The following is a 72,089-nucleotide window of genomic DNA, read 5'->3' on the forward strand; positions in this document are numbered from 1 at the left end:
GAGCTTCAGTCCTTCAACAGTCCGGGGTCTCCGCTGTCCTATTTTACGCTTCATAATGCACCACACATTTTCCATGGGAGACAGGTCTGGACTGCAGGCGGGCCAGGAAAGTACCCGCACTCTTTTTTTACGAAGCCACGCTGTTGTAACATGTGCTGAAGGTGGTTTGGGATTGTCTTGCTGAAATAAGCAGGGGCGTCCATGAAAAAGACGGCGCTTATATGGCAGCATATGTTGTTCCAAAAGCTGTATGTACTTTTCAGCATTAATGGTGCCTTCACAGATGTGCAAGTTACCCATGCCTTGGGCACTATTGCACCCCCATACCATCACACATGCTGGCTTTTACACTTTGCACCTATAGCAGTCCGAATGGTATGTTCTGGAGGACACCACGTCCTCTGTTTCCAAATATAATTTGAAATGTGGACTCGTCAGACCACAGAACACTTTTCCACTTTGCATCAGTCCATCTTAGATGATCTCGGGCCCAGTTTCTGGATGTTGTTGATAAATGGCTTTCAATTTGCATAGTAGAGTTTTAACTTGCACTTACAGATGTAGCGACAAACTCTATTTAGTGACAGTGGTTTTCTGAAGTGTTCCTGAGCTCATGTGGTGATATCCTTTAGAGATTGATGTCGGTTTTTGATACAGTGCGTCTGAGGGATGGAAGGTCACGGTCATTCAATGTTGGTTTCCGGCCATGCTGCTTCAGATTCTCTGAACCTTTTGATGATATTATGGAGCGTAGATGTTGAAATCCCTAAATTTCTTGCAATGTCACTTTTGAGAAAGGTTGTTCTTAAACTGTTTGACTATTTGCTCACACAGTTGTGGACAAAGGGGTGTACCTCGCCCCATCCTTTCTTGTGAAAGACTGAGCATTTTTTGGGAAGCTGTTTTTATAGCCAATCATGGCACCCACCTGTTCCCAATTAGCCTGCACACCTGTGGGATGTTCCAAATAAGTGTTTGATGAGCATTCCTCAACTTTATCAGTATTTATTGCCACCTTTCCCAACTTCTTTGTCACGTGTTGCTGGCATCAAATTCTAAAGTTAATGATTATTTGCAAACAAAAATAAGGTTTATGAGTTTGAACATGAAATATGTTGTCTTTGTAGTACATTCAACTGAATATGGCTTGAAAAGGATTTGCAAATCATTGTATTCTGTTTATATTTACATCTAACACAATTTCCCAACTCATATGGAAGCAGGGTTTGTATGTGACTGGGCCGGCACGCAAAGGCGGTGCTTATAAGGTTTATTTACTTCTCCCTACGTCCGTGTACACAGCGGCGTTTTAAAAAGTCATACATTTTCATCTTTTGATGCCGATAATTTCCGATATTACATTTTAAAGCATTTATCGGCCGATGATATCGGCAGTCCGATTTTTTTGGGACATCCCAGGATGAAACGGTATTGGTGTTGTGTTTCTGTCCGTGCAGCCTACCTGGAGGTGGACAGCGCCTGCACCCGGGCCAGCGACACCAAGTGCCGGTGCCAAGCAGGTCACTTTTGCACCAGTCTCAGTGACCCAGGCTGTAAACTCTGCCACCCTTGCAGGGAGTAAGTTTTGCTCCCCATCATTAAATTGAATCCATATTTTTATGTTTATCCTTTTGGCTTTTGTTGTGGTGTAGGTGCGGTGCAGAGGGCATCAAAGTGGCCTGCGGGGCCGCCCACGACACCGTCTGTAACGACTTATTGGAAGGTAATGTTTTAATGCTTGGTGATCTGATCAAGTTCTAGGGGGAATTTGCCTTTCTGTCAGACACCACATTGCCAAAAGTATCCGGCCACCCATCCAAACGATGAGACCCAGGTGTCCTAATCACTTGGCCCGGACACAGGTGTATAAAACCAAGCACTTAGGCATGAAGACTGTTTCTACAAACATTTGTGAAAGAATGGGCCGCTCTTAGGAGCTCGGTGATTTCAAGCGTGGAACAAATCCAGCCGTGAAATTTCCTCGCTGCTAAATATTCCAAAGTCAACTGACGGCATTATTATTACAAAAGTGAAAAGTTTGGGAACAACAGCAACTCAGCCACCAAGTGGATGCTGAAGGGCATGGTGCAAAGAGGTCGCCCACTTTCTGCACAGTCACTTGCTACACAGCTCCAAACTTCATGTCACCTTCCAATTAGCCCACATACAGTACGCAGAGAGCTTCACGGAATGGGTTTCCATGGCCGAGCAGCTGCATCTAAGCCATACATCACCAAGTCCAATGCAAAGCGCAGGATGCTGTGTTGAAAAGCACGTCGCCACTGGACTCTGGAGCTGTGGAGACGCTGTCTCTGGACTGATGAGTCACGCTTTTCCATCTGGCAATCTGATGGACCAGTCTGGCTTTGGAGGTTGCTAGGAGAACACTACATTTCCGACTGCATTGTGGTTAGTGTGAAATTTGGTGGAGGAGGAATTATGGTGTGGGGTTGTTTTTTCAGGCGTTGGGCTTGGCCCCTTAGTTCCCGTGAAAGGAACTTTGAATGCTCCAGGATACCAAAACATTTTGGACAATTCCATGCTCCCAAACTTGTGGGAACAGTTTGGAGCGGGCCCCCTTCCTCTTCCAACATGACTGTGCACCAGTGCACAAAGCAAGGTCCATAAAGACGTGGATGAACTTGACTGGCCTGCACAGAGTCCTGGCCTGAACTCTAATTGGAGCCAGGCCTTCTCCACCAACATCAGTGTGTGACCTCACCAACGCGCTTTTGGAAGATCGGTGGAAAATTCCTATAAACACATTCCTCAACCTTGTGGACAGCCTTCCCCAGAAGACTTGACGCTGTAAGATCTGCAAAAAGTGGACTTACATCATATTGAACCCTATGGGTTTGGAATGGGAAATCACTTCAAGTTCATATGTGAGTCAAGGCAGGTGGCCAAATACTTTTGTCAAAATAGTGTGTCTTCTCTTTATGTTTTTAGCCAGTGTGAGAACTCATTATGGTGCAGGATTTGCAGCTGCCGTGTTCATCGTTGGGGGGCTTTTATTCTGGCTCGGTACCAGGAAAGGTGAGTATTGTACAAACTGCCATGACCCTTTTTTGTGTTTGATTTCATTCCTAAACAAATATATGGTTTGTTAAATGACCAGTACTGTCTAAGAAGAGGACCCTCACTGACCCAAACGGCAATGAAACTGAGGAAAATGATCCAGACAGCGATAAGACGGAGGAAAATGTAAGTAGTTAGTGTGAAATTGACTTCATATGAAAAACATTAGGACTTAAACCACAGCCCTGAGGATCTTTACGTCTTTCATAAGCACTTCTATTGGCCCATCTTTTCCAACCACTGTGAGATATTGTCTGGTGTGCCGGGGGAGATGATGTCATTTCACCTCATTGGCTTACAAATATTTTTTGCAAACCAGTAGGGGTGTAACTGTACGTGTATTTGTATTGAACCGTTTCGGTACGGGGTTTTGGTTCGGAGGTGCACCGAACGAGTTTCCACACGGACATTTTAAGTAGCGTACCACACGTTGTGTGAACAATGCACACCGAATTGATTGATTGATTAAAACTTTTATTAGTAGATTGCACAGTACAGTACATATTCCGTACAATTGACCACTAAATGGTAACACCCCAACAAGTTTTTCAACTTGTTTAAGTCGGGGCCCACGTAAATCAATTCATGGTAAGCACAACACACGGCATGCTAGCAACGACCGGGCTAGGATAGACTGACCATACCTCCTCTTTTCACCAGACATGTCCTCTTTTGCGGGGCTGTCCGGGTGGAGTTTCTTAAATGCCTCAAATGTTCGGCATTTTGTGTTAGGGTTGTGTGTATTTTCTTATGAATGGGGCGGTATAGCTCGGTTGGTAGAGCGGCCGTGCCAGCAACTTGAGGGTTGCAGGTTCGATTCCCGCTTCCGCCATTCCTAGTCACTGCTGTTGTGTCCTTGGGCAAGACACTATACCCACCTGCTCCCAGTGCCACCCACACTGGTTTAAATGTAACTTAGATATTGGGTTTCACTATGTATAGCGCTTTGAGTCACTAGAGAAAAGCGCTATATAAATATGTTTCACTTCACTTCAATGTACGTTCAGGGTTCAGAAGGGGTTAAAAACAAAACAAATTGTGCACACTGCAGCATTGGTGAGGGAAGGGCAGATTACTTCTATGTTCTTTATTTGTAATTGAATCACTTGTTTATTTTTCAACAAGTTTTTAGTTATTTTTTTATGTTTTTTTCCAAATAGTTGAAGAACGACCACTACAAATGAGCAACATTTTGCACTGTTATACAATTTAATAAATCAGAAACTGATGACATAGTGCTGTATTTTACTTCTTTATCTCCTTTTTTCAACCAAAAATGCTTTGCTCTGATTAGGGTGTACTTGAATTAAAACATTTTCACAGGGGGTACATCACTGATAAAAGGTTGAGAACCACTGCATTATGAGACTGTGGTGGTACATAAACCTAGCAAGCTAGAGATATTGGCCCCAAAATCATTTAACAAGTACAGGAACAGCGAGCTAGCTTGAGTGGACGTCTGCTGGAGTAGTCTACAGTCATACAGGAACTAGCACTTACACTTCAATACCATAGGGCAAATATATTAACCCTAGTACTATCAACACTTACCTGCCTGGATGAAGTCCTTGGCTTCATTAGCCCTGCTGTAGTGTGTAGCATGCTGGGAAGTATTTGTGCATGTGATGGAGGAATGCACAGTGCAGGGTTGAAATTCTACTGAATTTGCATTACATCAGGGTTTTTTTTAGCTATTAATCATGCTGCAAAGTCTAGCATGTTGCATTCAATGTTTATTCCCAATATTTCCCATTAATTCCCATGGAAAGTTTGCGTATATTCCCGGGAACATGGTTTGTCGTGATCACAATATGCAGACGACAGCGGGAGGCAGCGTGCAGGTAAAAAGGTATCTAATGCTCAAAGCAAAAAGTAAACAAAATGCATTGAAGCTTAGGGATGGCTACGAAAAATGAAACTAAAACTGAACTGGTCCGCAAAGTAAACAAAAATAGAATGCTGGACGACAGCAAAGACTTACAGCGTGTGGACCAGCAGACAGCGTCCACAAACTACATCCCTTTTTTGCTGCTGGTGGTGTGCCTCGGGATTTTTTCAATGAAAAAAAATGTGCCTCGGCTCAGAAAAGGTTGAAAAACACTGCTGTAGACTACGGATGTCAAGTCTTATGTCCACATCATCTGATCTATTTAGAGAACTTCTGGACAGTTTTATCCAACATGGTTTCTTCTTAATCCTGCAATGCTATGTGAGCAATGTTCAGTTGGTCTTCTGTTTCGCTTGTCCGCTACCCTCGCCAGGAAGTACGAGTTGGTCGCCACAAACTGCTTTTGTGCTTTTGTGTGACGTGATTGTTTGAGGTTTTATTGCTGCAATATTCAATACTGTGTTGACTCACATTCTACCTTTTTTTGTTTCCTGCAGGTGTTGCAGCATCTGAGTGGTAAGTCTAATTTGATTTACTTCTCGGGTAAACTTACTTTAGAGTAGTTGGGGCCTGATAGCGTGTACAAACTGTAACATTCTGGGCCTCATATACAAAACCCCAAACCAGTTATGTTGTCACGTTAAGTAAATGGTAAATAAAAACAAAATACTTTTCAACCTATATTCAATTGAATAGACTGCAAAGACAAGATACTTAACGTTCAAACTGGTAAACTTGATTTTTTGCAAATATTAGCTCATTTGGAATTCGATGCCTGCAACATGTTTCAAAAGAGCTGGCACAAGTGGCAAAAACAACTGAGAAAGTTGAGAAATGCTCATCAAACACTTATTTGGAACATCCCACAAGTGAACAAGCTAATTGGGAACAGGTGGGTGCCATGATTGGGTATAAAAGCAGCTTCCATGAAATGCTCACTCATTCACAAACAAGGACGGGGCAAGGGTCGCCACTTTGCGAACAAATGCGTGAGCAAATTGTCCAAACAGTTTAAGAACAACATTTCTCAACCAGTTATTGCAAGGAATTTAGGGATTTCACCATCTATGGTCTGTAATATCATCAAAAGGTTCAGAGAATGTGGAGAAATCATTGCACTTAATCGGCAATGCCCGTGACTTCGATCCTTCAGATCAAAAAGCGAATCAGGGTGTAAAGGATATCGCCACAGGGCTCAGAAACACTTCATAAAACCACTGTCTGTAACTACAGTTAGTCGCTACATCTGTAAGTGCAAGTTAAAACTCTACTATGCAAAGCCAAACCCATTTATCAACAACACCCAGAAACGCCACTGGCTTTGCTGGGCCCAAGCTTACCAAAGATGGACTGATGCAAAGTGGAAAAGTGTTCTCTGGTCTAGCGAGTCCGCATTTAAAATACTTTTTGGAAATTGGGCTGTGGAAGACTCGCACCTCCGGGTTCCTCGGACCACCAATGACTGACATGAAATGCGTGGCTGTTTTGAGATTACGTTTTTTTTTTGCAATAAACTCTTCTTTTCTTGCCCTTCTTCTGCATTTCAGCACTCGCGTCTGGCGGCAGTTGCTCTCTTTGGTGCGCTTTTCAGCCTTCAGCGTCTCCGTCTCGCTCTTGCTTTCGCACTTGCTCGGGTTCTCTCTCTCATCAACTCCGACTTCAGCAACCACTTCCTTCCCTGCCGCTGCCCTTTTGTAGAGTCAGGTGATCAGACAACTTCGCCCAGGTGGGCCATATACGCACCTGTCGCCGATCTCGGAGCCGGCCCTGACACACATGTCGTGACCAAAGAGGAAAAGAACCATCCGGACTGTTCTAGGCGCAAAGTGTTGTAGTCAGCATGTGTGATGGTATGGGGGTGTATTAGTGATTGTTGTAGGGTGAAAGTGTTGTAGTCAGCATGTGTGATGGTATGGGGGTGTATTAGTGATTGTTGTAGGGTGAAAGTGTTGTAGTCAGCATGTGTGATGGTATGGGGGTGTATTAGTGATTGTTGTAGGGTGAAAGTGTTGTAGTCAGCATGTGTGATGGTATGGGGGTGTATTAGTGATTGTTGTAGGGTGAAAGTGTTGTAGTCAGCATGTGTGATGGTATGGGGGTGTATTAGTGCTCAAGGCATGGGTAACTTACACATGTGTGATGATATGGGGGTGTATTAGTGGCCAAGGCATGGGTAACTTACACATGTGTGAAGGCACCATTAATGCTGAAAGGTACATACAGCTTTTGGAGCAACATATGTTGTCATCCAAGCAACGTTGTCATGGACGCCCCTGCTTATTTCAGTAAGACAATGCCTAGCCACGTGTTACAACAGCGCGGCTTTGTAGTAAAAGAGTGTGGGTACTAGACTGGCCTGCCTGTAGTCCAGACCTGTCCCCCTTTGAAAATGTGTGGCGCAATATGAAGCCTAAAATATGAGGCAGGAGACTGTTGAAGAAGTTAAGCTGTACATCAAGCAAGAATGGCAGAGAATTCCACTAAAAAGCTTCAACATTTGTTCTCCTCAGTTCCCAAACAAGTGTTGTTGAAAGAAAAGGCCATGTGACAAAGTGGTGAAAATGCCCCTGTGACAACTATTCTGCAATGTATTAAAGGCCTACTGAAATGAGATGTTCTTATTTAAACGGGGATAGCAGCTCCATTCTATGTGTCATACTTCATCATTTCCCCATATTGCCATATTTTTGCTGAAAGGACTTAGTAGAGAACATCGATGTTAAAGTTGGCAAGTGGAGAAAAGCCCTGCCTCTACCGGAAGTCGCAGACGATGCGTCACATGTTGATGGCTCCTCACATCTTCACTTTGTTTTTAATGGGAGCCTCCAACAAAAAGTGTTATTCAGACCGAGGAAACGACAATTTCCCCATTAATTTGAGCGAGGATGAAAGATTCGTGTTTGAGGATATTGATAGCGACGGACTAGAAAGAAAAAAAAAAACCTGATTGCATTGTGACTGATTCAGATGTTTTTAGACACATTTACTAGGATAAATCTGGGAAATCGCTTATCTTTCTATTGTGTTGCTAGTGTTTTAGTGAGTTTAACAGTACCTGATAGTCGGAGGGGTGTGTCCACGGCCGGGTGTTGACCCGCAGTGTCTCGGGGAAGTCGACGGCAGCTTTATGGACGGCACAAGCTCAGCTGATATCCAGTAAGAAGCGACTTTTTAACCACAATTTCCTCACCGAAACCTGCTGGTTGACATTTGGTTGGGATCCATGTTCGCTGTGATCCATAGTAAAGTTTCACCTCTGTGAATTTTAAACAAGGAATCACCGTGTGTTTGTGTGGCTAAAGGCTAAAGCTTCCCCACTCCGTCTTTCTACTTTGACTTCTCCAATATTAATTGAACAAATTGCAAAGGATTCAGCAACACAGATGTCCAAAATACTGTGTAATTATGCCGTTAAAGCAGACGACTTTTAGCTGTGTGTGTGTGCAGCGCTCATATTGCCTAACAGCCCGTGACGTCACGCGTACACGTCATCATTACGCGATGTTTTCAAGAAAAAAGGCCCGGGAAATTTAAAATTGCAATTTAGTAAACTAAAGCGGGCATATTGGCATGTGTTGCAATGTTAATATTTCATCATTGATATATAAACTATCAGACTGCGTGGTGGCTAGTAGTGGCTTTCAGTAGGCCTTTAAACTTCCCAGCATCAACATGAAATATCTTATCTTTGCAGTCTTTTCAATTGAATATAAGTTGAAAAGGATTTGCAAATATTCTGTTTTTATTTAACACATCGTGACAACTTCACTGCTTTTTGGGTTTTGTAAATGTATATACCGCATTTTTCAGAGTATAAGTCGCTCCGGAGTATAAGTCGCACCTGCCGAAAATGCATAATAAAGAAGGAAAAAACTTATATAAGTCGCACTGGAGTATAAGTCACATTTTTTGGAGAAATTTATTTAAAACCCAACACCAAGAATAGACATTTGAAAGACAATTTAAAATAAATAACAACAGGCTGAATAAGTGTAGGTTATATGAGGCATAAATAAGCAACTGCTATGTTAACCTAACATATTATGGTAAGAGTCATTCAAATAACTATAACATATAGAACATGCTATACCTTTACCAAACTATCTCTCACTCCTAATCCATAAATCCCATGAAATCTTATATGTCTAGTCTCTTACGTGAATGAGATACATAATATTATTTGATATTTTACGCTAATGTGTTAATAATTTCACACATAAGTCGCTCCTGAGTATAAGTCGCACCCCCGGCCAAACTATGAAAAAAACTGCGACTTATAGTCCAAAAAATACAGTATGTGTGTGTGTTAGCTATAGGCTCGGTCATGTTTTAGATGTAAAACATTGTTTTTTTTTAATGACTTTAATCCTTCACACTCACTTTTTTCCTTTTCATGGTCGCAAAACAAAGTTATCTCCATCCTTAGCTGTCAACTAAAGCTCATGTCAACTAATGTCAACCACATTTCTTTGTGCAGATCTTACGGCGTTCACTGTTGCCTTTGACACTCCCAACTTATGGCGGCGATGCTTGCTTCTCATACTTTAAGATACGACTCATATCTAAAAACACTCTTAAAACCTCTAATGCAGGGGTCCCCAAACTATGGCCCGTGGTCCAAAATCCAGCCCGCGGCTGGATCCGACCAAAAAAAAAAAAGTTTTATTTTTTTTAATTATTATTAATTTCATCTGTCCTTTCGAGCATCAATCCATTTTCTACCCCTTGTTACTCTCGGGGTCTCTTAGCCGCTCAGGCAAAATCTATTGTCTAAAAATGCAATTTCCCATTGATAACGTGATGTCATATACAATAGTCTCCGAGTGTAGAGTTTTTAAACATCAGTGGAAATATATGTATATATACATATATGTGTGTGTGTGTATATATATATATATATATATATATATATATATATATATATGTATATATATATATCAATCAATCAATCAATGTTTACTTATATAGCCCTAAATCACTAGTGTCTCAAAGGGCTGCACAAACCACTACCACATCCTCGGTAGGCCCACATAAGGGCAAGGAAAACTCACACTCAGTGGGACGTCGGTGACAATGATGACTATGAGAAACCTTGGAGAGGACCTCATATGTGGGCAACCCCCCCCCTCTAGGGGACCGAAAGCAATGGATGTCGAGTGGGTCTAACATGATACTGTGAAAGTTCAATCCATAGTGGATCCAACACAGCCGCGAGAGTCCAGTCCAAAGCGGATCCAACACAGCAGCGAGAGTCCCGTCCACAGCGGAGCCAGCAGGAAACCATCCCAAGTGGGGGCGGATCAGCAGCGCAAAGATGTCCCCAGCCGATACACAGGCGAGCAGTACATCCTGGGTCCCGACTCTGGACAGCCAGTATGTCATCCATGACCATCGGACTGGACCCCCTCCACAAGGGAGAGTGGGACATAGGAGAAAAAGAAAAGAAACGGCAGATCAACTGGTCTAAAAAGGGGAGTCTATTTAAAGGCTAGAGTATACAAATGAGTTTTAAGGTGTGACTTAAATGCTTCTACTGAGGTGGCATCTCGAACTGTTACCGGGAGGGCATTCTAGAGTACTGGAGTCCAAATGGAAAACGTTCTATAGCCCGCAGACTTTTTTGGGGGTTTGGGAATCATTAATAAGCCGGAGTCATTTGATATATATGGTACAATACAATCAGCAAGATAGGATGGAGCTAGACCGTGTAGTATTTTATACGTAAGTAGTAAAACCTTAAAGTCACATCTTAAGTGCACAGGAAGCCAGTGCAGGTGAGCCAGTATAGGTATATATGTATGAATATATGTATATAAAGGTATATACAGTATAGGTATATATGTATGTATATATGTATATAAAGGTATATACAGTATAGGTATATATGTATGTATATATGTATATAAAGGTATATACAGTATAGGTATATATGTATGTATATATGTATATAAAGGTATATACAGTATAGGTATATATGTATGTATATATGTATATAAAGGTATATACAGTATAGGTATATATGTTTGTATATATGTATATAAAGGTATATACAGTATAGGTATATATGTATGTATATATGTATATAAAGGTATATACAGTACAGGCGTAATGTGATCAAACTTTCTTGTTCTTGTCAAAAGTCTAGCAGCCGCATTTTGTACCAACTGTAATCTTTTAATGCTAGACATGGGGAGACCCGAAATAATACGTTACAGTAGTCGAGGCGAGACGTAACAAACGCATGGATAATGATCTCAGCGTCTTTAGTGGACAGAATGGAGCGAATTTTAGCGATATTACGGAGATGAAAGAAGGCCGTTTTAGTAACGCTTTTAATGTGTGCCTCAAAGGAGAGAGTTGGGTCGAAGATAATACCCAGATTCTTTACCGTGTCACCTTGTTTAATTGTTTGGTTGTCAAATGTTAGAGTTGTATTACTAAATAGAGGTCGGTGTCTAGCAGGACCGATAATCAGCATTTCCATTTTTTTGGCGTTGAGTTGCAAAAAGTTAGCGGACATCCATTGTTTAATTTCATTAAGACACGCCTCCAGCTGACTACAATCCGGCGTGTTGGTCAGCTTTAGGGGCATGTAGAGTTGGGTGTCATCAGCATAACAGTGAAAGCTAACACCGTATTTGCGTATGATGTCACCTAGCGGCAGCATGTAGATGCTGAAGAGTGCAGGGCCAAGGACCGAACCCTGGGGAACTCCACACGTTACCTTAACGTAGTCCGAGGTCACATTGTTATGGGAGACACACTGCATCCTATCAGTAAGATAAGAGTTAAACCAAGACAGGGCTAAGTCTGACATACCAATTCGTGTTTTGATACGTTCTAATAAAATATTATGATCGACGGTATCGAAAGCAGCGCTAAGATCGAGGAGCTGCAACATAGATGACACATCAGAATCCATCGTTAGCAATAGATCATTAGTCAATTTTGCGAGGGCTGTCTCCGTGGAGTGATTTGCCCTGAAACCGGATTAAAAGGTTTCACATAGATTGTTAGACGCTAAGTGTTCATTTAACTGCTCCGCAACAATTTTTTCAAGGATTTTTGAAATAAAGGGAAGGTGAGACACCGGTCGGTAGTTTACCATGAGGTCAGGATCGAGGTTAGGTCTTTTAAGAAGAGGATGAATAACCGGTTTTTTGAATGCTAGGGGAACAGTGCCCGAGGAAAGTGATAAGTTTATAATATTTAGCACTGATGGACCTAATAATACAAAGAGCTTCTTGATCAGTTTCCCAGGAAGAGGGTCAAGTAAACATGTTGTTTGTTTTATTCCATTTACACGTTGTAACAATTCCTCTAATGTTATTTCCTCAAAACGAGAGAAACTATTTTGGAGGGCAGTATCCACCGTATATACAATCGTGTCAGTGTCAATAGAACCCCGTTGTAGCTGGGATGCATTGTCTTTAATCTCCTTTCTAATGACTTCAATTTTCTTACTAAAGAATTGCATAAAGTCATCAGCTGAGTGGGTGGAGCTACTGGAAGGGGTCCCTTGTTGGGTTAGCGATGCTACCGTACTAAACAAAAATTTAGGATCGTTTTTATTACGGTGGATGAGATTTGAGTAATATTTAGCTTTAGCTAAGGTAAGCATGCGTTTATAAGTTATTAAACTATCACTCCATGCTTGATGGTGCACCTCAAGTTTAGTCGTGCGCCATTTGCGTTCCAGCTTTCTACATAATAATTTCTGAGCTCTAGTTTCTTCTGTAAACCACGGGGTGCGCTTTTTTGGAGCCTTTTTTAACTTTAGCGGTGCTATGTTATCAAAGGTTTCGCGCAGGGCGTCGTTAAAGTTGTTAGTGAGGTTATCAATAGAGCCCACATACTTTGGGAATGGTGCCATTACCGAGGGCAGTAGGTCAGCAAGAGTTGTCGTTGTGGCCGTATTAATGTTGCGGCTGCTATAGCAGTTATTATTATTATTATTATTTTGACGAACATGAGTCTGAACCTCGAATTTTATAAGGTAATGATCGGACAATACTTTAGTATACGGGAGTATCGTAACTTTGGAAGGTGATACCCCTGACAAGCACTACGTCTATCGTATTACCGCTGCGATGCGTCGGTTCATTTATTATTTGTGTAAGACCACAGCTATCAATTATAGTGTGGAGCGCTACGCACGGTGGGTCCGATGGGGTGTGTGTATATATATATATATATATATATATATATATATGCATATATTTACATATATATGTATCTCTATGTATATATATACATATATATGTATGTATATATATATATATATCATTACAGTTAAGATTGGTACAAAAAATTGCATCAAGTGTAAGAGACATATTTAAAAGAGCATCAGTATATATATATATATATATATATATATATATATATATATATATATATATATATAAAATATATACACGTATGTATGTATACATACCCTGGCCAATGGCCAATTTGTTTTTTAACACAATGCGGCCCCTGGGTCGAAAAGTTTGGGGACCCCTGCTCTAAAGGCTTTGTGGCCACGTGTGGACAGCACCTTTTAGCTCTTATTTCCAAAATTGTGTGCACTACTGAATTGGGGTATTATGGCCACTTGTGTGGACACTTATACTGCTATCTGGTGGTGTCAGAAGAGTATAACATGCAATGGAATTTGGGGAAAAAAATGTGTAAAAATAAGAATTAGCATGTCACTAAACATGAAGTACACTTTTGTGTACTTATGGACTAAGTACATCATATCAAAAGATGATTCTTAGTTTTTGGTTCTAATTAGGGTCCAATAAGCCCAAATAGCAAAGAGAAAAAAAAAAGAAAAAAGCATGTAAAAAACAGCTTGGTTAATAAATTGAGCTCCCACGGTAACCTAATTGCCTGCTCCGACTTCCATGTGCACATCAACTACTGATGATGGACCCGTTTTCCAGACACGGATCCTTTGCCTCACCTGCCTGACATCGCAGGCGTGGTCGGATGGAAGACCATGCGCCGCGTCGCAATTCAAAGCGGGATGAATCCCGTCGCCATTGAGGATTGCGAACTGAATTCCCCGAATGATGCTGAGGAGCGGACGCTGCATCTGCTGAGGAAGTGGGTGGAGCTGCAGGGAAAGGACGCCATGAAAAACTTGGTAGAGACCCTGGGAAAAACCCAACACAACAACACAAAGCAGAAAGTGGTGAATATTTTATTAAGAATCTATTAATATGTTATAGGGTTGTGTGGTGTGTAGTACAGTGCTACTAATGAATCACAAGTGGTACTATATTTGAAAATTACTGGTTTGCCATATATATATGTATTTTTTTCAAAGGTAGGCAAGACAACTTTATTTATATAGCACGTTTGTAACAGTTTTTAAATTGGACCAAAGTGCTTAGAAGGAAGATGAACAATGAATGAGCTAAACAAGATAGTGCCAAAGCAAGATGGTAAAAGGGTTCCAATAAAAAGTAAAATTGCAAGATAAAAAATAATGAAATAATAAAAGTGCGACAAATTGAAAAAAAGGTTAGACTGCACATTGTTGTCATGTCATGACTCCGCTGGTTTTTACGAGCAGAGGAGCATGTTCGGCAGCGCACGATCACAGAGTACTTGCAAGCAGACACTGTGTAGACAGAAATGGGAGATTGAACGCATTTTGGCGTAAAAAGTAAAGATAAATAGATAGATAGTACTTTATTGATTCCTTCAGGAAAATTAAAATTCCAGCAGCAATGTACAGAGTTGAGATCAATTTAAAAAAAGTAAAAGTAAATAATGGGGGTTTAAATGTAAACAAAATAGAGAAATATTACAATAAGAATAAAAAGCAACAATGGGAATAACAATATAACAGTAAAATAAGAATATAACAAGACAAAGTAGGCAGTAGTGAGCATGTTATGAAAAAGTATTGCACCAGAGAGGAGTTGTACAGTCTAAGGCGTGTGGGACAAAGGAGTTCTTGAGTCTATTAGTCCTGCACTTGGGATGAAGCAGTCTAGAACTGAACAGGCTCCTCTGGCTACTGATAACACTATGCAGAGGGTGACTGGCATCATCCAGGATGCTCACTAGTTTGTCCACAGTCCTCTTCTCTGCCACCCTCACCACTGAGTCCACTTTCATTCCCATTGTAGAACCGGCCCGCCTGATCAGTATCTCAAGTCTGGAGCTGTCCTTCTTAGATGTACTGCCCCCCCAGCACACTACCATGTAGAACAGAACACTGGCAACCACAGACTGGTAGTACATCCACAGGAGTTTTCTACAAATGTTGAAGGAGTGCAGTCTCCTGAGGAAGTACAGCCTGCTCTGTCCTTTCTTGTACTGGTGGTCCTGTTAACAGTCCAGTCCAGCTTATTGTCCACCCCCAAACCCAGAGGTACTTGAATGAGTCCACGGTCTGTACCTCAACTCCCTGGATCACAATAGGTTGTGACCGTGGACTCGACCTCCCAAAGTCAATGACCAGCTCCTTGGTCTTTGACGGATTGAGCTGCAAGAGGTTCGTGTGGCTCCAGACAACAAAGTCCCTCACCAGGTTCCGAAACTCCTCCTCTCTGCCGCCCCTGATGCACCCGACGATGGCTGTGTCATCCGCGTACTTCTGGATGTGACACAGCTCTGAGTTGTAGCAGAAGTCAGCGGTGTAGAGGGTGAAGAGAAGAGGGGCCAGCACCGTTCCCTGCGGTGCTCCGGTGCTGCTGATCACAGTGTCAGACCTGATGTCCTTCAGTCTGACAGACTGTGGCCTGTCGGTGAGGTAGTTCGAAATCCAGGCAACCACGCAGGGGTCCACTCGCGTTTTGTAGAGCTTGTCCTGAAGGAGGTGGGGCTGGACGGTATTAAAGGCACTCGAGAAGTCCAGGAACAGGATCCTCACAGTGCCATTTCCCTTATCCAGATGTGCAGCAGGTAAAGGATATCATCCTCCACACCAACGCCTGCCTGGTACGCAAACTGCAGGCTGTCCTGCAGTTTGTTGACGTTATAACACTGAAACTCCCCCAGGAAGAGAGGTGCTTTAAAACATGGCTAGCTAGCTAGCAGCTAACATCCATCTGCGGTCGGCAGTGTTCTAGGACAGTGCTTCTCAACCTTTTTTCAGTCATGTACCCCCTGGGAACATGTTTTCCATTCAAGTACCCCCTAATCACAGCAAAGCATTTTTGCTTGAAAAAACCAGGGCGTAGAATTGGGATATTGGGACACTGGGGACACGTCCCTACCCAATATCCAGTGTAGTCACTATCAATACAAGCACTGCCCGTAATGTTTAGTCAATGATTATGGCACACAAAGGGTTAAATGTCGGTCTCTGCTAGAAGTCCCGCCTCTAACCTAAATATCACTCCCTGATTGGTTGCCGCTTTCATGCTAACTTACGTGTGATTGGCTGTCCCCGCTGTCACTCCTCACTGTGGAAAAAGCAGTCCCACCTATCCAGACGTTAGCTCCAAATTAGCACTGCATCTCGTCTTTTCCTACGCTTTTTTTCCAGGTGAAAGTCAATGCTCAGTCCCCTCTAACATTGTTAACCCTGAAAGTTAACCTTAAACATGCAAATTCAACTACTTGAGTCCCTTTTTTAACATCGTAAAAACATCAGCTGTCTTTTACTACGGACTGCAACGGTCCGTTGTCATGGATACGTGACAACAACTTCCGTTCATAGCAGTCATGCGTGCCTGAGGCGGAGTGATAGCCTGCGCTGTGATCAGGCTTTAGAAGATTTAAACCACGGTTAACAGCCAATCAGATCGCGGCATTTCACCTTTCCGTTTTATTTTTTGATTTTTTTTTTAGTTTTATGTAACATATTTACAGAACAAAAGCAGCAATAGAAAGAAGTAAATGAAGGGAAAAATTGTGAGTGATTTAAACACAAGTTGGGGAAAAGATTATTACAGTTCATTGTTTATTTACAATGTTGTATTGCATGAATGTATTTGTGATGTTGTTGATGTTGATTGACAGCATGATGCACACTTGCACTACACTAAAGAGTAAAGAGGAGAACTCTTCCAAGTTGTCTCCTTTGCTTTCATTTTAGTTGCTTTACTTATAACATCTGCATGACCTGAAATTATGATTGCTAATGTAAAAAAAAAAAAAAAAAGTAAACTTTCAGAGTGCTGCCTTGGAGCACTTTTGTGTCCCCACCAATCTCAACATCAAACCTGCTCCCTTGTGGAAAAAGAGATAAAGAAGTAAAATACAGCACTATGTCATCACTTTCTGATTTATTAAATTGTATAACAGTGCAAAATATTGCTCATTTGTAGTGGTCGTTCTTCAACTATTTGGAAAAAAAGATATAAAAATAACTAAAAAGTTGTTGAAAAATAAACAAGTGATTCAATGATAAATGCAGATTTCTCCACATAGAAGTAATCATCAACTTAAAGAGTCCTCTTTGGGGATTGTAATAGAGATCCATCTGGATTCATCAACTTACTTCTAAACATTTCTTCACAAAAAAATAAATATTTATGGAACATGTCAACACTGAATATTGCATTGTTGTATTTCTTTTCACACTTTATGAACTTACATTCATATTTTGTTGAAGTATTATTCAATAAATATATTTATAAAGGATTTTTGAATTGTTGCTGTTTTTAGAATATTTAAAAAAAAATCTCCCGTACCCCTTGGCATACCTTCAAGTACCCCCAGGTGTACACGTACCCCCGTTTGAGAAGCACTGGTCTAGGACGAGGAGTAGCTAAACATGCTTCACTACACACCGCTGGAGGATACAAATGTAAACAAACACTACGGGTGGATCTACACCTGACATCCACTGTAATGATACCAAGTACAAGAGCCTATCTAGTCGATACTACGGTGATTACGTCTGTTTTTCATTCCCACCAAGTCTTTTTTCCTTTTTTTAACATTAATATTATGTTTATAAAGTCAGGAAATACATCCCTGGACACATGAGGACTTTGAATATGACCAATGTATGATCCTGGAACGACTTGGTATCGGATCCATACCTAAATGTGTGGTATCATCCAAAACTAATGTAAAGTATCAAAGAAGAGAAGAATAAGTGATTCTTACATTTGAACAGAAGTGTGAATAGAACATGTTGAAACTGAAATGAACCAGATATTAATAATATAATAACAGGAAATGAACAAGTACTCTGCAAAAACTGAAATCTAAGTAAGATGAAATATGTCAAACAAGGGTGATATTTGCTTATTTTCTGTCTGATAAGATGAGATCATTCTTCTCACTAAGCAGATTTTATGTTAGTATTTTACTTGTTTGAAGTGTTTTGGTCCTAAATGATGTCAGTAAGATAGTCCAGCTTGTTGCTGAGATGTGATGATCTATGTTGAGTCAAACATGCTGGAAAGTAGAATATCAACTGTGGCATCAACACTCGAGTAGAAAACTCTCATAATTAAAACAGATGACAGCCAAATGGACTTTGCTCTTTTATTTTCAATGAAAGAATAGAAAATATGCAGTCATATAGTAGTACCGTTGGTACAGTACAGTAAACTGACAGTTCATATTTACACATTTTGAACAGAAATAGTTCATGCACATTCAGATAAATTCTTCAAAATTACAATAAAAAAAAGAATTGGCCGAGGGCCGGGCTGTAAATATATATATATATCTGTCCATCTATTTTCTACCGCTTATTCCCTTTGGGTTTGCGAGGGGCGCTAGAGCCTGTCTCAGCTACACACACACACACACACACACACACATATATATATATACATATATATATATATACACATACATACTTACATACACACACACACACATATATATATATATATATATATACTGTGAAGAAAATAAGTATTTGAACCCCCTGCTATTTTGCAAGTTCTCCCACTTAGAAATCCTGGAGGGGTCTGAAATGTTGACAGTAGGTGCATGTCCACTGTATGACAGATAACATAAAAAAAAGTGTATTTTTTAACAATTTATTTGTGTGATACAGCTGAAAATAAGTATTTGAAGACCAACATTAATATTTGGTAGAGTAGCCTTTGTTTGCAATGACAGAGGTCAAAGGTTTCCTGTAGTTCTTCAGCAGCTTTGCACAGACTGCAGGAGGGATTTTGGCCCACAGATCTTCTCTAGATCACTCAGCTTTCTGGGCTGTCGCTGACCAACACAGACTTTCAGCTCCCTCCAAAGATGTTCCATTGGATTTAGGTCTGGAGACTGGCTAGGCCACTCCAGAACCTTGATATGGTTCTTACGAAGCCACTTCTTGCTTTTCCTGGCTGTGTGCTTTGGGTCATTGTCATGTTGGAAGATCCAGCCACGACTCATCTTCAATGATCTGACTGAGGGAAGGAGGTTTTTGCCCAAAATCTCACAATACATCCTCTCCTTGACACAGTACAGTCGTCCTGTCCCATGAGCAGAAAAACACCCCCAAAGCATGATGCTACCACCCCCATGCTTCACAGTAGGCATGGTGTTCTTGGGATGGTAGGCATCATTCTTCTTCCTCCAAACACGCCTAGTGGAATTATGAGCAAAAGTGTCCATGTTGGTGTCATGTGTCCACAAAACTTTGTGCCATGACTCCTGTGGATGATCCAAATGGTCATTGGGAGACTTAACATGTTCTGGTTTAAGCAGGGGAACCTTCCGTGCCATGCATGATTTCAAAGCATGACACATGTCTTAGTGTATTAGCAACAGTCACCATGGAAACAGTGGTCCCAGCTCTTGTCAGGTCATTGACCAAGTCCTGCCGTGTAGTCCTCACCTTTCTTAGCATGATTGAGACCCCAGCAGGTGATATCTTGCATGGGGCTCCACTCCCATTGAGATTGAGCGTCATGTTTAGCTTCTTCCATTTTCTAATGATTGCTCCAACAGTGGACCTTTTTTCACCAAGCTGCTTGGCAATTTCTCCGTAGCCCTTTCCATCCTTGTGGAGTTGTACCATTTTGTCTCTGCTGTCTTTGGACAGCTCTTTGCTGAATGTTTGTGTCTTACTGATTGTATGGGGTGGACAGGTGTCTTTATGCAGCTAACCACCTCACACAGGTGCATCTGATTCAGGATAATACAGTGGAGTGGAGGAGGACTTTTAAAGGAACTAACAGGTCTTTGAGGGTCAGAATTCTAGCTGATGGACAGGTGTTCAAATACTTATTTTCAGCTGTATCACATGAATAAATTGTTAAAAAAATCATAGATTGTGATTTCGGGATTTTTCTTAAATAAACCATTCATTCATTCTTTTTATGTTATCTGTCATACAGTGGACATGCACCTACCGTGAAAATTTCAGACCCCTCCATGATTTCTAAGTGGGAGAACTTGCAAAATAGCAGGGTGTTCAAATATATATGCATATATATATATATATACTGATGCTCTTTTAAATAATATGTCTCTTCCACTTGATGCAATTTTTTGTACTAATCTTAACTGTAATTATATTAATCATAGGAAATCCCTTCGTGCAATTTATGACTATACTGTCAAAGTCCTGTGTGAAGCTAGCAGTTTTTATGCTACATGCAGCAACAGGAAATCCAGTGGGAAGGCAGGCTGGAATGAACATGTTCCAGTGCATTACACTGCGGCTAAGGAAGCTTTCAGTGACTGGGTTCTGGCTGGCAGACCTAGACTAGGTCCGGTACTAGATCGTAAGAAGCTAACACATTCAAGGTCCAAATCTGTCGTTTGATTTGTTATTCGCAATGATCACGCTATGAGAGTTGACTCATTAGCTGAGAAGCTCCTTAATTGCAATATCAGTGGATTTTGGAAAGAAGTGAAAAGGTTGAACCGAGGCAGTATGTCGCTGCCGTGCACACTACACACAAGAGACCAGCAGGTGGCAGCACTACACACAAGAGACCAGCAGGTGGCAGCACTACACACAAGAGACCAGCAGGTGGCGGCACTACACACAAGAGACCAGCAGGTGGCAGCACTACACACAAGAGACCAGCAGGTGGCGGCACTACACACAAGAGACCAGCAGGTGGCGGCACTACACACAAGAGACCAGCAGGTGGCGGCACTACACACAAGAGACCAGCAGGTGGCGGCACTACACACAAGAGACCAGCAGGTGGCAGCACTACACACAAGAGACCAGCAGGTGGCAGCACTACACACAAGAGACCAGCAGGTGGCAGCACTACACACAAGAGACCAGCAGGTGGTAGCACTACACACAAGAGACCAGCAGGTGGCGGCACTACACACAAGAGACCAGCAGGTGGCGGCACTACACACAAGAGACCAGCAGGTGGCGGCACTACACACAAGAGACCAGCAGGTGGCGGCACTACACACAAGAGACCAGCAGGTGGCAGCACTACACACAAGAGACCAGCAGGTGGCAGCACTACACACAAGAGACCAGCAGGTGGCAGCACTACACACAAGAGACCAGCAGGTGGCGGCACTACACACAAGAGACCAGCAGGTGGCGGCACTACACACAAGAGACCAGCAGGTGGCGGCACTACACACAAGAGACCAGCAGGTGGCAGCACTACACACAAGAGACCAGCAGGTGGCAGCACTACACACAAGAGACCAGCAGGTGGCAGCACTACACACAAGAGACCAGCAGGTGGCAGCACTACACACAAGAGACCAGCAGGTGGCAGCACTACACACAAGAGACCAGCAGGTGGCAGCACTACACACAAGAGACCAGCAGGTGGCGGCACTACACACAAGAGACCAGCAGGTGGCAGCACTACACACAAGAGACCAGCAGGTGGCGGCACTACACACAAGAGACCAGCAGGTGGCGGCACTACACACAAGAGACCAGCAGGTGGCGGCACTACACACAAGAGACCAGCAGGTGGCGGCACTACACACAAGAGACCAGCAGGTGGCAGCACTACACACAAGAGACCAGCAGGTGGCGGCACTACACACAAGAGACCAGCAGGTGGTAGCACTACACACAAGAGACCAGCAGGTGGCGGCACTACACACAAGAGACCAGCAGGTGGCGGCACTACACACAAGAGACCAGCAGGTGGCGGCACTACACACAAGAGACCAGCAGGTGGCGGCACTACACACAAGAGACCAGCAGGTGGCGGCACTACACACAAGAGACCAGCAGGTGGCAGCACTACACACAAGAGACCAGCAGGTGGCAGCACTACACACAAGAGACCAGCAGGTGGCAGCACTACACACAAGAGACCAGCAGGTGGCAGCACTACACACAAGAGACCAGCAGGTGGCAGCACTACACACAAGAGACCAGCAGGTGGCGGCACTACACACAAGAGACCAGCAGGTGGCAGCACTACACACAAGAGACCAGCAGGTGGCGGCACTACACACAAGAGACCAGCAGGTGGCGGCACTACACACAAGAGACCAGCAGGTGGCGGCACTACACACAAGAGACCAGCAGGTGGCAGCACTACACACAAGAGACCAGCAGGTGGCAGCACTACACACAAGAGACCAGCAGGTGGCAGCACTACACACAAGAGACCAGCAGGTGGCAGCACTACACACAAGAGACCAGCAGGTGGCAGCACTACACACAAGAGACCAGCAGGTGGCGGCACTACACACAAGAGACCAGCAGGTGGCAGCACTACACACAAGAGACCAGCAGGTGGCAGCACTACACACAAGAGACCAGCAGGTGGCAGTACTACACACAAGAGACCAGCAGGTGGCGGCACTACACACAAGAGACCAGCAGGTGGCAGCACTACACACAAGAGACCAGCAGGTGGCGGCACTACACACAAGAGACCAGCAGGTGGCGGCACTACACACAAGAGACCAGCAGGTGGCGGCACTACACACAAGAGACCAGCAGGTGGCGGCACTACACACAAGAGACCAGCAGGTGGCAGCACTACACACAAGAGACCAGCAGGTGGCGGCACTACACACAAGAGACCAGCAGGTGGCAGCACTACACACAAGAGACCAGCAGGTGGCAGCACTACACACAAGAGACCAGCAGGTGGCGGCACTACACACAAGAGACCAGCAGGTGGCGGCACTACACACAAGAGACCAGCAGGTGGCAGCACTACACACAAGAGACCAGCAGGTGGCAGCACTACACACAAGAGACCAGCAGGTGGCAGCACTACACACAAGAGACCAGCAGGTGGCAGCACTACACACAAGAGACCAGCAGGTGGCGGCACTACACACAAGAGACCAGCAGGTGGCGGCACTACACACAAGAGACCAGCAGGTGGCGGCACTACACACAAGAGACCAGCAGGTGGCGGCACTACACACAAGAGACCAGCAGGTGGCGGCACTACACACAAGAGACCAGCAGGTGGCGGCACTACACACAAGAGACCAGCAGGTGGCGGCACTACACACAAGAGACCAGCAGGTGGTAGCACTACACACAAGAGACCAGCAGGTGGCGGCACTACACACAAGAGACCAGCAGGTGGCGGCACTACACACAAGAGACCAGCAGGTGGCGGCACTACACACAAGAGACCAGCAGGTGGCGGCACTACACACAAGAGACCAGCAGGTGGCAGCACTACACACAAGAGACCAGCAGGTGGCGGCACTACACACAAGAGACCAGCAGGTGGCAGCACTACACACAAGAGACCAGCAGGTGGCAGCACTACACACAAGAGACCAGCAGGTGGCAGCACTACACACAAGAGACCAGCAGGTGGCAGCACTACACACAAGAGACCAGCAGGTGGCAGCACTACACACAAGAGACCAGCAGGTGGCGGCACTACACACAAGAGACCAGCAGGTGGCGGCACTACACACAAGAGACCAGCAGGTGGCAGCACTACACACAAGAGACCAGCAGGTGGCGGCACTACACACAAGAGACCAGCAGGTGGCGGCACTACACACAAGAGACCAGCAGGTGGCGGCACTACACACAAGAGACCAGCAGGTGGCGGCACTACACACAAGAGACCAGCAGGTGGCGGCACTACACACAAGAGACCAGCAGGTGGCGGCACTACACACAAGAGACCAGCAGGTGGCGGCACTACACACAAGAGACCAGCAGGTGGCGGCACTACACACAAGAGACCAGCAGGTGGCAGCACTACACACAAGAGACCAGCAGGTGGCGGCACTACACACAAGAGACCAGCAGGTGGCGGCACTACACACAAGAGACCAGCAGGTGGCGGCACTACACACAAGAGACCAGCAGGTGGCAGCACTACACACAAGAGACCAGCAGGTGGCAGCACTACACACAAGAGACCAGCAGGTGGCGGCACTACACACAAGAGACCAGCAGGTGGCAGCACTACACACAAGAGACCAGCAGGTGGCAGCACTACACACAAGAGACCAGCAGGTGGCGGCACTACACACAAGAGACCAGCAGGTGGCGGCACTACACACAAGAGACCAGCAGGTGGCAGCACTACACACAAGAGACCAGCAGGTAAGTTGTCTTGTCGTTAAAGAATATTGATGAATTGCTAGCAAGTATATGATATTTAAATGATCTTTTAAATGACATCATGGAAGGATTTAGTGTTTTGGCCTCCATTGTGGATCCAGCATGCAGTCATTGTAAGAAGATACCACATCTGTCCGATACTGATACCAACCTTTACACTGATACCAGTTTGGCTTCATGAAAGTAACTTTGAGCCAACTGTTGAAAAGTATCATGAAAATATGATTTTATTGAATGTTTTGTGCGGCCATCTTCCTGGGTGGATGTCAGGTGAGAAGGAGGCTGGAACCTGGTCGCCTCTGACTGGGAGATACTTGCTTCAACCACTGGACGATCTTTGTCTCCATGAAGACCGATGTTTGGCCCCAGTGACATGTTCATCATGTTCATTGACAAACTGCCACACTAAACCATAGTGAAAGTGAAACAAGACACAGACTTACTGTATATTTGCATGTCTGATGACACATTATCTGTATGTAATATTGGCTGCATTTTGTGTGCCATGTTGTTCCAGACCACAGCAAACATTACCCAGCTTGCCAAAGATTGTAATAAATCCATTAGAAGAAGACAGCCTGCCGTGTCCTTGAACTTGGACACACACCTCTATACCTTTGGCCATTCTAAGACACATTTACAGGAGTTATCTCACCCTCTGAGAAGTTTTACTAAGGTTTACTAAGGGACGGCGTGGCGCAGTGGTAGAGTGGCCGTGCGGAACCCGAGGGTCACTGGTTCTAATCCCACCTAGAACCAACCTCGTCACGTCCGTTGTGTCCTGAGCAAGACACTTCACCCTTGCTCCTGATGGTTGCTGGTTGGCGCCTTGCATGGCAGCTCCCTCCATCAGTGTGTGAATGTGTGTGTGAATGGGTAAATGTGGAAGTAGTGTCAAAGCGCTTTGAGTACCTTGAAGGTAGAAAAGCGCTATACAAGTACAACCCATTTATCATTTATTTCCAATGTTGTAAAAATGTGTAGAATAAATATTACATGTCAACATTTCTGTCAACGAAGATTTGCTTCAGCCTGCGACACAGTCATGTTGATAGTAGGCTATTGTAGCTAATATAGACACTTACATCATGTGTTGTCTTCATTATAGCACTTATATACGAGACTTTTAAAGTCATTTTGATAGTAGACTAACACAGTTAATATAGACAATTACGTCATGTGTTTTAAAGTCATTTTGATAGTAGGCTAGCACAGTTAATATAGACACTTACATCATGTGTTGTCTTTATTAAAACACTTATATACGAGACTTTTAAAGTCATTTTGATAGTAGACTAACACAGTTAATATAGACAATTACGTCATGTGTTTTAAAGTCATTTTGATAGTAGGCTAGCACAGTTAATATAGACACTTACATCATGTGTTGTCTTCATTATATAAGACTTTTAAAGTCATTTTGATAGTAGGCTAATATAGCTAATATAGACACTTACATCATGTGTTGTCTTCATTATATAAGACTTTTAAAGTCATTTTGATAGTAGGCTAATATAGCTAATATAGACACTTACATCATGTGTTGTCTTCATTATAAATGGGTTGTACTTGTATAGCACTTTTCTACCTTCAAGGTACTCAAAGCGCTTTGACACTACTTCCACATTCACACACACATTCACACACTGATGGAGGGAGCTGCCATGCAAGGCGCCAACCAGCAACCATCAGGAGCAAGGGTGAAGTGTCTTGCTCAGGACACAACGGACATGACGAGGTTGGTTCTAGGTGGGATTATAACACTTATATAAGACTTTTAAAGTCATTTTGATAGTAGGCTAATCTAGACACTTACATCATGTGTTGCCTTTATTATAGCACTTATAAAGTCATTTTGATAGTGGGTTTATATAGTTAATCTAGACACTTACATCATGTGTTGCCTTTATTATAACATTTATATGAGGTTTTTAATTTTTGCAGGTCCAGACCAATTACTTTTTTTGTATTTTCGGTTCAATATGGCTCTTTCAACATTTTGGGTTGCCGACCCCTGCCTTAACCTACTTAAACCTAATCTAACCTAACCAAACCTAACCTAACCAAAGCTAACATGTTACATTTAAATTCCCTCCTCTTTTTTCCAGAACTCCACAAGGCTGCAGACCAAATGTGGTGATGTGCAGTGATGGTGCAAAGCAGACCACACCCTCTTCACTTCACCCCTCCCATCAACATTATCTCTCTCTCTCTCTCTCTCCTCTTTCTAATAAGTCACTTTGTCACCATGGAGCCCAGCAGTCCAAAGAAGATCCAGTTTGTGGTGCCGCCGCTGCAAGGCCACTTGGATCCTCAAGCCTCGGAGCAAGTGAGTGTGTCGCCTCAACAAGTCGCGTCTTTGTCCCGGCTCCATGGCTATGTCTGCTCTTTGGCTCAATGTGTGTGTGTGTGTGTGTGGGGGGGGGGGGGGGGGGGGGGGGGGGGGGGCTGTGAGGGTCAGTCTCATGCTGCTTTGAACTTCTCATGCTCGCCAAGACGAATGAGAAACTTTTCCAAGGCGATGATGCTGATGATGAAGATGTGAGCATGACATCATCACTTCACTCAGTCATCTGCAAGTCGCACTAACAACCCTCCATGTGACAACCTCAATAGAGTTGATGATGAAGATGTGAGCATGACATCATGACTTCACTCAGTCATCTGCAAGTCGCACTAAAACAAGCCTCCATGTGACAACCTCAATAGAGTTGATGATGAAGATGTGAGCATGACATCATGACTTCACTCAGTCATCTGCAAGTCGCACTAAAACAAGCCTCCATGTGACAACCTCAATAGAGTTGATGATGAAGATGTGAGCATGACATCATCACTTCACTCAGTCATCTGCAAGTCGCACTAACAACCCTCCATGTGACAACCTCAATAGAGTTGATGATGAAGATGTGAGCATGACATCATGACTTCACTCAGTCATCTGCAAGTCGCACTAAAACAAGCCTCCATGTGACAACCTCAATAGAGTTGATGATGAAGATGTGAGCATGACATCATGACTTCACTCAGTCATCTGCAAGTCGCACTAAAACAAGCCTCCATGTGACAACCTCAATAGAGTTGATGATGAAGATGTGAGCATGACATCATGACTTCACTCAGTCATCTGCAAGTCACACTAACAACCCTCCATGTGACAACCTCAATAGAGTTGATGATGAAGATGTGAACATGACATCATGACTTCACTCAGTCATCTGCAAGTCGCACTAACAACCCTCAACGTGACAACCTCAATAAAGTTAGGCTCAGGCATTGAAACATAACATATACTGTAATATTCTACCTGCTAAATGTCATATCTCATATACTGCACATATATTATTTGAATATTACAAAATATGTTGTATTTTATATTGTTGCTATGGTGCATTTTTAGTGTACTTTATACCTGCATTAATTATACTTTCCATCCTGACACTTTCCATCCTTTGTAAGTCAGCTGCTGTGTGGATCATGAAAGTTTGTCCACGTCGGGGTCGGCAACCCGCGGCTCTAGAGCCACATGCGGCTCTTTAGCGCCGCCCTGGTGGCTCTCTGGAGCTTTTTCAAAAATGTATGAAAAATGGAAAAGGATAAAGGGGAAAAATACATTTTTAGTTTTAATATAGTTTCTGTAGGAGGACAAACATGACACAAACCTCCTTAATTGTTATAAAACACACTGTTTATATTAAACATCTTTCACTAATTCGAGTATTTGGCCGGCGCCATTTTGTCCTACTCATTTTGGCGGTCCTTGAACTCATCGTGGTTTGTTTACTTGTACAACTTTCTCTGACTTTCTAGGACGTGTTTTATGTCACTTTTTTTGTCTCATTTTGTCCACCAAACTTTTAATGTTGTGCCTGAATGCACAAAGGTGAGTTTTGTTGATGTTATTGACTTGTGTGGAGTGCTAATCAGACATATTTGCTCACTGCAAGCTAATCCATGCTAACATGCTATTTAGGCTAGCTGTATGTACATATTGCATCATTATGCCTCATTTGTAGCTATATTTCAGCTCATTTAGTTCTCTTAATTCAATTTATATCTCATGACACACTATCTGTATGTAATATGGCTTTGAATTTGTTTTGCGGCTCCAGACAGATTTGTTTTTGTATTTTTGGTCCAATGTGGCTCTTTCAACATTTTGGGTTGCCGACCCCTGCTCTAAGTCTATTTTGTACATGGTAATTGTTATATATTCTATATATTATGTATACATATAGTATAATATATTAGTATACATCATGTACTGTATATATCGTATGTAAATATTACGTTATATGTGATATTGCTACAACGGTACATGTTTAGTGTACTTTATACCTGCATTATACTTTCCATCCTGACACTTTCCATCCTTTGTAAGTCAGCTGCTGTGTGGAACAATTTCCCTTGTGGATCATTAAAGTCTGTCTAAGTCGAAGTCTATATTGTGATATATATTCTGTATAGTACATGGAAATATAATGTATTAGTACATAGCAGGCACTGTGTATATAATCTGTAAATGATACACAGGCACTGTGTATATAATCTGTAAATGATACACAGGCACTGTGTATATAATCTGTAAATGATACACAGGCACTGTGTATATAATCTGTAAATGATACACAGGCACTGTGTATATAATCTGTAAATGATACACAAGCACTGTGTATATAATCTGTAAATGATACACAGGCACTGTGTATATAATCTGTAAATGATACACAGGCACTGTGTATATAATCTGTAAATGATACACAGGCACTGTGTATATAATCTGTAAATGATACACAGGCACTGTGTATATAATCTGTAAATGATACACAGGCACTGTGTATATAATCTGTAAATGATACACAGGCACTGTGTATATAATCTGTAAATGATACACAGGCACTGTGTATATAATCTGTAAATGATACACAGGCACTGTGTATATAATCTGTAAATGATACACAAGCACTGTGTATATAATCTGTAAATGATACACAGGCACTGTGTATATAATCTGTAAATGATACACAGGCACTGTGTATATAATCTGTAAATGATACACAAGCACTGTGTATATAATCTGTAAATGATACACAGGCACTGTGTATATAATCTGTAAATGATACACAGGCACTGTGTATATAATCTGTAAATGATACACAGGCACTGTGTATATAATCTGTAAATGATACACAGGCACTGTGTATATAATCTGTAAATGATACACAGGCACTGTGTATATAATCTGTAAATGATACACAGGCACTGTGTATATAATCTGTAAATGATACACAGGCACTGTGTATATAATCTGTAAATGATACACAAGCACTGTGTATATAATCTGTAAATGATACACAGGCACTGTGTATATAATCTGTAAATGATACACAGGCACTGTGTATATAATCTGTAAATGATACACAGGCACTGTGTATATAATCTGTAAATGATACACAGGCACTGTGTATATAATCTGTAAATGATACACAGGCACTGTGTATATAATCTGTAAATGATACACAGGCACTGTGTATATAATCTGTAAATGATACACAGGCACTGTGTATATAATCTGTAAATGATACACAAGCACTGTGTATATAATCTGTAAATGATACACAGGCACTGTGTATATAATCTGTAAATGATACACAGATGTTAGAATGAGTGTTTTGCTATTTGTGAGGTGGATGACATCACCACAGTACGTTGAAACAAGACGTGGTCCCTCTGATGATGATGTTTGTTGTTGTGTTGTTGTTCCTTCACCTTTAGTCTCTCACTGGTGTGTGTCTGAAGTATTGTGATGGCTGCAAATGTGTTTTATCTACCGTGTGTTTCAGCCCTCAAAGACACTTACCCTATTTTTCCAACCATAAGGCGCACTTAAAATCCTTTTATTTTCTCAAAAATCGACAGCGCGCCTTACAACCCTAATATACGGCATAATTCTGGTTGTGCTTACCGACCTCAAAGCAATTTTATTTGGTACATGGTGTAATGTAAGAGTGACCAGTAGATGGCAGTCACACATACGACATACATGTAGACTGCACTATAGTGGCGGTAAATAGCAGCAAAAACTTAAAATGTTCATTTTGAAACACACGGCGCTCAAAAATCTATCAAATGTTTTTAGTAGGACTTTGGTAAGCTAAGAAGCCACACCGCTTGATGGATTGTGCTTCAACATAGGAGTATTGTTATGTTGTGTGTATAAGGTAAGACATTATCTGGCCTTTTGTTTCACAATATTATGCAAGAGCAACTTTTCTTACCTTCTGGTACCTGCTGATGTGTATTTGGGATCTGCATAAGTCCTGAAAATGTCCACACATCCGCCTTTGTAGTCTGTGTGACACCGTAGCCAGTAAGCTTCTTCTTTTTCACTGTCTTCTTGTTATGTGACATTCATCCTCTGCTGTTGCCATTTCTAATATAAAGTAGTGTAAAGTTCTTACTTATATCTGTCAGTAAACTCGCCATGACAGCACTAAAATATACTGGTGTAGTGAGTTTACATTATTCACCCAAGGAACTTTAGTTATTAGAGGGTTCCGGTTGAACCTTTTTTTCACTAGACACATTTCGGGTGTTGTTGTTGTTTCCAGGTGAGAAGATGCTGTTCCGTTATTGATTGAAGTAAAGTCTGAATGTCATTAAAACAATTAGCGCCATCTTTTAATACTTTTTCCACTCCCGTCCTTGCACGCTACACCGCTACAACAAAGATGACGGGGAAAAGACGCTGTCGAAGTGGAGGCCCGTAAATAAGAGCGCCCACAAAACAGCACATCCTCAGGCGACTGTCAGAAAGCGACTTGAAGATGATGTGTGCATTTGCAACATTTTGAGCAAAGACCACCATTGCACATGTTATGTAGACCACAAGGAAGTTTTTTAAAATTAAGAAAAAAAATCATAATATGACTCCTTTAATGCGCCTTATAATCTGGTACGCCTTTTTTCTGAGAAAAGACCTGACAAGACCTGATCATCGGCAGGGCGCCTTATAACCCGGTGCGCCCTATGGTCCGCAAAATACGGTACTTTTTTTAAAAACTCTTCATGTGTACACTCTTCCATAGATCCGTCGGAGAAGACCGACTCCTGCCACCCTGCAAATCTACAGACAGCCTGGTAGGGGTGACACACACACACACACACACACACACACACATGCGCACACTCACACACATGCACAAACACACACACACACTCACACACACACACACACACACATGCACACACACACACATATTTGTGTATTTTCAACCCTTCTTGGGACCTACAAAATAACACCTAGGTCTCTAGGACCAGCCTTTGTAGTTCCATAAAGATGTGTATTTACAACATGAATAATATATTCATACTATACAAATATAAAAAAGCTTGTTGTGAAAAATGAGTTGCAATTTCACAAGAAAAACTTAGAATTTTGGCATTACTAAAGTCAAAGTTGAAAAACTGAACATTTTTTGCAATATTTTGATAAAAGTTGGGATTTTACTCAATAACAGTCGCAATTTAACAAGAAAAGCTTGAAATTTTGGCAATTTTATGAAAAGAGTCGTAATTTTAATCGACAAAAGTCACAATTTTACAAGAAAATGTTCAAATGTTGGCAATGTAAATATAATAATCTGAATTTTACTTGGCAAAATTAAGACAAAAGTCATCATTTTACTCCGAAAAGTTCACTATTTTACAAGAACAACAAAACAATTGGCAATATTGTGATAAAAGTCAGAATTTTACATGACAAATTTACATGACCATTTTGCATTAAAACCTAATAATTTTTCAAGAAAATATTGCAATATTACAGAAAGAGAAATAATATATGAAAATTGTTCCCAATTTTATAAGAAAAAACGTCCACACATTGTGAGAAAAAGACTGCTTTTAGTTATTTTATTTTATTTTTTTGGAATGTTTTTTTGTAATTGTTTTTTAATATTCATTATTTACTTCAAGTTATTACAGTATGTCTCTATTTTATTTTATTTTTAATCAATTTTGGCCAAAGAGGGCACATTTAAATTTCTTCCACACACTTGTTATTTCTTATGTTGGCCAGAGGGGGAGCACTTTCAATTTCTTACATAAACTTGTTATTTCATATGTTGTGCCAGAGGGGGAGCACTTTTAAAGCAGGAAAGCCCATTTGAAAAAAATCCCTCCTTTTTGGGAGCACCCTCATTTTGCCAGATGTCACCAGCAGGGGTGCTAATGAGATGCAATGTTATTGGGACCATGATCTATGGCATCACCTCCTCATGTGGAAGATACTTTTCCTTCTTCATGTCTCAAGGTGGGCAGAAATACAAGAACACACACACACACACACACACACACACACACACACACACACACACACACACACACACACACACACACACACACACACAGGATCAGCATCCATCAATTCGGTCCTCACAATGACATAACTCTAATCTAATAAAAGTTCCATTAAGGTTTGACAAGCCTCCCAATCCTCACCCTGCACTTCTTCCACACTTCTCAGGTCCTCTCATGTCCTCTAAGGTCCTCCCAGGTCCTCTCATGTCCTCTCATGTCCTGCTCACATTCAAAAGGTGTTTTGTTCCCATTAAGGCCATGTTGCTGATGCAGTAAATCAACTGCATGTAGATCTGCCTCCATGTCTACATCCATGTTCAAGTGTGTGTGTGTCTGTGTCTGTGTGTGTGTGTGTGTGTGTGTGTGTGTGTGTGTGTGTGTGTGTGTGTGTGTGTGTGTGTGTGTGTGTGTGTGTGTGTGTGCGTGTGTGTGTGTGTGTGTGTGTGTGCAGATCCACACAATAATAGCTGACAGTAGGACTAATGGTCCATGTTCCATTTAGTCAAGTCAGCTCCGTGGTCTTGTTAGGAGCTTCCATCAAGTGTGTGTGTGTGTGTGTGTGTGTGTGTGTGTGTGTGTGTGTGTGTGTGTGTGTGTGTGTGTGTGTGTGTGCAGCCACACTCACTACACGTCCTGTGCAATATGTTTCCAGAATGTTGAAAACTTCCCCCCCTTCCTTTGTATCTAGAATAAATGGGAATAGAAAAGAAAAAGTACTAAGGTCAAACTGTTGTCGTCATTGAAACAAATCTATGGGATCACTAATCTGTGGCAGTATCTCCATGTAGAAAAGCAGTGAAGTTGTCAGGTTGTGTAAATGCTAAATAAAAAGAGAATACAACAAATCCTTTTCCACTTTTATCCAACAGAACAGACGGCTAAGACAAGATATTTCATCTTCACGCTGACAAACTTGGTTACTTTTTGCAAATGTTAGCTCATTTGGAATGTGATCCCTGCAACATGTTTCAAAAAAAGCTGGCACAAGTGTCAAAAAAGACTGACAAAGTTGAGGAATGCTCATCAAACACTTATTTGGAACATCCCACAGGTGTGCAGGCTAATTGGGAACAGGTGGGTGCCATGATTGGCTATAAAAGAAGCTTCCATGAAATGCTAAGTCATTCACAAACAAGGATGGGGTGAGGGTCACCACTTTGTAAGCAAATGCGTAAGCAAATTGTTTAAGAACAACATTTCTCAACAAGCCATTGCAAGGACTTTGGAGATTTCACCATCTACACTCCATAAAATCATCAAAAGGTTCAGAGAATCTGGGGAAAACACTGCACGTAAGCGGCATGGCCGAAAAGCAACATTGAATGCCCGTAACTTTCAATCCCTCAGGCGGTACTGCATTCAAAAGCGACGTCAGTGTGTAAAGGATATCACCACCTGGGCTCAGGAACACTTCATAAAACCACTGTCAGTAACTACAGTTGGTCACTTCATCTGTAAGTTCAAGTTAAAACACTACTATACCCATTTATCAACAACACCCAGAAACGCCGCCGACTTGGCTGAGCCCGAGCTCATCTGAGATGGACTGATGCAAAGTGGAAAAATGTTCTGTGGTCTGACGAGTCCACATTTCAAATTATTTTTGGGAAACTGTGGAGGCCGTTTCCTCTGGACCAAAGAGGAAAATAACCATCCGGATTGTTTTAGGTGCAAAGTGTAAAAGCCAGCATGTGTGATGGTATGGGGGTGTATTAGTGGCCAAGGCATGGGTAACTTACACATGTGTGATGGTATGGGGGTGTATTAGTGAACAAGACATGGGTAACTTACACATGTGTGATGGTATGGGGGTGTATTAGTGCCCAAGGCATGGGTAACTTACACATGTGTGATGGTATGGGGGTGTATTAGTGCCCAAGGCATGGGTAACTTACACATGTGTGATGGTATGGGGGTGTATTAGTGAACAAGACATGGGTAACTTACACATGTGTGATGGTATGGGGGTGTATTAGTGAACAAGACATGGGTAACTTACACATGTGTGATGGTATGGGGGTGTATTAGTGCCCAAGACATGGGTAACTTACACATGTGTGATGGTATGGGGGTGTATTAGTGCCCAAGGCATGGGTAACTTACACATCTGTGATGGTATGGGGGTGTATTAGTGGCCAAGACATGGGTAACTTACACATGTGTGATGGTATGGGGGTGTATTAGTGCCCAAGACATGGGTAACTTACACATGTGTGATGGTATGGGGGTGTATTAGTGAACAAGACATGACTAACTTACACATGTGTGATGGTATGGGGGTGTATTAGTGCCCAAGACATGGGTAACTTACACATGTGTGATGGTATGGGGGTGTATTAGTGCCCAAGGCATGGGTAACTTACACATGTGTGATGGTATGGGGGTGTATTAGTGAACAAGACATGGGTAACTTACACATGTGTGATGGTATGGGGGTGTATTAGTGCCCAAGGCATGGGTAACTTACACATGTGTGATGGTATGGGGGTGTATTAGTGCCCAAGGCATGGGTAACTTACACATGTGTGATGGTATGGGGGTGTATTAGTGAACAAGACATGGGTAACTTACACATGTGTGATGGTATGGGGGTGTATTAGTGCCCAAGGCATGGGTAACTTACACATGTGTGATGGTATGGGGGTGTATTAGTGAACAAGACATGGGTAACTTACACATGTGTGATGGTATGGGGGTGTATTAGTGAACAAGACATGGGTAACTTACACATGTGTGATGGTATGGGGGTGTATTAGTGCCCAAGGCATGGGTAACTTACACATGTGTGATGGTATGGGGGTGTATTAGTGAACAAGACATGGGTAACTTACACATGTGTGATGGAATGGGGGTGTATTAGTGCCCAAGACATGGGTAACTTACACATGTGTGATGGAATGGGGGTGTATTAGTGCCCAAGACATGGGTAACTTACACATGTGTGATGGAATGGGGGTGTATTAGTGCCCAAGACATGGGTAACTTACACATGTGTGATGGTATGGGGGTGTATTAGTGAACAAGACATGGGTAACTTACACATGTGTGATGGTATGGGGGTGTATTAGTGAACAAGACATGGGTAACTTACACATGTGTGATGGTATGGGGGTGTATTAGTGCCCAAGACATGGGTAACTTACACATGTGTGATGGTATGGGGGTGTATTAGTGAACAAGACATGGGTAACTTACACATGTGTGATGGTATGGGGGTGTATTAGTGCCCAAGACATGGGTAACTTACACATGTGTGATGGTATGGGGGTGTATTAGTGAACAAGACATGGGTAACTTACACATGTGTGATGGTATGGGGGTGTATTAGTGAACAAGACATGGGTAACTTACACATGTGTGATGGTATGGGGGTGTATTAGTGCCCAAGACATGGGTAACTTACACATGTGTGATGGTATGGGGGTGTATTAGTGCCCAAGGCATGGGTAACTTACACATGTGTGATGGTATGGGGGTGTATTAGTGAACAAGGCATGGGTAACTTACACATGTGTGAAGGCACCATTAATGCTGAATGGCCCATACAGGTTTTGGAGCAACATATGTTGTCGTCCAGGCAACGTTATCATGGACGCCCCTGCTTATTTCAGCAAGACAATGCCAAGCAACGTGTTACAACAGCGTGGCTTCATTAAAGTTAAAGTACCAATGATTGTCACACACACACACACGAGGTGTGGCAAAATTATTCTCTGCATTTGACCCATCACCCTTGTCCCCCCCTGGGAGGTGAGGGGAGCAGTGAGCAGCAGCGAAGGCCACTCCCAGCAATCATTTTGATGATTTAACCCCCAATTCCAAGCCTTGATGCTGAATGCCAAGCAGGGAGGTAATGGCTCCCATTTTTATAGTCTTTGGTATGACTCGGCCGGGGTTTGAACTCACAACCACCCGAGCTGTCCTGCCCCTTATTAAGTATGTTGTCTTTGTAGCATATTCAACTGAATATGGCTTGAAAAGGATTTGCAAATCATTGTATTCTGTTTATATTTACATCTAACACAACGTGACAACTTCACTGCTTTTGGGGTTTTGCTAAATCTGACCTGTGTCCCAAGTGACCACAGTGAGATGACTGGGTGGCGGACGTCCAACCCCAACATCATTCAAAAGTGATAAACCTCATAATTCTTCACCAAAATAGACGGTGGCTAAATAAAGAGTTGGCAAATGAACAGAAAAAAACCAAAGTGATGTTTCACACAATAATTGAACAAAATCCTTGAAATTGCCACAAATTGACCAAGACAAGACCTGCTAGTATTGAAGCCATCTTTACTTTTGGAATGTCTGCATGCAGGTTCAATTATGTCCACATCACACATTGCATTCTTTTTGGAATGATAACCACTGCAAAGAAATGTGATGAGAATCAGCACCTCCAAGTCCGAGTCCATGGTTCTCGCCCGGAAAAGGGTGGAGTGCCATCTCCGAGTTGGGGAGGAGACCCTGCCCCAAGTGGAGGAGTTCAAGTACCTAGGAGTCTTGTTCACCAGTGAGGGAAGAGTGGATGGTGAGATCGACAGCCGGATCGGTGCGGCGTCTTCAGTAATGCGGACGTTGTACCGATCCGTTGTGGTGAAGAAGGAGCTGAGCCGGAAGGCAAAGCTCTCAATTTACCGGTCGATCTACGTTCCCATCCTCACCTATGGTCATGAGCTTTGGGTCATGACCGAAAGGACAAGATCACGGGTACAAGCGGCCCAAATGAGTTTGGGTCTCTCCCTTAGAGATAGGGTGAGAAGCTCTGCCATCCGGGAGGAACTCAAAGTAAAGCCGCTGCTCCTCCACATGGAGAGGAGCCAGATGAGGTGGTTCGGGCATCTGGTCAGGATGCCACCCGAACACCTCCCTAGGGAGGTGTTTAGGGCACGTCCAACCGGTAGGAAACCACGGGGAAGACCCAGGACACGTTGGGAAGACTATGTCTCCCGGCTGGCCTGGGAACGCCTCGGGATCCCCCGGGAAGAGCTAGACGAAGTGGCTGGGGAGAGGGAAGTCTGGGCTTCCCTGCTTAGGCTGCTGCCCCCGTGACCCGACCTCGGACCACACACACACACACACACACACACACCCGCACACACACACACACACACACACACACACACACACACACACACACACACACACACACACACACACACAATGCCATCATTTACATCAATCAATCGAGGGATCTAGATAAGAGGTCAGGACACTTCTCACTCCTTAGCTTTTGTCCTCCTTGTCCATTCCTTTTTGGTGGTCTGGCTGGAACACACGCTTGTAGGGAGCGGCCATCCATTTAGTTTCTGTTTTCTCCAACTACCACTCAGTCTCCTTTTGTTGCATTGCTTCCTGAAGTTAGGCCTTATTTCTATGGTTGTCATTTAGTTTCTGTTTCATCCAATTAGGGGCCACAGCAACAAGGCTGTGGAGCCCCCTTTGATCTAGAAGTTCTTAGTAGTTTTGTGTTGAAATTGTGAGGATTACGGTCTTACGAGGTCTAGGTCGAGCTTGAATACCAGTTTCAACATAGTCAGGAAGTTCCACTTTAGACAGAAATCGGAGCATTTTATTCGGTGTAGAGCGGCTGTTTTACGATAAGTTGTGTGTTGTGTGTTCCAACACAGCGTTAGTCGAATGAAGAATACCAAATGATCAGTGTTGTCCTCTTGTGTCTACCACATCAGTGTTGTCCTCTTGTGTCTACCACATCAGTGTTGTCCTCTTGTGTCTACCACATCAGTGTTGTCCTCTTGTGTCTACCACATCAGTGTTGTCCTCTTGTGTCTACCACATCAGTGTTGTCCTCTTGTGTCTACCACATCAGTGTTGTCCTCTTGTGTCTACCACATCAGTGTTGTCCTCTTGTGTCTACCACATCAGTGTTGTCCTCTTGTGTCTACCACATCAGTGTTGTCCTCTTGTGTCTACCACATCAGTGTTGTCCTCTTGTGTCTACCACATCAGTGTTGTCCTCTTGTGTCTACCACATCAGTGTTGTCCTCTTGTGTCTACCACATCAGTGTTGTCCTCTTGTGTCTACCACATCAGTGTTGTCCTCCTGTGTCTACCACATCAGTGTTGTCCTCCTGTGTCTACCACATCAGTGTTGTCCTCTTGTGTCTACCACATCAGTGTTGTCCTCTTGTGTCTACCACATCAGTGTTGTCCTCTTGTGTCTACCACATCAGTGTTGTCCTCTTGTGTCTACCACATCAGTGTTGTCCTCCTGTGTCTACCACATCAGTGTTGTCCTCTTGTGTCTACCACATCAGTGTTGTCCTCTTGTGTCTACCACATCAGTGTTGTCCTCTTGTGTCTACCACATCAGTGTTGTCCTCTTGTGTCTACCACATCAGTGTTGTCCTCTTGTGTCTACCACATCAGTGTTGTCCTCCTGTGTCTACCACATCAGTGTTGTCCTCTTGTGTCTACCACATCAGTGTTGTCCTCTTGTGTCTACCACATCAGTGTTGTCCTCTTGTGTCTACCACATCAGTGTTGTCCTCTTGTGTCTACCACATCAGTGTTGTCCTCTTGTGTCTACCACATCAGTGTTGTCCTCTTGTGTCTACCACATCAGTGTTGTCCTCTTGTGTCTACCACATCAGTGTTGTCCTCCTGTGTCTACCACATCAGTGTTGTCCTCTTGTGTCTACCACATCAGTGTTGTCCTCCTGTGTCTACCACATCAGTGTTGTCCTCTTGTGTCTACCACATCAGTGTTGTCCTCTTGTGTCTACCACATCAGTGTTGTCCTCCTGTGTCTACCACATCAGTGTTGTCCTCTTGTGTCTACCACATCAGTGTTGTCCTCTTGTGTCTACCACATCAGTGTTGTCCTCTTGTGTCTACCACATCAGTGTTGTCCTCTTGTGTCTACCACATCAGTGTTGTCCTCTTGTGTCTACCACATCAGTGTTGTCCTCCTGTGTCTACCACATCAGTGTTGTCCTCTTGTGTCTACCACATCAGTGTTGTCCTCTTGTGTCTACCACATCAGTGTTGTCCTCTTGTGTCTACCACATCAGTGTTGTCCTCTTGTGTCTACCACATCAGTGTTGTCCTCTTGTGTCTACCACATCAGTGTTGTCCTCTTGTGTCTACCACATCAGTGTTGTCCTCTTGTGTCTACCACATCAGTGTTGTCCTCTTGTGTCTACCACATCAGTGTTGTCCTCTTGTGTCTACCACATCAGTGTTGTCCTCCTGTGTCTACCACATCAGTGTTGTCCTCTTGTGTCTACCACATCAGTGTTGTCCTCCTGTGTCTACCACATCAGTGTTGTCCTCTTGTGTCTACCACATCAGTGTTGTCCTCTTGTGTCTACCACATCAGTGTTGTCCTCCTGTGTCTACCACATCAGTGTTGTCCTCTTGTGTCTACCACATCAGTGTTGTCCTCTTTTGTCTACCACATCAGTGTTGTCCTCTTGTGTCTACCACATCAGTGTTGTCCTCTTGTGTCTACCACATCAGTGTTGTCCTCTTGTGTCTACCACATCAGTGTTGTCCTCTTGTGTCTACCACATCAGTGTTGTCCTCCTGTGTCTACCACATCAGTGTTGTCCTCTTGTGTCTACCACATCAGTGTTGTCCTCCTGTGTCTACCACATCAGTGTTGTCCTCTTGTGTCTACCACATCAGTGTTGTCCTCTTGTGTCTACCACATCAGTGTTGTCCTCTTGTGTCTACCACATCAGTGTTGTCCTCTTGTGTCTACCACATCAGTGTTGTCCTCTTGTGTCTACCACATCAGTGTTGTCCTCTTGTGTCTACCACATCAGTGTTGTCCTCTTGTGTCTACCACATCAGTGTTGTCCTCTTGTGTCTACCACATCAGTGTTGTCCTCTTGTGTCTACCACATCAGTGTTGTCCTCTTGTGTCTACCACATCAGTGTTGTCCTCTTGTGTCTACCACATCAGTGTTGTCCTCTTGTGTCTACCACATCAGTGTTGTCCTCTTGTGTCTACCACATCAGTGTTGTCCTCTTGTGTCTACCACATCAGTGTTGTCCTCTTGTGTCTACCACATCAGTGTTGTCCTCTTGTGTCTACCACATCAGTGTTGTCCTTTTGTGTCTACCACAGAAGCTGGAGATCAGTATGATGCCAGCGGAGGAGCTCAGGTTGTTGCACAACACACACACACACACACACACACACACACACACACACACACACACACACACACACACACACACACACACACACTTATGTAGTTCAAGTAATATTTGTGTTTCCTGTTGGCAGACATCAGATGGCGCCCAGAGGAAGCACAGCACTTGGGCCCCGCCCACCAGAAAAGGTAAAGGAGGGCAAAGTGTGTTTTTTTTACCATGAACAACTTTTCAAATGTTACTTTTGTGGCTCGGTGATGTCATGACCTGCGTGTTTGTCCCCTGCATCTTGTAAACACCCTGCTGTTCTCTCTCTTACTTTGAATGCAAGTTCTGTTTGTATCTTTGACCACTTTGGGTTGGTTTTTCTTCAAAGTGGTTTGCAAATCTTTTGGTTGTAGTTTTTGGGGCTTATTTGTCTGCTCGGTAGTTTGGGCTCTCTCCAGTCTCGTTACTTCGGCCCCCGAACAGACTCGTTCACGACGTTCATCCGGTCAGAAGATCAATGTTCTGCACAGTTCCTCTCAAAACACCGGCTTGTTGTCTTAAGGACTTTTAAGCAGTGCCAACTTGTTTCTATCTGGAAAATAATCACTGGCAGAAGTTAAATTGGATCTGAATATTTCAAAGTAACACAGAATGTCATTAGAAGTTGATTTGTTTTTCTGCTCTCGGTCACGGGGGCAGCAGCCTTAGCAGACTGGACCAGACTTCCCTTTACCCGACTACTTCGTCCAGCTCGTCCTGGGAGATCCTGAGACGTTGCCAGACCAGCTGAGGGGCAAAGTCTCCCCAACATGTCCTGGGTCTTCCCTGTGGCATTCTACTGGTTTGACATACTCTGAACCAGATGCCCGAACCACCTCATCTGGCTCCTCTCCATGTGGAGGAGCAGCGGCTTTACTTTGAGTTCCTCCCGGATGACAGAGCTTCTCACCCTATCTCTAAGGGAGAGACCCAAACTCATTTGGGCCGCTTGTACCCGTGATCTTGTCCTTTCAGTCATGACCCAAAGCTCATGACCATAAGTGAGGATGGGAACGTAGATCGACCGGTAAATTGAGAGCTTTGCCTTCCGGCTCAGCTCCTTCTTCACCACAACGGATCGATACAACGTCCACATTACTGAAGACGCCGCACCGATCCGCCTGTCGATCTCACCATCCACTCTTCCCTCACTCGTGAACAAGACTCTGAGGTACTTGAACTCCTCCACTTGGGGCAGGGTCTCCTCCCCAACCCGGAGATGGCACTCCACCCTTTTCCGGGCGAGAACCATGGACTCGGACTTGGAGGTGCTGATTCTCATCCCAGTCGCTTCACACTCGGCTGCCAACCGATCCAGTGAGAGCTGAAGATCCCGGCCAGATGAAGCCATCAGGACCACATCATCTGCAAAAAGCAAAGACCTAATCCTGCAGCCACCAAACCGGAACCCCTCAACATCCTGACTGCGCCTAGTGAGGCGTGTTGGGGGCATCCTGACCAGATGCCAGAGCCATCTCATCTGCTATGATCTGAACTTTATCCACACAAAGGGCAGACCTAAAGAAGTCCTACCCTCACTGGAAACACCTACAAATTACCCGCTGGCCACCTAAACCAAACTACAGGACAGCGGTCATACTCGGAGAGATCCACCAAAAATCAGGCGATCCAGTATCACATTCTCCTGGAGCACCCACCAAAGTATTTCCCAAGGAACAGGGTTGGATAAAGTTCTTTGAATTCTTGAATGCCTTTTCCAAGTCCTCAAAAGAGGTGTACACTAGTTAGGAATACTCCTTAATGGTTTAGAGCTGGACTACTCTGTCCAGCTCGTCCCGGGATACTTTGAGACGTTCCTACACCAGCTGAAGGGCAAAGTCTTGCCGACATGTCCTGGGTCTTCCCCGTGGCCTTCTACCAGATGGACATGTCCTGAATTACCTCCCCAGGTAGGCGTGTCGGGGGCATCCTGACCAGATGCCAGAGCCATCTCATCTGCTCTGATCTGAACTTTATCCACACAAAGGGCAGACCTAAAGAAGTCCTACCCTCACTGGAAACACCTACAAATTACCCGCTGGCCACCTAAACCAAACTAGAAAACAGCGGTCATACTCGGAGCAATCCACCAAAAATCAGGGGTTCGGCATCACATTCTCCTGGAGCACCCACCAAAGTATTTCCCGAGGAAGAGGGTCGGATAAAGTTCCTTGAATTCTTGAATGCCTTTTCCAAGTCAGCAAAAGAGGTGTAGACCAATTAGGAATACTCCTCAAGGGTATAGAGCTGGTCTACAGTTCCATCACCAGGACAGGATTTTGAAACGTAAAGTTTTGTTGAAAATGTTAGTTATTTTTTGTTAATTACTGTATTGTTCGGACTAATAGGCGCACCTAAAGGGTCGGTTAAAGTTCCTTGAATTCTTGAATGCCTTTTCCAAGTCTGCAAAAGATCTGTAGACTAGTTAGGAAAACTCCTCAAGGGTATAGAGCTGGTCTACAGTTCCATCACCAGGACAGGATTTTGAAACGTAAAGTTGTTTGGAAAATATCAGTTATTTTTTGCTAATAACTATTTTTCAGACTATAAGGCGCACCTAGAATCTTTTCATCTTCTCAAAAAATGTGCGCATTATATATCAGTTCGCCTAATGTACGGAATCATTTTGGTTGTGCTTACCAACAGCGAAGCTTGGTACATGGGGAATTAATGGGGGAGGGCGTGGTACGGTTGGGAGAGTGGCCCATGCCAGCAACCTGGGGGTTCCTGGTTCAATCCCCACCTTCTACCAACCTCATCACGTCCGTTGTGTCCTTGAGCAAGACACTTCACCCTTGCTCCTGATGGGTGCTGGTTAGCGCCTTGCATGGCAGCTCCCTCTATCAGTGTGTGAATGTGTGTGTGAATGGGTGAATGTGGAAATAGTGTCAAAGCGCTTTGGGTACCTTGAATGTAGAAAAGCGTTATACAAGTACAACCCATTTATCAGTTGACAAGTGTGATCAGTAGATGGCAGTCATACATAAGAGATATAGGTAGACTGCAATTAGACGCCAGTAAACAATACCAAAACTTTAAATGTTCCATTGAGAATATAGAACATTACACAAAAAGCTATGAAGCTGCAATGCTTGATGGATTGGATGGAAATACTGTCAAAGCGCTTTGGGCTCCTTAAAAAGGGGTAGAAAAGTGCTATACAAGTACAACCATTTACCTTTTTTTTTTTTATTGTCAGCGCGTTACGGCGACAGTAGTCAGACGTACTCTTCAACATACGAGTATTATTATGCTGTGTAGACAAGGACCGCAAAATGGCACCTATTCGATATTTTATCTGCCGTTTTGTTTCGCCATATTATGCAAAAACAACTTTTCTTACCTTGTGGTATCTGCTCATGTGTATTTGGGATCTGCAGAAGTCCTGAACATTTGCACGCGTCCGCCTTTGTAGTCCGTGGCAACACCGTAGTTGATAAGCTTTTTTCTTTTCCTCTATCTTCTTGTTATGTGACATTCATCCTCCACTGTTGTCATTTCTAATATAAAGTAGTGTAAAGTTCTTACTTCTATCCGTCAGTAAACTGGCCATGAAAGCACTAAAACATACCGGTGTAGTGAGTCTGCATTATTCACCCAAGGAACTTTAGTTATTAGAGAGTTCAGGTCGGACCTTTTTTCACGGGACACATGACATGTTTTGTAGACCACAAGGAAGCCTTTTACATTTAGGAAAAAAATCCTAATATGACTCCTTTAATGCACCGTTTGTATAAAAATAGTCCAGACTAGACTCGCTCATCGGCAGTGTGCCTTATAGTCTTATAGTCTTATGGTAATGCTATTTTTGTATGTTGTGTTGTATGCACAATGCAACAATAAGTGTGTACGTGTTTGGTTCTTCAGGACGGGCTTGCAAGCAGCTTTTGTTTGAATGATTTTATATTGTGATGATGTGCACAGAAAGGAGCAAAACAAATGAGTGCACTACTCAAGTCAGGCAGGAAGTGTGGACCTTAAAAGCTTTTCTTCTATTGATCCACTCTAAGTCTCTCTCTCTCTGTGTGTGTGTGTGTGTGTGTGTGTGTGTGTGTGTGTGTGTGTGTGTGTGTGTGTGTGTGTGTGTGTGTGTGTGTGTGTGTGTGTGTGTGTGTGTGTTCTGGCAATGCTGACTTAATGGGGACATGGCTCAGTTTACACACCTTTAGGGGACTTCTGACGGTATGGGGACCAAAGAAAAGGTCCCCGAAAGGGAAACCTTTTTAAATTCTGGTCAGATCCATTCTGAAGATGCCCAAGTGCGGGATTTGCTTTAACATTGAAGTGATGAAACTTCCTATAAGAGGACAGCTGTAGTGCTGTATTCTGAGGATCATGTCATATTTCATTTCAACTTATTTTTTAGTCACGTACTAATTTGTGTGAATTATAATAAATTATTTAAATTTGGTTCCCATGAAGCATATGAACTCTTTTTCCCCAGGGTCCCCAGTAAGTCTGATCAGCACATGACTTCATCAATCCAGACATTTAAAGACGTGTATGAGCTAACTGGCCAGTGGACATATCACCTCATTTTATTTGATGTCTCCACAACCTGTAGAAAGGCTGGTCCCCACAAGTCATGAACAACAACTTGGTCCCCATTCCAAATGATAACCTGTGTGTGTGTGTGTGTGTGTGTGTGTGTGTGTGTGTGTGTGTGTGTGTGTGTGTGTGTGTGTGTGTGTGTGTGTGTGTGTGTGTGTGTGTGTGTGTGTGTGTGTGTGTGTGAACATACTATAATAGCTCCACAAAAGGATATATAACCTGTTTAGACGCAAACAAAAAATAAAAAAATTATTAAAAACTTACTTTTTTATATATATATATTTGCATGGTTTGTATGTATTATTAATGTTGTAAATACACATCTTTATTTATCTAGAAAGGGCGGTCCTAAAGAGAGGCGTTTTCCAGAGGTCTCAAGAAGGTAACAAATACAAGAGTGTGTGTGTGATTTGTAAAAAAATATCTTATATATATAAATATATATATATATAAAAAAAAAAATATATATATATATATATATACATATGTGACATATGTGTGTGTATATACATATACATATTATATTTACATACATGTATATATATAAATATATATACATGTATATATGTATGATATTTTTCTACAACTCACACATATATGTATATATACATATTTATATATAATATTATATATATATGTGTATATATATGTGTGTATGTATGTGTATATATACATTTATATATATATACATTTATATGTATATACAGTACGTACACATATACATGTATATATGATATTTTTTTTCAACTCACACACGTGTACATATTTATATATTTTATATATATATGTCTTTATATGTATATACATATATGTGTGTGTGTGTATATATATATATATATATATATATATATATATATATATATATATATGTATGTACATATATATACAAGACACTTCACCCTTGCTCCTGATGGGTGGTGGTTAGGGCCTTTCGTGACAGCTCATGCCATCAGTGTGTGAATGTGTGTGTGAATGGGTGAATGTAGAAATAGTGTCAAAGTGCTTTGAGTACCTTGAACGTAGAAAAGTGCTGTACAAGTACAAACCATTTACATGTATATACATACACATATATGTATATCAATCAATCAATGTTTACTTATATAGCCCTAAATCACTAGTGTCTCAAAGGGCTGCACAAACCACTACCACATCCTCGGTAGGCCCACATAAGGGCAAGGAAAACTCACACCCAGTGGGACGCCGGTGACAATGATGACTATGAGAACCTTGGAGAGGAGGAAAGCAATGGATGTCGAGCGGGTCTAACATGATACTGTGAAAGTTCAATCCACAATGGACCCAACACAGTCGCGAGAGTCCAGTCCAAAGCGGATCCAACACAGCAGAGAGAGTCCCGTTCACAGCGGAGCCAGCAGGAAACCATCCCAAGCGGAGGCGGATCAGCAGCGCAGAGATGTCCCCAGCCGATACACAGGCAAGCAGTACATGGTCACCAGATCGGATCGGACCCCCTCCACACGGGAGAGTGGGACATAGAAGGAAAAGAAAAGAAGCGGCAGATCAACTGGTCTAAAAAGGGAGTTTATTTAAAGGCTAGAGTATACAAATGAGTTTTAAGGTGAGACTTAAATGCTTCTACTGAGGTGGCATCTCGAACTGTTACCGGGAGGGCATTCCAGAGTACTGGAGCACGAACGGAAAACGCTCTATAGCCCGCAGACTTTTTTTGGGCTTTGGGAATCACTAATAAGCCGGAGTCCTTTGAACGCAGATTTCTTGCCGGGACATATGGTACAATACAATCGGCAAGATAGGATGGAGCGAGACCGTGTAGTATTTTATACGTAAGTAGTAAAACCTTAAAGTCACATCTTAAGTGCACAGGAAGCCAGTGCAGGTGAGCCAGTATAGGTATATATGTATGTATATATGTATATAAAGGTATATACAGTATAGGTATATATGTATGTATATATGTATATAAAGGTATATACAGTATAGGTATATATGTATGTATATATGTATATAAAGGTATATATACAGTATAGGTATATATGTATGTATATATGTATATAAAGGTATATACAGTATAGATATATATGTATGTATATATGTATATAAAGGTATATATACAGTATAGGTATATATGTATGTATATATGTATATAAAGGTATATACAGTATAGGTATATATGTATGTATATATGTATATAAAGGTATATACAGTACAGGCGTAATGTGATCAAACTTTCTTGTTCTTGTCAAAAGTCTAGCAGCCGCATTTTGTACCAACTGTAATCTTTTAATGCTAGACATGGGGAGACCCCAAAATAATACGTTACAGTAGTCGAGACGAGACGTAACAAACGCATGGATAATGATCTCAGCGTCTTTAGTGGACAGAATGGAGCGAATTTTAGCGATGTTACGGGGATGAAAGAAGGCCGTTTTAGTAACGCTTTTAATGTGTGCCTCAAAGGAGAGAGTTGGGTGGAAGATAATACCCAGATTCTTTACCGTGTCGCCTTGTTTAATTGTTTGGTTGTCAAATGTTAAAGTTGTATTATTAAATAGAGTTCGGTGTCTAGCAGGACCGATAATCAGCATTTCCGTGTTTTTGGCGTTGAGTTGCAAAAAGTTAGCGGACATCCATTGTTTAATTTCATTAAGACACGCCTCCAGCTGACTACAATCCGGCGTGTTGGTCAGCTTTAGGGGCATGTAGAGTTGGGTGTCATCAGCATAACAGTGAAAGCTAATACCGTATTTGCGTATGATGTCACCTAGCGGCAGCATGTAGATGCTGAAGAGTGCAGGGCCAAGGACCGAACCCTGGGGAACTCCACACGTTACCTTAGCGTAGTCCGAGGTCACATTGTTATGGGAGACACACTGCATCCTATCAGTAAGATAAGAGTTAAACCAAGACAGGGCTAAGTCTGACATACCAATTCGTGTTTTGATACGTTCTAATAAAATATTATGATCGACGGTATCGAAAGCAGCGCTAAGATGGAGGAGCAGCAACATAGATGACGCATCAGAATCCATCGTTAGCAATAGATCATTAGTCATTTTTGCAAGGGCTGTCTCCGTGGAGTGATTTGCCCTGAAACCGGATTGAAAGGTTTCACATAGATTGTTAGACGCTAAGTGTTCATTTAACTGCTCTGCAACAATTTTTTCGAGGATTTTTGAAATAAAGGGAAGGTGAGACACCGGTCGGTAGTTTACCATGAGGTCAGGATCGAGGTTAGGTCTTTTAAGGAGAGGATGAATAACCGCTTTTTTGAATGCTAGTATGTATGTATGTATGTATGTATATAAACATACATACATACATACATATACACATACATACTGTATATAGATATACATATACACTGTATATATAAATACACATACAGTATATTTATGTCTTTGTGTGTGTATATATATATATATATATATACATATATAAATATATATATATATATATATATATATATACATATATATATATGTACATATACAATACATATATATGTATTGTATATAAAGAAATATACAATTGTAGTATATATATATATATATAGCAGGGGTAGGGAACCTATGGCTCTAGAACCAGATGTGGTTCTTTTGATGACTGCATCTGTCTCTGAGATAAATGTTAGCTGACATTGTTTAACATGATAAGTCATGAATAATTCTGCTGGTATTCACAGTATTAAAGATAATGTTCAAAATATAAAATGTTCTCATACATTTCAATCCATCCATCTGTTTTCCACCACACCTGTTCAAGAAGTTGCATTAATGGTAAGAAGTATTTATTTATCATCGGTGAGCTTCCAAATAAAAATGTTAATAAAAAGAATAAGACATTTTTGTATGTGAAGACCTGTCACTTATTTTCTGTTTGTGCTTCTTTTCTTGTTCTTACTTCCCATCAGAGCTCTTATTTTGTTTCCATTTCCTGTTTGCACTGCTGAGCGCTGTGGGTTTTTTCCCCTCACCTGTTGTTGATTGGCAGCCGGTCCACACCTGCTGCCAATCAACATGTTTCTGTTTGTGTTTGTCTTGCGCGTTCCTCACGACTCCAAGATTGATGATTGATGATTGATGATTGATTATTGATTAGAAGTGAACATGCAGGACTGCTTCAGTCTCCTCTGCTGGTGATTTGAAAAGCATCTTACCTGCTCCTCGCTCTCCTGGTTCCTGCTTCTTGGGGTCACCACTACTGCTGCCATGTGACTTTCTGACATATTATATTCTATAAATGTTGTCTTATTTAATCATGCAGACATTTTGTTGTATTCAGTGTTAAAATACATTTTAAAATATTTGACTTAAATGGCTTCCTCAGCCAAAAAGGTTCCTGACCCCTAATATATATATATATATATATATATATATATATATATATATATATATATATATATATATATATACAGTATATATATATACAGTATATATATATAGTATATATTTACTGTATGTGTATATAGTATATATACTGTATGTGTATATATATACTGTATATATATACTGTATATATACATACATATATATATATATATACATAGAGAATATATATATATATACATATATATGTATATATATACACAGTATATATATATACATACAGTATATATATACATACAGTATATATATGTATATATATACATATATATATATACACAGTATATATATACATACAGTATATATATACATACAGTATATATATGTATATATATACATATATATATAAATAAATGATAAATGGGTTGTACTTGTATAGCGCTTTTCTACCTTCAAGGTACTCAAAGCGCTTTGACACTACTTCCACATTTACACACACATTCACACACTGATGGAGGGAGCTGCCATGCAAGGCGCCAACCAGAACCCATCAGGAGCAAGGGTGAAGTGTCTTGCTCAGGACACAACGGACGTGACGAGGTTGGTTCTAGGTGGGATTTGAACCAGTGACCCTCGGGTTGCGCACGGCCACTCTCCCACTGCGCCACGCCGTCCCTAATATATATACACAGTATATATATTTATATACATATATATATATACATACAGTATATATATATATATATATATATACTGTGTATATATATATATATATATATATACTGTGTATATATATATATATATATATATATATATACTGTGTGTATATATATACTGTATATATATATATATATATATATATATATATATACTGTATATATATATATATATATATAGAGTGATGTTTGGACAGGTCACGTCAGCATGAAAGTTGACAGCAAAAAGCAGAAAAGGTGTGAGAATAAAAACTCTGACGGACTTAAAGATTCTGGTGTTTTCCCGTAGTGGACCAGAGGAGAAGTAGAAAAACAAGCAGGAGTAAAACTGGAAACCAAGCAGAGTCCAGACTAGAGTTCAGCCGGTCTTGTCTCATCAGTGCAGAATCCTCTCAAAGATTCTTCAATCCCGACGGTGATTTTCATCATTTCACTTTCTGACATTTCCTGAAAGTTTCCTCCCTAACTTTTTCAACTAATCAAGCCGAGCGATTGAATAAGTGAAAGTAAGAACCCAGACCTACTTGCAGGTCCTGCACTGGCTGATATCACCTCATGCAAGTAGGACCCAGTTTGTGGGTTATTTCTTATTTAACATTTGCTCCAATTTGAGGACAAACAAGCTTGCAGTTGTGACCTGTGTCCACTAGGAGTGCTCTTCTCTCCCCAGCTCTTCAGTCGGGGGTGGAGCCAAACTCCTGTCAGTTTCGGCCAATGACAGCACAGCTCCTATGGACCAATCAGAATGAGCCACAGGAAGACAACGGGAACGAGGCGGGTCTTCTTCTGTCCAATCAGGAGAGAGAAATGGAAGCCAGCAGCAGCTCAGGTGCTTCAAAAAGGATTTGATGTTGATGTTTTGGACACAATATTCGAAATATAGAAAACAGTAGTTTGAAAAGTACTACAAAAATACAAGACAGTACTTTTGGCTGGAAAAGATGGATTGAAAAAATTATAACAAAAAAAAAAAGATTATTTGTATTTATTTTTTTACTCAGGCCTACTTATTTTGAAAACATATATATATATATATATATATATATATATATTACTGCCTAGTGCTAGTAATATATGTATATATATATATATATATATACATATATATAAATATATATATGTATATATATATAATTGTATTTATTTTTTTACCTGCGGCCCGGATTTTGGATGCTTGCAGGCTGTGTCTGCCCTGGGATAGATTTGAAAAAAATTTAATTAAAATGTTTTAAAATTATATATATGTATATATATATATGTACTCTGGAATACCTGTGGGCCGGATTTTGGATGCTAGCAGGCCTTAGTTTGGAGACCTTTTGGATAGATGAAAAAATGTGTGTGTATATATATATATGTATATATATATATATATATATATATATATATATATATACGGCTGCGGGTAGTCCCGAGTAAAATAATAATAATAAAATGTTTTTTTAAAACACATTTTTTCATATATATATATATATATATATATATATATAATTTGAAAACAAACAAAAGCAGCCTAAGCAGAGAAGCCCAGACTTCGCTCTCCCGGCCACTTTGTCCATCTCCAGCTGTAAAGAACAATGTAATATATATTGTAATTTTTATGAATTTGATGGGTAGTTTGCTGTAAAATCACAAGTCAAGCAGATAATTAAGTATTTATTTTTATTTAGACAAAAACATGTTTGTAAAGTATGATAATATAAAGTACCAATGACTGTCACACACTCACTACATGTGCATTTGACCCATCACCCTTGTTCACCCCCTGGGAGGTGAGGGGAGCAGTGAGCAGCAGCAGTGCCGCGCCCAGGAATCATTTTTGGTGATTTAACCCCCAATTCCAAGCCTTGATGCTGAGTGTCAAGCAGGGAGGTCATGGCTCCCATTTTTATAGTCTTTGGTATGACTCGGCCGGGGTTTGAACTCACAACCTACCCATCTCAGGGCGGACACTCTAACCACTAGGCCAGTGGTCCCCAACCACCGGGCCGCGGCTCGATTGGGACCAGGCCGCAGAATAATTTTTTATGAATTTTTATTAATTTTTAGTAAAACAAAAAATATATATATTTTAATTAAAACAACATAAAAAACACAAGATACACTTACAATTAGTGCACCAACCCCAAAAAACTCCCTTTTTCATGACAAAAATGATGAAAGGATGTTGTGAGTTTGCCAGCTGTGTGATGATGGAACATCCTTGCATCGTCAACATTGTCCCGCGCGTCAACATTGTCCCGCGCGTCAACATTGTCCCGCGCGTCAACATTGTCCCGCGCGTCAACATTGTCCCGCGCGTCAACATTGTCCCGCGCGTCAACATTGTCCCGCGCGTCAACATTGTCCCGCGCGTCAACATTGTCCCGCGCGTCAACATTGTCCCGCGCGTCAACATTGTCCCGCGCGTCAACATTGTCCCGCGCGTCAACATTGTCCCGCTCGTCAACATTGTCCCGCGCGTCAACATTGTCCCGCTCGTCAACATTGTCCCGCGCGTCAACATTGTCCCGTCCCGCGCGTCAACATTGTCCCGCGCGTCAACATTGTCCCGCGCGTCAACATTGTCCCGCGCGTCAACATTGTCCCGCTCGTCAACATTGTCCCGCGCGTCAACATTGTCCCGCGCGTCAACATTGTCCCGCGCGTCAACATTGTCCCGCGCGTCAACATTGTCCCGCGCGTCAACATTGTCCCGCGCGTCAACATTGTCCCGCTCGTCAACATTGTCCCGCGCGTCAACATTGTCCCGCGCGTCAACATTGTCCCGCGCGTCAACATTGTCCCGCGCGTCAACATTGTCCCGCGCGTCAACATTGTCCCGCGCGTCAACATTGTCCCGCGCGTCAACATTGTCCCGCGCGTCAACATTGTCCCGCGCGTCAACATTGTCCCGCGCGTCAACATTGTCCCGCGCGTCAACATTGTCCCGCGCGTCAACATTGTCCCGCGCGTCAACATTGTCCTGCACGTCAACAACCAACACAGCAACATGTGACTAACTTCTCCTTTTCTCTGCACGCCCTCGCCATCATCTTCTCCCTGCCTTCCTGCCCTCTCCAGGTGTGTCACCTGACTCCCCAGGTGTGTCACATGACTCTCCAGGTGTGTCACCTGACTCTCCAGGTGTGTCACATGACTCCCCAGGTGTGTCACCTGACTCTCCAGGTGTGTCACCTGACTCCCAGATCCAGGCTTCCAGTCCTGACTCAGTTTCTCGATAAGCGCAAGACTTCTCTCTTGAAGCTTCTCCTCTTCACTCGACTCTTCTCTCACTGATCCGTGAATCAACTTGTTTGACTTGCTTCTGAAGATTTGGACATAAACACACCTGTCAACTTTGACTTGTCACTCTGCTCATTCACACACGTTTGAGTCTCTGCTTCTGCAAACTTTCACATCTTTCAGTGCGGACGGAAATATTTCACAGCGTCGTAGATTCCAAATATTTTCCTCTAAAAATTGGACTTTCTGGATGAAAAGATTAGTTTGTGTCAGTTTCACTGAATTCTAACAAATAAACGACATGGACCATCAATTATATTTTAATTACATGGAATTATAACAATTCAATCACATTTAATTTTGCTAACTGAATTATATTAACAACTCACTTACACATCATTATAATCATTCAATTGCATGGAATTATGATTTAAAAGATCTGTTACATTGAAGTGTAATAGAAATTGATTTATTTTAAAAAATTCAATTACATTTGATTATAATAATGGTGAAATTATCATTTAAATATTTTAATAATTGATCATTTAAGGTAGTGATTAAGCAATTAAATTATACATATATTTAATAAACATTTGACAACCAAAGTATTAAACACCTATTTAGTAACACCATCTTAACATTTGACGACTTATTTAATAATACCACCTGAAAATTGACAACTTTTTTATTAATACCACCTTAACATTTGACGACCAAACAATTAAGTTAATAAAGACATTTATACACTTATTTAATAATACCACCTTAACATGTGACAATTAAACATTGGACACATAATTAATAATTGCACCTTAACAAGTCAGCTGACAGTTAAGGTTTATGTGGGGTGTTGCTATAGCGACATCCAGTGGACACATTTATAACAGCAGTTTCTTTTATTCCAAAATTGCAGCTCAGTTTTAGATTAGATTGAATAAACTCCTGTTTGCGGCCGCTTTAAACGTGTTTGCGGCCGCCTTAAAGGTGTTTGCGGCCGCCTTAAAGGTGTTTGCGGCCGCCTTAAAGGTGTTTGCGGCCGCCTTAAAGGTGTTTGAGGCCGCCATAAAGGTGTTTGAGGCCGCCTTAAAGGTGTTTGAGGCCGCCTTAAAGGTGTTTGAGGCCGCCTTAAAGGTGTTTGAGGCCGCCTTAAAGGTGTTTGAGGCCGCCTTAAACGTGTTTGCGGCCGCCTTAAAGGTGTTTGCGGCCGCCTTAAACGTGTTTGCGGCCGCCTTAAAGGTGTTTGCGGCCGCTTTAAAGGTGTTTGAGGCCGCCTTAAAGGTGTTTGAGGCCGCCTTAAAGGTGTTTGAGGCCGCCTTAAAGGTGTTTGAGGCCGCCTTAAAGGTGTTTGCGGCCGCCTTAAAGGTGTTTGCGGCCGCCTTAAAGGTGTTTGAGGCCGCCTTAAAGGTGTTTGCGGCCGCATTAAACGTGTTTGAGGCCGCCTTAAAGGTGTTTGAGGCCGCCTTAAAGGTGTTTGAGGCCGCCTTAAAGGTGTTTGAGGCCGCCTTAAAGGTGTTTGAGGCCGCCTTAAAGGTGTTTGAGGCCGCCTTAAAGGTGTTTGAGGCCGCCTTAAAGGTGTTTGAGGCCGCCTTAAAGGTGTTTGAGGCCGCCTTAAAGGTGTTTGAGGCCGCCTTAAAGGTGTTTGAGGCCGCCTTAAAGGTGTTTGCGGCCGCATTAAACGTGTTTGAGGCCGCTTTAAAGGTGTTTGCGGCCGCCTTAAAGGTGTTTGAGGCCGCCTTAAAGGTGTTTGCGGCCGCATTAAACGTGTTTGAGGCCGCTTTAAAGGTGTTTGAGGCCGCCTTAAAGGTGTTTGAGGCCGCCTTAAAGGTGTTTGAGGCCGCCTTAAAGGTGTTTGAGGCCGCCTTAAAGGTGTTTGAGGCCGCCTTAAAGGTGTTTGAGGCCGCCTTAAAGGTGTTTGAGGCCGCCTTAAAGGTGTTTGAGGCCGCCTTAAAGGTGTTTGAGGCCGCCTTAAAGGTGTTTGAGGCCGCCTTAAAGGTGTTTGAGGCCGCCTTAAAGGTGTTTGCGGCCGCATTAAACGTGTTTGAGGCCGCCTTAAAGGTGTTTGCGGCCGCCTTAAAGGTGTTTGAGGCCGCCTTAAAGGTGTTTGCGGCCGCATTAAACGTGTTTGAGGCCGCTTTAAAGGTGTTTGCGGCCGCATTAAAGGTGTTTGAGGCCGCCTTAAAGGTGTTTGAGGCCGCATTAAAGGTGTTTGAGGCCGCATTAAAGGTGTTTGCGGCCGCATTAAAGGTGTTTGAGGCCGCCTTAAAGGTGTTTGAGGCCCTGACTCTGCACGCGGGCCGCAGCCTGACGTGCGCGATGCTTGCTGCTTGCGTCATTAGGGGAGGAGCCAACAGCAGGCGACATTTCTTAAACATGTCAGCTTTTCAGACTCCTGCTCACTTGGGAAAGGGGAAAGATACAAATAATTGTTAAAGTGCCCTCAAATGAAGGCGTGGCAGTAAAGTGCAAACATCGACTTGTGAGGTTGTTTTTTTTGCATTCATGCATTTTGTAAATGCTTGATTTACTTTTGCACTGCAATAAACATCTGCAACTTCAAATCTGCGACTGAGCCATCTTTGCTTGTGTTTCTATCAGTCTGCTCTAAAACACTGGCAAATAAAGACAGTTTGACCACTTGATGTTCTCTTTTAAGAAAAACCTCCGCTCCAACGTCACATCATTTCCGTTCTTTTCGCCTTCAAAATAAGAGCTCAAGGCATATACTGTATAACAGCAACTGAACATAAAAAAAGAGGCGAAACCATAAAAATACTTGACATACTTGCCCTCCTACAAAAAGAAACGTCCGTGTTTCAACACAATAACAGGATAAGTGCCAAAATCAACACAAACAGGCAAAACCATATTAAATAGAAATAAAATATACCACAGTTGTGTGGTATATTTTTGGAGCAAACGCACAAAAGTATTTGCCAAAGTTTATACAACGCATGCATTTGACAACATTTATCAAATACATTTCATTCCCCAAGTTTGAACAATAAATGTATTTGCCAAAGTTTGACGTGATTTGACTTATTGAAGCCTGCTAATAAACACTGGACCCCAAAAGGGACAAGCGGTAGAAAATGGATGGATGGAATAAATACTGGGATACAAGTTCCTACTTACAACTGGCGGTGGAAAAGGTGTTTGGTCGCCAGGTAAGACGAGCGTGAAATAAATGCAGCAGATTTGAAGGTAGTTGCAGTTTTCAGCCACTAGATGGCAGTAGTGTACACAACATAGAAGACTACACACAGTAGTTTGGTTAAATCACCACTAGATGGCAGTAGTGTACACAACATGGAAGACTACACACAGTAGTTTGGTTAAATCACCACTAGATGGCAGTAGTGTACACAGCATAGAAGACTACACACAGTAGTTTGGTTAAATCACCACTAGATGGCAGTAGTGTACACAACATGGAAGACTACACACAGTAGTTTGGTTAAATCACCACTAGATGGCAGTAGTGTACAGAACATGGAAGACTACACACAGTAGTTTGGTTAAATCACCACTAGATGGCAGTAGTGTACACAACATAGAAGACTACACACAGTAGTTTGGTTAAATCACCACTAGATGGCAGTAGTGTACACAACATGGAAGACTACACACAGTAGTTTGGTTAAATCACCACTAGATGGCAGTAGTGTACACAACATAGAAGACTACACACAGTAGTTTGGTTAAATCACCACTAGATGGCAGTAGTGTACACAACATGGAAGACTACACACAGTAGTTTGGTTAAATCACCACTAGATGGCAGTAGTGTACACAACATGGAAGACTACACACAGTAGTTTGGTTAAATCACCACCAGATGGCAGTAGTGTACACAACATGGAAGACTACACACAGTAGTTTGGTTAAATCACCACTAGATGGCAGTAGTGTACACAACATGGAAGACTACACACAGTAGTTTGGTTAAATCACCACTAGATGGCAGTAGTGTACACAACATAGAAGACTACACACAGTAGTTTGGTTAAATCACCACTAGATGGCAGTAGTGTACACAACATGGAAGACTACACACAGTAGTTTGGTTAAATCACCACTAGATGGCAGTAGTGTACACAACATGGAAGACTACACACAGTAGTTTGGTTAAATCACCACTAGATGGCAGTAGTGTACACAGCATAGAAGACTACACACAGTAGTTTGGTTAAATCACCACTAGATGGCAGTAGTGTACACAACATGGAAGACTACACACAGTAGTTTGGTTAAATCACCACTAGATGGCAGTAGTGTACAGAACATGGAAGACTACACACAGTAGTTTGGTTAAATCACCACTAGATGGCAGTAGTGTACACAACATAGAAGACTACACACAGTAGTTTGGTTAAATCACCACTAGATGGCAGTAGTGTACACAACATGGAAGACTACACACAGTAGTTTGGTTAAATCACCACTAGATGGCAGTAGTGTACACAACATAGAAGACTACACACAGTAGTTTGGTTAAATCACCACTAGATGGCAGTAGTGTACACAACATGGAAGACTACACACAGTAGTTTGGTTAAATCACCACTAGATGGCAGTAGTGTACACAACATGGAAGACTACACACAGTAGTTTGGTTAAATCACCACCAGATGGCAGTAGTGTACACAACATGGAAGACTACACACAGTAGTTTGGTTAAATCACCACTAGATGGCAGTAGTGTACACAACATGGAAGACTACACACAGTAGTTTGGTTAAATCACCACTAGATGGCAGTAGTGTACACAGCATAGAAGACTACACACAGTAGTTTGGTTAAATCACCACTAGATGGCAGTAGTGTACAGAACATGGAAGACTACACACAGTAGTTTGGTTAAATCGCCACTAGATGGCAGTAGTGTACAGAACATGGAAGACTACACACAGTAGTTTGGATAAATCACCACTAGATGGCAGTAGTGTACAGAACATGGAAGACTACACACAGTAGTTTGGTTAAATCACCACCAGATGGCAGTTGTGTACACAGCATGGAAGACTACACACAGTAGTTTGGTTAAATCACCACTAGATGGCAGTAGTGTACACAGCATAGAAGACTACACACAGTAGTTTGGTTAAATCACCACTAGATGGCAGTAGTGTACACAACATGGAAGACTACACACAGTAGTTTGGTTAAATCACCACTAGATGGCAGTAGTGTACACAACATGGAAGACTACACACAGTAGTTTGGTTAAATCACCACTAGATGGCAGTAGTGTACAGAACATGGAAGACTACACACAGTAGTTTGGTTAAATCACCACTAGATGGCAGTAGTGTACACAACATGGAAGACTACACACAGTAGTTTGGTTAAATCACCACTAGATGGCAGTAGTGTACACAACATGGAAGACTACACACAGTAGTTTGGTTAAATCACCACTAGATGGCAGTAGTGTACACAACATGGAAGACTACACACAGTAGTTTGGTTAAATCACCACTAGATGGCAGTAGTGTACACAACATGGAAGACTACACACAGTAGTTTGGTTAAATCACCACTAGATGGCAGTAGTGTACACAACATGGAAGACTACACACAGTAGTTTGGTTAAATCACCACTAGATGGCAGTAGTGTACACAACATGGAAGACTACACACAGTAGTTTGGTTAAATCACCACTAGATGGCAGTAGTGTACACAACATGGAAGACTACACACAGTAGTTTGGTTAAATCACCACTAGATGGCAGTAGTGTACACAGCATAGAAGACTACACACAGTAGTTTGGTTAAATCACCACCAGATGGCAGTAGTGTACACAACATGGAAGACTACACACAGTAGTTTGGTTAAATCACCACTAGATGGCAGTAGTGTACACAGCATGGAAGACTACACACAGTAGTTTGGTTAAATCACCACTAGATGGCAGTAGTGTACACAACATGGAAGACTACACACAGTAGTTTGGTTAAATCACCACTAGATGGCAGTAGTGTACACAACATGGAAGACTACACACAGTAGTTTGGTTAAATCACCACCAGATGGCAGTAGTGTACACAACATGGAAGACTACACACAGTAGTTTGGTTAAATCACCACTAGATGGCAGTAGTGTACACAACATGGAAGACTACACAAAGTAGTTTGGTTAAATCACCACTAGATGGCAGTAGTGTACACAGCATAGAAGACTACACACAGTAGTTTGGTTAAATCACCACTAGATGGCAGTAGTGTACAGAACATGGAAGACTACACACAGTAGTTTGGTTAAATCGCCACTAGATGGCAGTAGTGTACAGAACATGGAAGACTACACACAGTAGTTTGGATAAATCACCACTAGATGGCAGTAGTGTACAGAACATGGAAGACTACACACAGTAGTTTGGTTAAATCACCACCAGATGGCAGTTGTGTACACAGCATGGAAGACTACACACAGTAGTTTGGTTAAATCACCACTAGATGGCAGTAGTGTACACAACATGGAAGACTACACACAGTAGTTTGGTTAAATCACCACTAGATGGCAGTAGTGTACACAACATGGAAGACTACACACAGTAGTTTGGTTAAATCACCACTAGATGGCAGTAGTGTACACAACATGGAAGACTACACACAGTAGTTTGGTTAAATCACCACTAGATGGCAGTAGTGTACACAACATGGAAGACTACACACAGTAGTTTGGTTAAATCACCACTAGATGGCAGTAGTGTACACAACATGGAAGACTACACACAGTAGTTTGGTTAAATCACCACTAGATGGCAGTAGTGTACAGAACATGGAAGACTACACACAGTAGTTTGGTTAAATCACCACTAGATGGCAGTAGTGTACACAACATGGAAGACTACACACAGTAGTTTGGTTAAATCACCACTAGATGGCAGTAGTGTACACAACATGGAAGACTACACACAGTAGTTTGGTTAAATCACCACTAGATGGCAGTAGTGTACACAACATGGAAGACTACACACAGTAGTTTGGTTAAATCACCACTAGATGGCAGTAGTGTACACAACATGGAAGACTACACACAGTAGTTTGGTTAAATCACCACTAGATGGCAGTAGTGTACACAACATGGAAGACTACACACAGTAGTTTGGTTAAATCACCACTAGATGGCAGTAGTGTACACAACATGGAAGACTACACACAGTAGTTTGGTTAAATCACCACTAGATGGCAGTAGTGTACACAACATGGAAGACTACACACAGTAGTTTGGTTAAATCACCACTAGATGGCAGTAGTGTACACAACATGGAAGACTACACACAGTAGTTTGGTTAAATCACCACTAGATGGCAGTAGTGTACACAGCATAGAAGACTACACACAGTAGTTTGGTTAAATCACCACCAGATGGCAGTAGTGTACACAACATGGAAGACTACACACAGTAGTTTGGTTAAATCACCACTAGATGGCAGTAGTGTACACAGCATGGAAGACTACACACAGTAGTTTGGTTAAATCACCACCAGATGGCAGTAGTGTACACAACATGGAAGACTACACACAGTAGTTTGGTTAAATCACCACTAGATGGCAGTAGTGTACACAACATGGAAGACTACACACAGTAGTTTGGTTAAATCACCACTAGATGGCAGTAGTGTACACAACATGGAAGACTACACACAGTAGTTTGGTTAAATCACCACTAGATGGCAGTAGTGTACACAACATGGAAGACTACACACAGTAGTTTGGTTAAATCACCACTAGATGGCAGTAGTGTACACAACATGGAAGACTACACACAGTAGTTTGGTTAAATCACCACTAGATGGCAGTAGTGTACACAACATGGAAGACTACACACAGTAGTTTGGTTAAATCACCACTAGATGGCAGTAGTGTACAGAACATGGAAGACTACACACAGTAGTTTGGTTAAATCACCACTAGATGGCAGTAGTGTACACAACATGGAAGACTACACACAGTAGTTTGGTTAAATCACCACTAGATGGCAGTAGTGTACACAACATGGAAGACTACACACAGTAGTTTGGTTAAATCACCACTAGATGGCAGTAGTGTACACAACATGGAAGACTACACACAGTAGTTTGGTTAAATCACCACTAGATGGCAGTAGTGTACACAGCATAGAAGACTACACACAGTAGTTTGGTTAAATCACCACCAGATGGCAGTAGTGTACACAACATGGAAGACTACACACAGTAGTTTGGTTAAATCACCACTAGATGGCAGTAGTGTACACAGCATGGAAGACTACACACAGTAGTTTGGTTAAATCACCACCAGATGGCAGTAGTGTACACAACATGGAAGACTACACACAGTAGTTTGGTTAAATCACCACTAGATGGCAGTAGTGTACACAACATGGAAGACTACACACAGTAGTTTGGTTAAATCACCACTAGATGGCAGTAGTGTACACAACATGGAAGACTACACACAGTAGTTTGGTTAAATCACCACTAGATGGCAGTAGTGTACACAACATGGAAGACTACACACAGTAGTTTGGTTAAATCACCACTAGATGGCAGTAGTGTACACAACATGGAAGACTACACACAGTAGTTTGGTTAAATCACCACTAGATGGCAGTAGTGTACACAACATGGAAGACTACACACAGTAGTTTGGTTAAATCACCACTAGATGGCAGTAGTGTACACAACATGGAAGACTACACACAGTAGTTTGGTTAAATCACCACTAGATGGCAGTAGTGTACACAACATGGAAGACTACACACAGTAGTTTGGTTAAATCACCACTAGATGGCAGTAGTGTACACAACATGGAAGACTACACACAGTAGTTTGGTTAAATCACCACTAGATGGCAGTAGTGTACACAACATGGAAGACTACACACAGTAGTTTGGTTAAATCACCACTAGATGGCAGTAGTGTACACAACATGGAAGACTACACACAGTAGTTTGGTTAAATCACCACTAGATGGCAGTAGTGTACACAACATGGAAGACTACACACAGTAGTTTGGTTAAATCACCACTAGATGGCAGTAGTGTACACAACATGGAAGACTACACACAGTAGTTTGGTTAAATCACCACTAGATGGCAGTAGTGTACACAACATGGAAGACTACACACAGTAGTTTGGTTAAATCACCACTAGATGGCAGTAGTGTACACAACATGGAAGACTACACACAGTAGTTTGGTTAAATCACCACTAGATGGCAGTAGTGTACACAACATGTAAGACTACACACAGTAGTTTGGTTAAATCACCACTAGATGGCAGTAGTGTACACAACATGGAAGACTACACACAATAGTTTGGTTAAATCACCACTAGATGGCAGTAGTGTACACAACATGTAAGACTACACACAGTAGTTTGGTTAAATCACCACTAGATGGCAGTAGTGTACACAACATGTAAGACTACACACAGTAGTTTGGTTAAATCACCACTAGATGGCAGTAGTGTACACAACATGGAAGACTACACACAGTAGTTTGGGAGCTCGTGGTTACATCAACACTTTAGAAATTCCAAGATGTAAAAATAACGAAAATAATAAAAATAATAGTGATCATTTTCATGTCTGTATTATTATTTATTTCACTAACTCCTTCTTTGCTATCAATTTTACTGTCATATTTACTTTCACATATCATATTTGCTAATGTTGCTCTATTGTTGTTGTGTTTGTCTCTCTGTCTTGTTCCCAACATTCCTCCCCTCTGGCTTCCTTTTTTTCCTCTTTCTATCCTCCCTGCAGCAAATGATAATATAAATACATGTAATAAAGTCAAATACAAATAAGGCAACAAGAGAAGTATCCCACACTTCTCTTCTGTAAAGTAAGAGTGAACAGCCGATACGGGCATCTACATCTACTATGATTTGCCAGAGAAGCTAGACAGGACAAAAAAAAAGAAGTGCCAGGATGTTTCCACACCGTTTGCAAGAAAAGCAAAGACACATTTCTGTTATTGAGTTGATTTATCAAGAAATCACACTTTCTCTTTTCAGTCCGTGCGGAGAATCCACAGCAAGACAGAAAGATGGCACAATCAAAGTTGATAGTTGATACCACTTTGTGTTTGGCTGTTAGCGTGTCCTTCACATTTCTCACTGATATTTCCTGTTTCCAGTTTGACAACACGTGACCCAGAAATAAGTTAAGGTTAGGTTAGGTTTGGATGTAATCAGCTGAAAAAGCAAAACCATCAACAACTGAAATGACAACTTTGGTGAGTGGCCTCAGCCATCTTGGATCATCTTACAGATCTAGTGGCCACTCTGGCATTGTTGGTGCCACTCTGGCATTGTTGGTGCCACTCTGGCATTGTTGGTGCCACTCTGGCATTGTTGGTGCCACTCTGGCATTGTTGGTGCCACTCTGGCATTGTTGGTGCCACTCTGGCATTGTTGGTGCCACTCTGGCATTGTTGGTGCCACTCTGGCATTGTTGGTGCCACTCTGGCATTGTTGGTGCCACTCTGGCATTGTTGGTGCCACTCTGGCATTGTTGGTGCCACTCTGGCATTGTTGGTGCCACTCTGGACATGCTTTTAAAAGACACTTCACTTCCATTGTTCAAACCCTTGTGGGCAAGACTTAGGGTAGTTCTGTGTTCTGTTGTCCGAACCTTTGTGGGTGTGACCTAGTGTAGTTCTGTGTTACGTTGTTTGAACCCTTGTGGGCGCAACTTACGAGTAGTTCTGTGTTCCATTGTTCGAACCCTTGTGGGCACAACTTAGGGTAGTTCTGTGTTCCCTTGTTCAAACCCTTGTGGGCAAGACTTAGGGTAGTTCTGTGTTCGGATGTCCAAACCCCTTTGCGTGCGACTTAGGGTAGTTCCGCGTTCTGTTCTCCAAACCCTTGTGGGCGAGACTTAAGGTAGTTCTGCATTCTGTTGTCCAAACCTTTGTGGGAGAGACTTACGGTAGTTCTGCATTCTGTTCTCCAAACCTTTGTGGGAGAGACTTACGGTAGTTCTGCATTCTGTTGTCCAAACCCTTGTGGGCGAGACTTAGGGTAGTTCTGCATTCTGTTCTCCAAACCTTTGTGGGAGAGACTTAGGGTAGTTCTGCATTCTGTTGTCCAAACCCTTGTGGGCGAGACTTAGGGTAGTTCTGCATTCTGTTCTCCAAACCTTTGTGGGAGAGACTTACGGTAGTTCTGCATTCTGTTGTCCAAACCTTTGTGGGCGAGACTTACGGTAGTTCTGCATTCCGTTGTCCAAACCCTTGTGGGCGAGACTTAGGGTAGTTCTGCATTCTGTTGTCCAAACCTTTGTGGGCGAGACTTAGGGTAGTTCTGCATTCTGTTGTCCAAACCTTTGTGGGAGAGACTTACGGTAGTTCTGCATTCTGTTGTCCAAACCCTTGTGGGCGAGACTTAGGGTAGTTCTGCATTCTGTTGTCCAAACCTTTGTGGGCGAGACTTAGGGTAGTTCTGCATTCTGTTGTCCAAAATCTTGTGGGCGAGACTTAGGGTAGTTCTGCATTCTGTTGTCCAAACCTTTGTGGGAGAGACTTAGGGTAGTTCTGCATTCTGTTGTCCAAACCCTTGTGGGCGAGACTTAGGGTAGTTCTGCATTCTGTTCTCCAAACCTTTGTGGGAGAGACTTACGGTAGTTCTGCATTCTGTTGTCCAAACCTTTGTGGGCGAGACTTAGGGTAGTTCTGCATTCTGTTGTCCAAACCTTTGTGGGCGAGACTTACGGTAGTTCTGCATTCCGTTGTCCAAACCCTTGTGGGCGAGACTTAGGGTAGTTCTGCATTCTGTTGTCCAAACCTTTGTGGGCGAGACTTAGGGTAGTTCTGCATTCTGTTGTCCAAACCTTTGTGGGAGAGACTTACGGTAGTTCTGCATTCTGTTGTCCAAACCCTTGTGGGCGAGACTTAGGGTAGTTCTGCATTCTGTTGTCCAAACCTTTGTGGGCGAGACTTAGGGTAGTTCTGCATTCTGTTGTCCAAAATCTTGTGGGCGAGACTTAGGGTAGTTCTGCATTCTGTTGTCCAAACCTTTGTGGGAGAGACTTACGGTAGTTCTGCATTCTGTTGTCCAAACCTTTGTGGGCGAGACTTAGGGTAGTTCTGCATTCTGTTGTCCAAACCTTTGTGGGCGAGACTTACGGTAGTTCTGCATTCTGTTGTCCAAACCCTTGTGGGCGAGACTTAGGGTAGGTGTGCATTCTGTTGTCCAAACCTTTGTGGGCGAGACTTAGGGTAGGTCTGCATTCTGTTGTCCAAACCTTTGTGGGCGAGACTTAGGGTAGTTCTGCATTCTGTTGTCCAAACCTTTGTGGGCGAGACTTACGGTAGTTCTGCATTCCTTTGTCCAAACCCTTGTGGGCGAGACTTAGGGTAGTTCTGCATTCTGTTGTCCAAACCCTTGTGGGCGAGACTTAGGGTAGTTCTGCATTCTGTTGTCCAAACCTTTGTGGGCGAGACTTACGGCAGTTCTGCATTCTGTTGTCCAAACCCTTTGTGGGCGAGACTTAGGGTAGTTCTGCATTCTGTTGTCCAAACCTTTGTGGGCGAGACTTACGGTAGTTCTGCATTCTGTTGTCCAAACCCTTGTGGGCGAGACTTAGGGTAGTTCTGCATTCTGTTGTCCAAACCTTTGTGGGCGAGACTTAGGGTAGTTCTGCCTTCTGTTGTCCAAACCCTTGTGGGCGAAACTTACGAGTAGTTCTGCCTTCCGTTGTTCCAACCCTCGTGGGTGCAACTTAGGGTAGTTCCGCGTTCTGTTGTCTGAACCCTTGTGGGCGTGACGTCAGTTTTTCCACTTCCGCCTGATGCCTTGAACATGTTTAAATAGATATTGATTAGTCTGTAGCGTGTGAGTCATCACACGGGAGTGACTTAAGTTGCTTTTGCAGCTGAGCACAAACTGACTGACTGGCAACATGATCAAAGTTCAATATTAACACGCATGTCAGGATTTGTGCGGCCATGACAGGACTCACAACACTAAAGAACATAATCCTCGTACTTCAACATTTCCACACTGTACATTTCAGCAGAAAGTTATTTTATTTAATATTAAGTTACAAGGTGAGTCAGACAAAATATCGTAAAAAAACAAACAAAAAAAACCCATCAAGTATTCCACAAACATTGAATCCAAAGTTAAGCACACAAATAATTTCTTTTTTTTTTTTTTAGTGGTTATGATGTGGTCAGCTTTTGACTTTTCTAGATTCAATAAAATAATGTTTGTTCCTCACTTGGTCTGCAGTGCTGGCAACTTGTCTCACAAACCTGGAGGTCACCGCTCAAACTCGACCCAGCACAAAAAGTTCATGCCAACAAAACCAAAACAATCACTTTCACTTTGGAACTGTGATAAAAAGCTGCTGACTCATCATTTTCTATCGGAATGGACCCAAAAACCTGCACTTGATCAATGAAAGCCAACTCTCGTGTTGCTTCTTCTCACAGCAGACATCCAACTTCTAGTCCTCACACACTCACACTCACACACACACACACACACACACACACACACACTCACTCACACACACACACACACACACACACACACACACACACACACACACACACACACACACACACACACACACACACACACACACACACACACACACACACACACACACACACACACACACACACACACACACACACACACACACACACACACACACACACACACACACACACACACACACACACACACACACACACGCGCAGTGTCAAGACATTTGGCAAATGTTGTTGATTAGGAGGATGCAGAAAGAAGAATGTTGGAAGATGTTAGGAGGATGCAGGGAGAAGAATGTTGGAAGATGTTAGGAGGATGCAGGGAGAAGAATGTTGGAAGATGTTAGGAGGATGCAGAAAGAAGAATGTTGGAAGATGTTAGGAGGATGCAGAAAGAAGAATGTTGGAAGATGTTAGGAGGATGCAGGGAGAAGAATGTTGGAAGATGTTAGGAGGATGCAGAAAGAAGAATGTTGGAAGATGTTAGGAGGATGCAGGGAGAAGAATGTTGGAAGATGTTAGGAGGATGCAGAAAGAAGAATGTTGGAAGATGTTAGGAGGATGCAGGGAGAAGAATGTTGGAAGATGTTAGGAGGATGCAGGGAGAAGAATGTTGGAAGATGTTAGGAGGATGCAGGGAGAAGAATGTTGGAAGATGTTAGGAGGATGCAGGGAGAAGAATGTTGGAAGATGTTAGGAGGATGCAGGGAGAAGAATGTTGGAAGATGTTAGGAGGATGCAGAAAGAAGAATGTTGGAAGATGTTAGGAGGATGCAGGGAGAAGAATGTTGGAAGATGTTAGGAGGATGCAGGGAGAAGAATGTTGGAAGATGTTAGGAGGATGCAGGGAGAAGAATGTTGGAAGATGTTAGGAGGATGCAGAAAGAAGAATGTTGGAAGATGTTAGGAGGATGCAGGGAGAAGAATGTTGGAAGATGTTAGGAGGATGCAGGGAGAAGAATGTTGGAAGATGTTAGGAGGATGCAGGGAGAAGAATGTTGGAAGATGTTAGGAGGATGCAGAAAGAAGAATGTTGGAAGATGTTAGGAGGATGCAGGGAGAAGAATGTTGGAAGATGTTAGGAGGATGCAGGGAGAAGAATGTTGGAAGATGTTAGGAGGATGCAGGGAGAAGAATGTTGGAAGTGAAACAAAGCTCTCTTTGCCGATAATGAAGAGCATTGAAGGAATCCTTCAAAGAGTTTAGTGTCAACTAAATATATATACTGTGTATTTATACTATACATCTTGTCCTTGTAGAAGCAAATGTTGCTATGGTAACGTCTCAAGCAACAGCATGAAAACAAACAAAAATGTTTACACTGGAACCACAACTTTGATATCCAGCTAGTGTGTGTGTGTGTGTGTGTAATGTTACTATGTACTCTTGTGTACTTGTGTATGTGTAATGTTACTATGTACTCTTGTGTGTGTGTAATGTTACTATGTACTCTTGTGTACTTGTGTATGTGTAATGTTACTATGTACTCTTGTGTACTTGTTGTGTGTGTAATGTTACAATGTACTCTTGTGTACTTGTTGTGTGTGTAATGTTACTATGTACTCTTGTGTACTTGTGTGTGTGTAATGTTACAATGTACTCTTGTGTACTTGTGTGTGTGTAATGTTACTATGTACTCTTGTGTACTTGTGTATGTGTAATGTTACTATGTACTCTTGTGTACTTGTTGTGTGTGTAATGTTACAATGTACTCTTGTGTACTTGTTGTGTGTGTAATGTTACTATGTACTCTTGTGTACTTAGTGTGTAATGTTACTATATACTCTTGTGTACTTAGTGTGTAATTTTACTATGTACTCTTGTGTACTTAGTGTGTGTAATGTTACTATGTACTCTTGTGTACTTAGTGTGTGTAATATTACTATGTACTCTTGTTTACTTAGTGTTTGTAAGTTACAATGTACTCTTGTGTACTTGTGTGTGTGTAATGTTACTATGTAGTCTTGTGTACTTAGTGTGTGTGTAATGTTACTATGTACTCTTGTGTACTTAGTGTGTGTAATGTTACAATGTACTCTTGTGTACTTAGTGTGTGTAATGTTACTATGTACTCTTGTGTACTTAGTGTGTGTAATGTTACAATGTACTCTTGTGTACTTAGTGTGTGTAATGTTACTATGTACTCTTGTGTACTTAGTGTGTGTATTGTTACTATGTACTCTTGTGTACTTTTGTGTGTGTGTAATGTTACTATGTACTCTTGTGTACTTAGTGTGTGTAATGTTACTATGTACTCTTGTGTACTTAGTGTGTGTAATGTTACTATGTACTCTTGTGTACTTGTGTGTGTGTACTGTTACTATGTACTCTTGTGTACTTAGTGTGTGTAATGTTACTATGTACTCTTGTGTACTTGTGTGTGTGTAATGTTACTATGTACTCTTGTGTACTTGTGTGTGTGTAATGTTACTATGTACTCTTGTGTACTTGTGTGTGTAATGTTACTATGTACTCTTGTGTACTTGTGTGTGTGTGTGTACTGTTACTATGTACTCTTGTGTACTTAGTGTGTGTAATGTTACTATGTACTCTTGTGTACTTGTGTGTGTAATGTTACTATGTACTCTTGTGTACTTGTGTGTGTGTGTGTAATGTTACTATGTACTCTTGTGTACTTGTGTGTGTGTGTGTACTGTTACTATGTACTCTTGTGTACTTAGTGTGTGTAATGTTACTATGTACTCTTGTGTACTTAGTGTGTGTAATATTACTATGTACTCTTGTGTACTTAGTGTGTGTAATGTTACTATGTACTCTTGTGTACTTGTGTGTGTGTAATGTTACTATGTACTCTTGTGTACTTGTGTGTGTAATGTTACTATGTACTCTTGTGTACTTGTGTGTGTGTGTGTAATGTTACTATGTACTCTTGTGTACTTGTGTGTGTAATGTTACTATGTACTCTTGTGTACTTGTGTGTGTGTGTGTACTGTTACTATGTACTCTTGTGTACTTAGTGTGTGTAATGTTACTATGTACTCTTGTGTACTTAGTGTGTGTAATATTACTATGTACTCTTGTGTACTTAGTGTTTGTAATGTTACTATGTACTCTTGTGTGTGTGTAATGTTACTATGTAGTCTTGTGTACTTAGTGTGTGTAATGTTACTATGTACTCTTGTGTACTTAGTGTGTGTGTAATGTTACTATGTACTCTTGTGTACTTAGTGTGTGTAATGTTACTATGTACTCTTGTGTACTTAGTGTGTGTAATGTTACTATGTACTCTTGTGTACTTAGTGTGTGTGTAATGTTACTATGTACTCTTGTGTACTTAGTGTGTGTAATGTTACTATGTACTCTTGTGTACTTAGTGTGTGTAATGTTACTATGTACTCTTGTGTACTTGTGTGTAATGTTACTATGTACTCTTGTGTACTTAGTGTGTGTAATGTTACTATGTACTCTTGTGTACTTGTTGTGTGTGTAATATTACTATGTACTCTAGTGTACTTGTGTGTAATATTACTATGTACTCTTGTGTATTTGTGTGTAATGTTACTATGTACTCTTTTGTACTTAGTGTGTGTAATGTTACTATGTACTGTTGTGTACTTGTGTGTGTAATGTTACCATGTACTCTTGTGTACTTGTGTGTGTAATGTTACTATGTACTCTTGTGTACTTGTGTGTAATGTTACTATGTACTCTTGTGTACTTGTGTGTAATGTTACTATGTACTCTTGTGTACTTAGTGTGTGTAATGTTACTATGTACTCTTGTGTACTTGTGTGTGTGTAATGTTACTATGTACTCTTGTGTACTTGTGTGTGTAATGTTACTATGTACTCTTGTGTACTTGTTGTGTGTGTAATATTACTATGTACTCTTGTGTACTTGTTGTGTGTGTAATATTACTATGTACTCTAGTGTACTTGTGTGTAATATTACTATGTACTCTTGTGTATTTGTGTGTAATGTTACTATGTACTCTTGTGTACTTAGTGTGTGTAATGTTACTATGTACTCTTGTGTACTTGTGTGTGTGTGTGTAATGTTACTATGTACTCTTGTGTACTTGTGTGTGTAATATTACTATGTACTCTTGTGTACTTAGTGTTTGTAATGTTACTATGTACTCTTGTGTGTGTGTAATGTTACTATGTAGTCTTGTGTACTTAGTGTGTGTAATGTTACTATGTACTCTTGTGTACTTAGTGTGTGTGTAATGTTACTATGTACTCTTGTGTACTTAGTGTGTGTAATGTTACTATGTACTCTTGTGTACTTAGTGTGTGTAATGTTACTATGTACTCTTGTGTACTTAGTGTGTGTGTAATGTTACTATGTACTCTTGTGTACTTAGTGTGTGTAATGTTACTATGTACTCTTGTGTACTTAGTGTGTGTAATGTTACTATGTACTCTTGTGTACTTAGTGTGTGTAATGTTACTATGTACTCTTGTGTACTTGTGTGTAATGTTACTATGTACTCTTGTGTACTTAGTGTGTGTAATGTTACTATGTACTCTTGTGTACTTGTTGTGTGTGTAATATTACTATGTACTCTAGTGTACTTGTGTGTAATATTACTATGTACTCTTGTGTATTTGTGTGTAATGTTACTATGTACTCTTTTGTACTTAGTGTGTGTAATGTTACTATGTACTGTTGTGTACTTGTGTGTGTAATGTTACCATGTACTCTTGTGTACTTGTGTGTGTAATGTTACTATGTACTCTTGTGTACTTGTGTGTAATGTTACTATGTACTCTTGTGTACTTGTGTGTAATGTTACTATGTACTCTTGTGTACTTAGTGTGTGTAATGTTACTATGTACTCTTGTGTACTTGTGTGTGTGTAATGTTACTATGTACTCTTGTGTACTTGTGTGTGTAATGTTACTATGTACTCTTGTGTACTTGTTGTGTGT

General features: G+C 42.0%; 3 protein-coding genes across 10 annotated transcripts in view; 2 read left to right on the forward strand and 1 right to left on the reverse strand.

The window, feature by feature from the left end:
• fas (Fas cell surface death receptor) overlaps nucleotides 1-16,981 on the forward strand; it is a 41,144-nt gene extending 24,163 nt beyond the window's left edge. For 2 of the 3 annotated variants that reach the window (XM_061911804.1, XM_061911803.1), the window contains 6 exons: nucleotides 1,458-1,578; nucleotides 1,653-1,723; nucleotides 2,950-3,036; nucleotides 3,119-3,204; nucleotides 5,464-5,482; nucleotides 13,894-16,981. In XM_061911804.1, coding sequence (XP_061767788.1) covers nucleotides 1,458-1,578; nucleotides 1,653-1,723; nucleotides 2,950-3,036; nucleotides 3,119-3,204; nucleotides 5,464-5,482; nucleotides 13,894-14,171 — 662 coding nt within the window. In that variant the 3' untranslated portion in view covers nucleotides 14,172-16,981. Of the gene's footprint in view, nucleotides 1-1,457; nucleotides 1,579-1,652; nucleotides 1,724-2,949; nucleotides 3,037-3,118; nucleotides 3,205-5,463; nucleotides 5,483-6,513; nucleotides 7,578-13,893 lie in introns of those variants that run through there. The other variant, XM_061911805.1, reaches the window with a different exon arrangement.
• Nucleotides 16,982-26,605: 9,624 nt separating this feature from the next.
• LOC133558865 (protein phosphatase 1 regulatory subunit 1C-like) lies at nucleotides 26,606-53,819 on the forward strand. 5 transcript variants are annotated; one of them, XM_061909987.1, is made up of 8 exons: nucleotides 26,606-26,715; nucleotides 31,475-31,526; nucleotides 40,846-40,883; nucleotides 41,008-41,062; nucleotides 45,790-45,834; nucleotides 51,146-51,304; nucleotides 53,539-53,580; nucleotides 53,623-53,819. In XM_061909987.1, exons 1-8 carry the CDS (start codon nucleotides 26,635-26,637, stop codon nucleotides 53,697-53,699), a joined length of 549 nt encoding a protein of 182 aa, XP_061765971.1. In that variant the 5' UTR covers nucleotides 26,606-26,634; the 3' UTR covers nucleotides 53,700-53,819. The 5 variants fall into 5 exon arrangements, with proteins under 5 accessions (XP_061765971.1, XP_061765970.1, XP_061765972.1 ...); XM_061909986.1 differs by having other exon boundaries at nucleotides 53,539-53,819; XM_061909988.1 differs by lacking the exon at nucleotides 53,539-53,580 and having other exon boundaries at nucleotides 53,581-53,819.
• A 14,548-nt stretch (nucleotides 53,820-68,367) lies between these two features.
• Nucleotides 68,368-72,089, reverse strand: part of LOC133559744 (nck-associated protein 1) — a 71,692-nt gene continuing 67,970 nt past the window's right edge. For both annotated transcript variants that reach the window (XM_061911807.1, XM_061911806.1), the window contains exon 31: nucleotides 68,368-72,089. This exon is cut by the window's right edge and continues 2,337 nt beyond it. The gene's annotated coding sequence lies outside the window, so the exon portion shown is untranslated.

The sequence above is a fragment of the Nerophis ophidion genome, linkage group LG09 (genome assembly GCF_033978795.1).
Source record: "Nerophis ophidion isolate RoL-2023_Sa linkage group LG09, RoL_Noph_v1.0, whole genome shotgun sequence".
In the NCBI taxonomy this organism is placed as follows: domain Eukaryota; kingdom Metazoa; phylum Chordata; class Actinopteri; order Syngnathiformes; family Syngnathidae; genus Nerophis; species Nerophis ophidion.

Excerpts from the sequence above, each read along its gene's own strand:
- LOC133558865 (XM_061909986.1), top strand. The coding sequence starts at position 26,635 with ATGGAGCCCAGCAGTCCAAAGAAGATCCAGTTTGTGGTGCCGCCGCTG. Across the intron at positions 26,716-31,474 it reads ATCCTCAAGCCTCGGAGCAA|ATCCGTCGGAGAAGACCGAC; the intron begins GTGAGTGTGTCG and ends ACTCTTCCATAG. Across the intron at positions 40,884-41,007 it reads ATGCCAGCGGAGGAGCTCAG|ACATCAGATGGCGCCCAGAG; the intron begins GTTGTTGCACAA and ends TCCTGTTGGCAG.